We start from the raw sequence: 72,089 nt of genomic DNA on the forward strand, positions 1-72,089 counted from the left end.
CCAGGGGAATATATTGCACCCATATGTGTCTGAACTTCTCCAAATCATTTATGTCCATGCAGATATTACCATAACATCTCCAGATGAAGACTTTCTGCGAGTGTGTCACTGTGGGGTTTTGATTCCTAGCCAGAGGATTTACAGTAATTTCTGAATCGATCCGATGTTCCCTGACATGCGTTCGTGGTTAACTGAGTCACAATACAATTGGCATCCTTTGGGTGTAAATCACTGATGAAGGGATACTGAATCACTAAAGAGCGCAGAGAGAGACAAGAGGGAGAAAGTGATAAGCTGTGAATAGATTTAACATGTTTTTTCTATTATCCTCAATCCGGCTCATTCTTACTGTGGTATTTTTAATTTAGATTTTTCATCCTTCATTCTTTCCAACATCAGTAAAACGGGGAAAAAAGAATAAATCAGAACAAGAAAGAAAAATAAAGTGAAAAACAAGAAGTGGGTGGAGAAGCCAGAGCGAGATCTAGAGTGATGTGTGTCCAAAGCCTCACAATCTTGCATGACGATTCACAGGGAGAGATATTGTTCTTGGATAAGTGTTAGGATACACTACAGGAGCCTGTCCTCATGCCACAAGCGCACATCATGAGCTGTCACAACATTCATACTGAGGTACAAAATGGGTGTGATCTCAGCTTGAAGTAACTTTTAACAATTTTCAAACATTCCCTCAACATTTCTCCTCACAACCCCTCCAGAACTTTTGTCTTTTTTTCCCTCCCACCCCTCAAGCCAACCCCACCTCACAAACACAACACTCCCCCGTTAAACATGTGTGTGTGTATGTGTGTGTGCGAGTGTGTCCTCCTCCCTCAGTCTCTCCATGGCTGGATTGTGGCAGCAGCTCAGCTCCCTGCGGCAGGGTCGAGCTCTGGCTCTCCTCCTTGTCATCTATCTTCTTTACCTACCCTCAGGTGCTCTTCCCCAGGATACCAAAGCCAGCCCACCCCCTCCGAAGGTAAGACATCCACATGTTCATGGAAATAAGTAGAAATGCAATTTATATATAGCAGCATGCATGCTATAATTATATATATAATTTATTCCTTTAGGCAAGATTTGTTGTAGGTGATTTATTGGGATATTCTTGTAATTTCTCACAGAAAAAAAATCACTGTAAAAAAAATATTTTACTTTAGCTTATAGGAATTTGTTATTCTTATGCTCACTGCAACTTAAATTCTTTGCCAGTATCTGGCAGTGGAGATTAGCTTGGTTTGTTTTAGATTATCAAGCTAACTAATCACTAACAGATCGAGCTATATATCAAAGCATCAAAAGGGGAAAACCAGAAGGGCCCATTAAAATAGACATGAATATGAAGAGAACAGAAGAGGTAAACTCCAAACTTACAAAATCGAGAGCTGTGCAGAGGAGGAGTGGAGAGGAGGACCAGAAAGGTTCCCCAACTGAAACCAACTGTTGGAGTGAACTGAGCTAGCTGTGGGATTTCCAGAGAGAGAGTTGGAGAGCGGGATGGACGACTGAAAATGAGAGCGGCAATGTGATCCAGCGGAATTTCTTATTATACTGTTGAAACACATGCCCGTGATGGTGAAATCATGGCACAGAGAGCACATGCAGAGAGTGTCTGCAGATGTACGGGCATGGATGCATGCAGTGTTTGTACCTGTGGCCAAGGGCATTGTGGTTGGGGGGAAAAGTGGGACTGACTGCCCAGGAGTGGTGTAAAGACTACTGGAAATCTGTAGTCAAGTAGAAGTCCTGAAATATTACATGTGAAACTACTGGTGTTAAAAAATACTTAAAAGTACAAACTATTCTTGTCAGAAAGTACGCAGAGTATTAGTTACTTTTCAACCATTGATGTTACTGCATTATCAATAACAGCCATTCAATCAAAGGGGTTTCTGTTTTCCAAATCTTTGGTCTAAATTACTTACGACACCTGCTCTGTTCTGGTCAGTGGTCATGGTAACCTCCAGAAACCCGTCCCTGCTGCAGAGGTTTTATTCATTTGTGTGTTGTCATGATTTTCATTTTTCTGTTTGTGAACGGATAACTTTATTGGCTACACAAATGCAGATGAAAGGTTTGGATATTAATTTGTTGTACTCAGCGCTCAACTAGTATTTTAAAAGTAAATCATGTAATGCTATGTACTTACAGATGTACAAAATACTCATAAAAGAATAAGTACTCCCAAAAAATGTTTAGTTCAGTAGTAGTAGTTTAATTACTTAATACACCTGCTACCTAGGGCCCCAGGAGGTGAGCCCTTGAAAAACCTCAAATGAGACGTTTGTTTTTGTTTGCAGTGTGTTATTTCTAAGTAATTATTGTCACAACTAAATTAAAATTGGCTGAATAAATTGGTTGAGACTTGACTCTATGGGGCCCCACTCACTCCTTACAAAAGGCACTCTGCTGAGATAAATAAACATGGACACCATGTCTCCACTTCTTCTCGCTGTACAAAAATGAAGCCAAAATATTCTGGATATGAGCGTTGCCATCTTGTGCTGGTGGTCTCATTTGGAGCCAGAGTCTGCACAGCAGTGATCAGCATTGGAGCTGCACTTTCGAGTTCTGATCCACACAGCAAACAGACCCAACGCCGAGCAGAACTCATCTGTCAACAATGATGTAAAACCCCCTTTTTATCGCATCAAATAACCGATTAAAACTAAATTGATCAGAAAAAATGAATACTTTTGAACAAACAGCAGCCTGATAACAACTAGCTAAAATGACAGAACTTATGATCTGTACTGCAGCCAGCCACCAGGGGGTGATCAAGATGTTATGGCTAGCTTTCATGTTGTCCCTTTCTATATATGCCAATGGTTCATCTTACTCTAGGATTCATCTTCAAACACAGCTAAGCCCAGTGAGTGCTGGAGGACCACTACGCTCTGTGAGTCATATTTTTCCCTAAGAAAAGGAAATCAGGGTGCCAAATAAGAAAGAAAGAAAGAAAGCAAACTGAGTGAAAACAGCTACTTTCTTTCAAAAGGAAGGTGATAATGCAACCAACAGTTTAAGACTGGTTCAGGCCAATTGTTTTTGTTAAAATTGAAGGCAGAGTGAGCCAGAGGTCTGGCTTAGAGCATATTTGCATTATCTAACAAAATCTTTTTTTTCAAATGATGCAAGACATGGCCCAGGAGAGGAAGGGGGGCTACACAGGGTGTTTATATTTAGAGTTCAGAATTTTGTGTTACAGCCCTGCATCTGGCTTTTGTGTGCATAAAAGTGTGTGAATGTGTGTGTGTGTGTGTGTGTGTGTGTGTGTGTGTGTGTGTGTGTGTGTGTGTGTGTGTGTGTGTGTGTGTGTGTGTGTATGTGTTTGTGTTGGCAGGGGTTTCAGGTGGTGTCAGGGAATTTCTCTCGGATTTATCTCCGCGTTGGCTACCATAAGATTGCAGAGATTCCTGCAGGAGCACGCAACATCACCATAAAGGAGACGATAAAGAGCCGAAACTACCTGGGTATATACACACACACACACACACACACACACACACACAAACACACACACCAGAAATATTTTGAGAATGACAAACCCTGGAATGATGGATGAACAAGGGGTTTTCCTGCAGCTCTGCAGACTCAAAGCGGTGTCTCCATCATCAACGGCAACTGGGTGATTGACAGGCCAGGGATCTTCACTGCTGTTGGCACACAGCTGACATACCAACGACCGAATGAAATCCGGTCTCGAAATGGAGAGTCCATCACTTCACCCGGGCCGCTGTCTGAGGACCTGCATGTTTATGTGAGATGCAAACTGACACACACAACGGGAGCAGCATCCTTCCCATCTCACTGTTCAAATGCACAAACACTGCAAACAACTGATCAGTTATCCTGAAAACAGTGCTTGTACTTTACACGCCATGCAGTTAAGTTTCAGGGCAAATCACTCCACCACAACAGCAAATTGTTATCTTGTTGAAAATATTACAGCTAAATTTGATGAGGGGAGAGTTGTCTGTGCAATGTTTTTCATCCTAAGAAAAGCCTTTGACGCATCCTTCTGTTTAAGATGGCCAAGTGTAATCTTTCCTCTGCTGCTTCAAGCTTTTTAAAATCCTACCTTGAAAACAGAAATCAGTGTGTGAGGATCAAGGATACAGTGACACCGACTCTAAGTTGTGATGTTGTGCCTCAGGGCTCCATTATCGGTCTGCTCCTCTTTGGCTTGTATATCAATGATCTGCCTTCAGCATGTGTTGTTGTGTTGTTTAGAATTTGTTGAAGGATAGCTCCTTGAGATGTAGCGTCTCATTTTCAAGGAGATCCTATAAAAACAAACACAAAAATACATGCAGACAAAACAACATTACATAAAAAACATACACTACATCTCGCTCACCCTCTCCGAGTTCTTGTTACTAGGAATTAGAGACATGAACAGGTTGTTTTGAGGTGAGAATTTAAAGAAGTCCTAAAGCAGCAGCAGAAGAAAACAAATCTCAAAAAAAGAGGAAGATTATCCCAGTCAGATTGAGTTTTGTAGTGGAATGACCTATTCAACTTCCTTGAAAATTCTGGGGACAAAGGAAAAGGGATATTGCATATGTCGAAGTGGATATGAAGAGTTACATGGGATCAAAAACTGTTTTAAATATGAGGGACAATTAAAGTAAACACATTTGAAAATGAACTGAAGCCAGTGAAACTGCCTTATTGATTTCTGCAGAAACCAATTCAGTGAATCGTACATGGAGCAATGGTGAGTTCTGTATGGACACCTCAAAACAAATCTACATAGAGAATTATACAGCACATTTAAGAGGTCTAAAGATGAGTGTCAGATGTTTTGATAGATGATGTCAGCATAATCAATAACAGGTAATAATCAGTTGTGAAATTATTCTTTTTCTGACCTGAAATGTAAAACACTTAATTGAATGAGAAATTGAACTCAAACAACCATATGCAAGTTTTATAACAACATCAATGTGGGGCATAAAGGAGAGTTCTGGGTCTTCTTCTTATTCAACACAAGCTTGTTGTGGGTGTGACAGTTTGAGCATACTTGAGGATTAATAAATATGGAAAAAAGAAGTGGACCTAATGTGGAATCTTGTGGAACGCGCTTTTCCACAATTAAGTCAGACTTGTTTTTAGACTGACAACCCTGAAAAGCAACACACTGACGTCGGTTATGAGGATAAGCATTAAAGCAGAGGAGAGCATTTTGATTCAGATTAACAGAGTAGAGGATATCAAGGAGGAGGCAGTGATCAAACATATCAAAAGCTTTGGAAGATCAATAAAAATCTGCCTTTATTAAAGGATGAGAATACATCATTTATGAATTTTAGAACAGCTGTGGTGGTGGAAAACTTTGGTCTGAAACCTGATTGGGATGACGATAAACTATTGAACAAATTGATGTACTGTGATAAGTAATTTAAAATTAGTGTTTCAAAGATTGTGGCATAATTACAAATAATGGAAATAGGTCGATAATTATTCATATCTGATGAGTCTCCACCTTTAAGAAGAGGGATGACGCACATTTCCATTTTTGGTGCATTGAACAAGTAGACAGAGACAAACTGACTAATCAGTGATTGCAAGGGGATACATTATTACATGAGCAGCAAGTTTAACAAATTCGGCTTTCAAATCCTCTGGTCCAGCACTAGTGTTTTCTTTCAGCTGACATATAGCATGAAAAACATCAACAGGCAAGAATATTTTTTTAAAGGAAAATAAATAGTTAGGTGTTGTAAAGTTTGAGGAAGCGGCCATGCCACAGGAATTCAGACCAAGGGACAGCAGTTGAAAATTAGCCCTGTGGCTAACACTAGCACATTTACATTTATTTGTTGACCAATGTGCATCGTCACTGAGAACAAATAAATAAATAAATAGGAAAGAAGAAATTAAATAGTAGCCAGATATCATCATATTTTATATTTACCCCATTCTCTCTTTTTTCCCATAGTTGATCTACCAGCAACCAGATCCCAGTGTACACTATGAATACAGTGTGCCTTTACCAAACATACAGCCCACCCCTGAGCCAGATACACCTTCTGATATTCTGCCTCTGGGTGAGTGCACACACTAACCTGCACAAACACACACTTAGAACTATATTAGAGTGACCCTAAATGACCGCAGTGCCATTTTCTCATACTAAATATCCTGATTTGCCTTCAGGGAACATAATACATAACAGATGCCTCTGTTAGTGTCTACAATGCACATGTGTGTTTGTGTGTGGGTGTGTGTGTGTTCAGTTCAGATTTCACTGCTGGGTCATGGTAACGCCAATATGTATCATTTTCAGCAAAATTCTACTTTTGAAAATTTAATTAGAATTTCGATAACATTTGATACAGGCAGGCAGCCAAACATTGCTCTGGCAAAGAGCTTCTTACCGCACACTGAGACAATAATCTGTCGCTTGGGCCAGATTTAATTTCATTACCTAATATTTAACTTTTATTAAAGAGATTAAAGAAATTGCTTGATTTGTGCCTGTTGATGCTGATAAATGATTACTTAAAGGGAAAATTCTGCACTTTCATGTGGCTGTCTAGTCAGCGTTGATGGGAAATGTCATCAATCGATGCAATAAATTCCTCAGTATACTGACCGAAAAAACTGAGTTCACCTGCTCAATGAGCCGTGCCGGCAGTGCCTACATGTACCAGGATACCTGTAGTTCTTACCAACCACATCACTGTGACATCACTGGATGCAGGGTGAATCACAGATTTTGCAGCAGGAGAAATCAGACTACATTTACCATCAACACTGATTAAATAGCCACATTAAAAAAAGAGCTGAATTTTCCCCTTACTTACCAGAGATATAATGAACTATTTAAAAAAAACAAATATTCTCAAAGGCACCTGCACATCCACACAGGTGTTTAAAATGTTTTAGCTGATCTGGTAGAAGGTAGAAGGTGGACAGAGCTGTGCAGGTAATTAAAAGAGTTCACCAAACTCCATGGGTATGTCTGAAATCATTCCGTACAATATTTACCATAGACATATGTAGAGTAGGCTCGTACGTCAGCTTCGCAAGACTGACCTGTAAAATACTGTAAATGATGGAGTTGTGTTTTTTCTGGATGAAAAGCAGCCCCCTCGTTTACATTAACATACCTATTTGGGACAAGCATCAGGGGCAACTTGGGGTTCAGTATTTTGCCCAGAGATGCTGCTACTACTATTGAATAATCACAACAGCTGATTATATGAATGAATCACAGCCATGCTGATATTCAGATCTACAAAACTCCCTCTCATGTGATATTGCTCTATCATTTCTCTGCTTTTCCTCCTTTACTTGTCTGTCAAATTTGAACTCCACCCTACAACCTTCCACTTTCCTGCAGTTGAGACAGTAGGCCCGCCTCACTCAGGCGAGGAAGTCCACCAAGGTGACATCACCAACAATGACATCATCAAAGAGAAACCCCACGCCAACCAGGTTCCTCGGCCCACCTACACGTGGACAAAGAGTGGGCATACAGAGTGCAGCACAACTTGTGGCACTGGTGAGGAAACACAAAGATACTATAATGAAAACACATTGACTTGATCCATTCCAAAGCTCTAGTTAACATTTTTCCTTTATATAACACTTTTCTGGGGAGTTAAATTAATATTTGGGTCATTAAGTTGGTGTGCAGACATCCTTACATTAAATTTTGCCAATACAAAAAGGCATAAGACCTTTTAAAGTCTACAGTATTAGCCTGATTTGAGGAGTTCAAGCAAAAACAGATAAACGCCCAAACAGTAATGTTGCCCTCCCCATCCCTTGTTCTCCCCGCTTTTCAATCCATGAATAAGTAGTCATACACGTGAACTTTTATTCATGGCAGACCACAAAGTGGCAGTGGATACTTTTGCATCTCTTGCCAGACAGCAGCAGGGTGAACAGGCTGTAAATTTTCAACAGTTGTTTACACGAGTTGGCTTCTGTCTTCCTGAATCATTTTAGTCAATGTGCAGTAACTTCATGGAATAGTCCAAGTTAGTGCAGTCCTTAGACACTCATGAATTAAGCATTCTGAAACCACTTTAACAAATATATATATTTTTAAAGATATAATTAACCCTTTATGGTATGGTGTTATCACTCGGTAATATATCAATTTTTGGCCCTTTACACAACACAATTATAGTGCAATACTTTAAAAAGGAGGAGGAAACTAATAGCAGTGTTTAAATTTAACACATTAACTCCTCTCTGGAGATCTTGTTGAATCCATTTTTTGAAGCTTTACTCATATCGTTCAGCTCAATCCTCTCTTGCCACAAAAATAGGATTCACATTAATAGATGAATAAAGTTTTATTTTTAATTGTTTAATGTGTTTTATTTGATAATTAAGTAATGTAAAACTCTTAAAATGTAAATGTTGCCTTGAGGTATCACTGTACCATTATGGAAAACCACCATGGTATTTGTGGTATTGCGTATTTAGGTTCATATACTCTTCAATTAATATAAAATAGGGTGTAAAATACATTGATTACTATTTTATTTTAACTCATAAGCAGTGAACCAAAAAGGCCAGCAACACAAAAAAAACATAATGGAAACACACTGTATGTCAGGAAAGACACATGCCAGAAAACAAAAAAAAACAAGCATTTAAATGTAATGCCTGAGGCAACTATCGACCTTTGCCTAATCATAAGTCCCCCAATAAGTGCTATTCTTAAAACCAGTTTAATTGATATTGATTGCACAGTAAACAAAAAGGTTATTCATGAAAATGAAAACATTTTGAGATATCTTATTAAAACAACCCAACCTAACACTGCACACTAGTGAACAAAAATCATTTACAGTCTATAGAGACCTGAGACCATTGGTTGTTCATACATTGCAGCCAGTCAACACATAAATACAAATAAGATGTTACAAAATTAAAGATGACGCACACTAATGTAACTGGAAGCTGTTAACTATTTACAGTAGCTGTCACATAGCCAGAGGGCTGAGATTGTTGGAAAAATACATGGGCCTCATATATCATTACTGTGGATGAAAACAAATTTATTTTCTGTCAGAATGTTTACGTATACAGTCATATTTTTGCAGACTAAACACACATTCGGCTGCTTAGTCTTTCTCTGTGTGTGTGTGTGTGTGTCTGTGCACTTGCCAGGCAGGCGTCAGGTCCTCTGGGAGTGTGTTGAGAAAGATTCCCAGGCGATTGTTCCTGCCGACCTCTGTGATCCTGCCCTTGAACCAACAAACCAGGAAGAGGACTGCAACACGCAGTCCTGTCCTGCATAGTGAGAAACACACACACTCACACACACACCTGGTGTCCCATATTGTCGTCATGACACATACACAGATCAAGAAACACATAGACATACTGTATTAGTTCCACATGCTGCTGCGACTCTCAGGGTGAAGCTATCATCACTCACACACATTCCAGCCATGAGTCAGTCACAGCCAATCACACTGACTCACTTTGGTGTGGCTTTGGTTTTCATGTCTTGCAGTAAATACCACTCAATCTTACCGTCGCCAAGATGTAGCGGGGCGTTAGTGCATACTGCGTGTTTGGTTGTGCATCTGTCAGACATTTTGCCCGCAGTGTCAGTGATCCATGACAGCTGTCAGTCTGTAATATATATGTTTCTACTGGGAATGCAAGCAGCAGAGGATTGCAAAACTGAAACTTCAGTGGTACAGAAGGAGGACAACCATCTGAACTTGTGGAGCACAAATTGGGTTATTGTGCTTGTCTTTTTTATGATCTTCTTTTGGAGGAAACTACACTCTTAGAAATAAAGGTGCTAATTAGAACCATGAGGGGTTCTTTGGTTTGTACCAAGAAGAGAACCCTTTTTGGTTGCTGGTAGAACCTTTTATAAAGGTTATGCTTGGAACCCTTTTAGAGTTTAGAGTTTTACCCAGAACCTAACACAAAGGGTTATACCTAGAGCTATCTGTGAAAGGTTTAACCCAGAACCCCCTATGAGAGGTTCTAGGGAGAACCCCTTTATGGTGTAATGGTTGCACCTAGAGCCCTCTCTGGGGGCTCTACCCAGAAGCTTTCCTCTTTCTAAGGGTGCTGTGCACTTGACAGTAAGGTAGGGGATGTAGGTATGGCTCTAAAAGTTGGAGGAAAAGTGAATGCTAGAACTAAGTTCTTGGTCAGAAAGCCTGGGCAGAGAAAGTCAGAAACTAGCGGTATCCTGCATAATCCAGTACCACAATTATGTTGGCACATCCTCGTACTGTAATGTTCCCAAGTTATGGATGACAGAAGTTCAGGTTTCCAAAAATAAATTCATCAGAGTGGTCTTAGGTCTTGGTCCACGAGAGCACATAGGGAGGAACCAATTCATGTAGCTAAACTAACTCCCTGTGCAGTCCAGAGTGACACAGTTGAAACACAGGTCAGGTTCACAAACAACTCTGACACTGGTACTCAGGTGACCAAGACTGAAACAAGCCGACAAAACTGCTATTGCAGTTTTCCATTATTGCTATGTGCAAGTATGTGCAAGCACATGCACACACCTCTACGCCATCAAATTAAAACAAGGACCACACTGGAAATAAGTCCCATGACTTTCTTGTGTTATCCTTGATGCTTTAATTGCACATGTACTAGGGTTGTAACCATGTAACTATTCTTTAAATAAACAAGTAAACAAACCCCTCTATATTCCAAGGGTTTTACCTAGAACCACGGATTTCAACAATCCTTGAAGAACTCTTTCTTTCAACAAAAGGTTCATTGGATGAAAAGTGTTTGTAATGGAACCTTTAGTCTTACAAAGAACCCTTGATGAACCCTTACTTCTAAAAAGGGATCTTCAGAAGCAAATGGTTCTGGGAAGAACCTCAGTCTTTTGGAAGGAACCCCTTTGGAACCCTTATTTCTAAGAGTGAACAGGCTTTTTAATGCCCCTTGTAGACCAGGGTCAAGTGACCACACGCTAGAACTGTGGTCAGGATGAGGACAGAGCTGGGATGAACTCTGCTTGAGAAGGGTCTTTACTAAATATGTGACCACATCCTTTATGATGAACTGCAAGCTGCTCTTTATTTTCTTTAACCCTCTCATTGTCTTCTGCGACTGGCTGACAGCTGGGACATGGGGGAGTGGTCAGAGTGCAGCAGGAGGTGTGGACCTGGCACTCAGCACCGCCAGGTCATCTGCCGCCAGGTCACTCACGTTCACGCCAATGGGACGGAGACCTCAGTTACCGTGGCACCAGAGCTGTGTGGGTTGTCTGACAGGCCAGTAACCAAGTCAACATGTCAGCTGAAAATTTGCAGCCAGTGGGAGATACGATCTGAGTGGAGCCCGGTGAGAACACACACACACGCAGAAATATTATTATCAAAGTGTACTTTAAGAATCAAAAGTAAATCTCCTCTTAATGCAAATGTCCCCTTTCAGGTTGTTATATTATTTCATTACACAACTTTCTTAAATACTTGATTCTGATTGGTCAGTTACATTTATTTCTGAATAGCAGACCACTGTGCATTTTTAAAGCAATACAATCATTATAAAATATATTTTGTGTCAAATTAGTGATATTTTAAAGCAAGTGGCCATGTAATAAGTGGGATAATGTATAGTGAGCAGGTAAAAGCTCCTTTCACAGTGATCTTATTGATTCACTCTGTATTACGGACATAGCTGTATCTGCACAAATGTGACTCATATATCTTTGTAAGGACCTCGCAAACACATGCACAAGCACTCACACTTAAAGGTTAAAATTAAAAATATATATTTTCCTTTTACTTGTATCTGTTCTTGTACTTGTATTTATCCATCTGGTGTTTTAGAATTTTGGAAATATCTGTAGACGTGTAGAGATGTCTGCCTTCTCTCTAATATAGTGCAACTAAACGGTTCTCAGCTTGTGGTGGACAAAGAGCCAAAACACATTCGAAAGAATCAGCAGACCTTGTTCTGAGCACTTTTATGCAGGAACTATTTTATTTCTAGTTAACGACACCTGCAAACTGTATCGTTGCACTGTCACAACCACATGCCTCTGGTCGATGAGTAGCTGCACGGTTCCTTCTGTACGGTGATATGGTTGGCAGGTGTAGTTTGGTACTCACACTAAAATGTAGCCCTCTAATGTCCTTCTAAAATTTATTGTAGTACAGTTGAAAAGTTGCATTAAATGACAATACTCACATAAAAACAATCCCATTTACCACTCTGTTCACCCATCCCTCTCTCCCACCCTGTCTCCCAGTGTTCAGTGCCGTGCGGGGTGGGCCAACGCAGCAGGGAGGTGGCATGTGTGAGCAACCAGGGTGATGTGGAGGAGGATGAGGAGTGTAACATGAACCTAAAGCCAGAAACACTACAAAACTGTGACATGGGAGCCTGTGCACGCAGCTGGTTCACATCCCTCTGGAGCCAACGGGTAACACATAAGTGTGTGTTTGTGCGTGCAGGAGGAGAATGGGACAAAATAGCCATGTTAACATAAAAAAGTGGCACTGATTAAGGGTGTATGTGTATGTGTGTGTGATATTCATTAGTGCTCTGCGGACTGTGGTCACGGCAATCGAACCCGGACAACAGTGTGTCTGGTAGATCATGTGACTGACCTCCCATTGGACAACTGTGAAGGAGAACGCCCACCAGAGGTGACATCGTGTGACTCAGGCCCCTGCCAGAATCGTCTGGAGTGGTACACTGGACCCTGGGGGCAGGTAATACACATGCATATACACACACACTATGAAAAATCATCTATTTGACATTTTTCACTTTACATGTGTGTTTCTGTGTGTGTGTGTGTGTGTGTGTGTGTGTGTGTGTGTGTGTGTGTGTGTGTGAGAAGTGTTCTTCAGAGTGTGGGAATGGCACACAGACCCGCAGTGTGGCTTGTATTTTCAACAACAATGGCCACATGGAGGTTGTGGACCCATTAAAATGTTCTGGTCTGTCTCAGCCAATCACAGCACAGCCCTGCAGACTGAAGCCATGTGGTGTCCAGTGGTATGTCACAGAGTGGAGTGCAGTAAGTGTCCCAAAGTCTGTCCTTCTACCAGTAACCCCTCATACAGTATCTGTCTTCACTGAGATCATTATTGGCTTTGAAAATAATAGTTTGATAAAACAGTCCCAAGTCTGCTTACAAGGTTTATTCTTCGTCTTCATCAGTGGACCTGACTTAAATGTCGTGGTACTTAAATCAGGTTACTGAGAACATTTTTTATTGTGTATAATTGTATCAAAATATGTTTTGAAATTAATCTTCCCACCCCAGAAAACAAATGAATGTATTGCATTTAATACCACATTTACCAGAAGGCACAAATGATGAAAAATTTGCCATAGCCGCTTCGCTAGTTTCTCCTCACTCAAAAAGCAATGTCTGCGGAGTATCAAAAGTAATCAGGGCATAATTTATGGAAAGACCATTGTTGAGATTTATGAATGTCACTGAGATTTATGAATGCCATTACAATGTCAACCAGACATGAAATTCTATTCACCTCCACTGTGTTGTTTCAGGGATCTTTTTTGTGTGTGTGTGTGTGTTATTATTTATAATACAATAAACTGTGTTATCCTCAACATTTATCCATCATATATACTGTATGTGTAACTCTGCTCTCTCTTTCTATCACCTCAGTGTTCACGCACCTGCAATGGTGGCTACCGTGTGCGTGAGGTGCGTTGTCTTGCCGACAACATTGCCCCAAGTGACCGCTGTGACCCCAGTTTGACCCCAGAGAGCAGAGAAGAATGCAACAAGCAACCTTGTTTAGCTGAGATAAGTAAGTCTGCCGAGCAGTGTTGTACTACCGTCGAGCCACTGCATGCTGTGTCCACTACAGGTGCAGCTGGGTCAGAGGTCACACAAGGGTCAGAGAGGGAGGGGAATGTCATGCTGTCATTACTGATAATGTCACCATGGTGAAAATGTTCATCTGGGCCGGTCTGTTGTTTCAACCAAGAAGAATTGAGGGTTTTTTGTGACTCATGTAAGAAGGAAACTCCCTGCCCAATTAAGCATCAAGAACCAATCTCAAGAAGATCAATAAGTGATGACTTATTTAAGCAACATCACACGAGAGGAAGATTATCATAGCTGTGATGATCAGTCCAACAGCGTGACCTTGAGTGTGATATTGCTTTTATACAACAGTTAAAGTAGCACCATTTAAGAGTTAACAGTAATAGACCCTTTTACAGTTTCTAAACAATGAGCAAGCAGAAGAATGGCGGAAGTATGGCGGACCACAACAACGTGCCAATGGGTGCTGTAAAACATGAGCAGATTCGATCACGTCCTCAGTCCAGTCAACATTTTTAATAGCTTGCTGCTATAGATGCCACCTATTGCTCGGAAACCATTTTGATCTTGTCAGAATTCTGTACAACTCAAGTTGACCAGTGGAATATTGATTCTGACGTCCGGTATATGCAACAACCAGACATTTTGGTGACTTTGGTTCTGGTAAAATGTTCAATTCAACATTTTCAGCATGATAACTAGTTTGGATGACTGGGGGAGACCGCAGACTGTCAAAAGGGTCTACAAGCAACAAGAGATTACATTTTCTTTGTTTATTTACTCATTTATTTACCCAACACAAATAGTTCTGCAACTGGACTGTGACTGGGCTGTTGCCTAGCAACACAGAAACATTGTCCTGCACATTAACATTAGCTTGCTATGTACTTTGTGTAGGCCGACATATTAATAGAGCTCTCTTTTAGTTGTCCGGATCAATCCACTAAACTGCCTCCAGACTGTATCCAACTCGATGTTTTTTACGGACTGAATGTTGATGTTTATATTTTTGTGGTGTGGACCAAACAAATGCATGTGGTCTGAAAGCAAACATACCAACAGCCGGATTTTGATAGTAGATAGGTGACTGTAGCGTGATTTCAAAAGCTGAACTACTACTAAATCAACCTGCTGACTGTGAAATAATTTCGTAACAATGGTCACACATATGCATGTAAGTGTGGGTATTTTTCCTGATGAACAGATCAAAAGCTGTTCAAACGCTGTGCTTGTAACCAACTCCATGTACTCTGTCAGATTAAATAGTGTTTGACAAGCGATCTCACTGTAATACACCCCCAATTATGTACAAGATACCTCCTGTCTCCTCATGGTCTTTATCTGTTAGTCACTGTAATGTTAATGTAGACTAACAGTTATTAGATTAGATTAGTTTTCTTATGTGTACAACCATTTTTTTTAATAATCTTCATATAATTGAACGCAGATTTCCAGTTTTTGAGGATGCAAATGAAATTCTATCCTCAATTCATTTTGGCAGGAACATGCCTGCAAACTTTCATCATGACTTCAGTACTGAAATTGAAACTTGACAACCACTAATAGGATTTAGGGCTGTCCCCGACTAAGACTTTCTTAAGTCGAATCAGATTTGGTCATCCTATATGAAGTTTGTCCTGTTTTTACAGTGCAGTGTGTCACTCTAAATTCCTACATAAGCCTCCAGGTTTTACCAGTTAGACTAGCATTTTAATTCTTTTCCTCATCACCTGTGATAGAGAAAGTAAAAGTGCGTCGTCCTGCTGTTACGTTATAAAATTCACAGACCTGTGGAGCTTCTCTCCCAAGGCTGCAGCTGATGTCCAGCATTACCTGCACCCACCCACTCTACCTGCTCCTCTACACCATTGAAGATTTATTTGGACCAAACCAGAGTTGGGGTTGTTGTGGGAAAGACAGACTATGATGTTTTTAGTGAGTTTTATTTAGTTTCTATACAGTCTGAATGAAGCTTACGATGATGCAAAACTGTTCTGGTGAGTTTGGCAAGAGCTGTTTCTGGTTAACAAAACACTTGTTTGACTCTTACTGTTTAAAATAAGGTCTCTCACTGTTGTGATCCTTTCCATAAAGTTGTCAGACACTAACAATAACGATCTGAGCCTGTCAGTGGCAAAACACGAGAAAACAACAAGCAAACAAGCAAGCATCACCTGTGTTCTCTGAGCACTGTCTGGATTGGGTGTCTGACAGCGCATCACACTGCTCTGCGTTTCTGTCACTTTTGAGACTCGGTTTGCAAAGTTTACAGCCTTCATGCTGTTACATTGTCCTCTGTACAAATACGCAGGAGCTGAAACTTGTTGACCAACTACTCCTTTCACCCTCTCTCATCAGTCAACAAACAGCGCATGTGATCTTGTGGATATTTCTTAATACGTACAACAGCTAATATAAAAATAGATTTTTGATTCTCTTTAATTTCTCATTGCTCCCTGTGGATTTTCATAAGCTTCTGTCTGTTTTATCCTGTAACTGTGATGCACACTGACTGCAAAAAAAATGCTGGACTGGAAGAATCTCAGTCTGATTCAAATTGTCAAACTGGGCAGCCCTAATTGGATTATGTAATATATTGATGAGAATTGTGGATAAAAGTTCTGTACTTTTGGATTTTGTAGCATCTAGTGGTGAGTTTGCAGGAGCAAGCATGCAGGAGAAGGTGACTGCCAAACTTGAAAAATACAAATGGTTGTATCTAGTGCCAGTGTTTGGTTTGTCCATTCTTGGCTACTGTAGAAACATGGCTGTGTAACCTGGCGCCCTCTGTGGAAGAGGACCTGTGCCCTCTGTAAATATAAACAGCTCATTCTAAGGTAGCAAAGGCTCAACAATTCTTATTTTCAGGTAATTACACACTGATGGAAACATATTTATGAAAATTATATTCCATATCCTGCCAATAAATCCTCATAAACCTTATGCACTGAACCTTTAAATATTTCAAAAGACATGTATTTCACAGGTGATCATAGAACATTATTTACTAGAATTAGCACCAACACGTTTTTCTGTCTTGTCCCTCTTTTCCTTTTCAGACCCATCATGCAGTGACCAGTATCATAACTGTGTGGTGGTGGTTCAAGCCAGACTCTGTATTTACCCTTACTACAGAAGTGTCTGCTGCGCCTCCTGCTCCCGTGCACAGAAAACATACCCCAGCTCGTTTCAAAAGAACCACATCCGCAGGTGATGCTGCCACATCACTTCAGGTCACAGTTCAGTCTGAAAACAGCACTGTGAACAGGACCAGTAGCTCTGCCTGGAGAGTGCCTCAGTATCTGGGAATGTAGGGCATGGTTTAATATTCTGTCACTCAGTCTGCAACAGATTAACTGACCGAGTGATCAGCTGAACCTTCTTCTTTGTGAACACGGACACTCACATACCACCCTAGCATGAAAACTACTGTCATCTGACATAACAATAACCTGTAACTTCCTTAATCTCATGACAACACACTCAAACATACTTCTGTAAAAATCTCCATTCTCAGTGTAACTTTAAACTGGACTGGTCACATTTGGTGATGTACTTGTATATTTATTCTTAATAAAGGGTTCATAACTTCTGGTACTCAGTCGTAGTTTGTTGGATTATTACAGACAATGTTAAACTGTTGGATGTTTACATGATATTTTTTAATGTCTCAGCCCCCTATTGAAGGGTATTAAGATTTTGAAATGTTGAAATGTTAATTATTTACACTATTTAATACAGCCTGAGTCAAAACAATTTGTCTTTAAAGCCTGAAATGCATAATATATCTTCTTTTTCAAATCTGTGTATTGACAGTTTTAGTTTAAATGTGTACAAATCACATATTACTGTAGAGGCAAGTAAGAGTTCCTGGCACAACTTCACCTTCTTCCAGGGTGCACAGACCAAAGAGGTAAAACTCTAGTAACACTTGTAGTGTGTTAAACAACTTATTTGCAGACCAGCATGTTTGGACTCTGGCCCTCATCAAGATACAAATCACATATTGTATAATTTTACATGGTGAATTTCTTGACTCCCTCGCTCCCCACCCCACACCCAAATCCAGAAACAAATAATCCTAAAAATGTTTCTCAAAATAATGAGAAATTTTCTCAAAATAATAAGTTAGTATCTCAAAATAATGAGAAAATTACTAAAATAGTTACTTTGTATGTCAAAATAATGAGAAACTTTATGAAAATATTTTTGAGCTAAGTGAGTCATTGTTTTGAGATACTAACTCATTATTTTAAGATAAGTACGTCATTTTGAAATACTAACTCAATGTATTGTAATGCTAAGTCAATGTTTTCAGAAGGTTTTTCATTATTTTAAGATACTGAGTCATTATTTTGAAATAAGTAAGTCATTATTTTTAGATAATACACCTCATTATTTATACCAACCAAAATTTTGAGTCACTAACTCATTATTATGATGAAGTGTTTCATCAAAGTGACTTGCAGGATCCATTTTTCATCACATAGATCATCATCACATCACAGAAATGAACTTCTATTAAGTTATAACAGACTTTAATGGATGGTTAGTTTGGTAAATTTTATGATTTAATACAATATTTGGGCATTTTAGTAACATCTGACTGAAACCTTTCATCAGTGACTTTATTTCATAAATGCCTCACTGCATTTTGTCAAATTGTTTGATGGAATGATGGTTTGAGGGGAATCTGGAATTATTTATTTTTAATCATCAAAGAACTGAGGAACTGTTCATGACACCATAAAGATGTTCTAGAACTGATGCCACACAGACAGCCCTGGGTAAATTCTGGTCATTTTACTGACTTCAACTGGACCGACAACAAGCACTGGATTAGGCACTGTGCCAACGCCAAGTACCGACAAACCCAAAGAAGTGAGCTTTAAAATCAACCTATATACAACAGGTAAGTCACTTTTTCCACTCTCTTTGATGGAGTAACATTTTTGAGCTCCAGATATTCTCTAAATTACAACCACGGGTGGCAAGAAGACAGAAATATGCAATATTAAGATTAATTTAGATTGTCATTAATTAAGCTTGTGTAACTAATAATTTGCTAAAGTGATTTTGACCTTTGTTAGCTTGATATTGTCAAGTCCATGTTAGATGTGAACTGTAGTCAATTTTTATCTTGGTCAGGTTAAGCTGCTAGTGAGCCATAAGGCAAAAACTAACCTGATTAAATGCAAAGCTAATTAAAAATATACATTAAACCTCATAAGCACAGTACCAACTATCATATAAACCAGGAGGTTTAAAAGTCTGAGAATGTTTATTGCTTACTTGCTTAATTCCTGGATGTCTAGAGGATCAGTATTATGTTATTTGATCTCAACACTAGAACTAGAGCCTAATAATGCTGTTTGACATAACTTCAAACTACAACAAATACATAAAAAGGTTTGTTCAAATGCATGTGTTAGTTTCTGACTCTGGGAAAGTGAGAAAACAGTAAAATACCCCAATACTGTATCTCTGCATCATCTGTTTAACCAAATGTCACACATTTAGGGTGTTTGATGTGATCCCTTTTTGATAAATAATGTAATAATTTTTCACTTTCACGTTTCACATTCACTGAGCCTCCTTTAAAATTGTTTGGAGCCCCCTGCAGAGGCCTGCCTCCTACTCATAAAACCTCATATATAAACTATCGTGTAACTAAAAATAAAATAATAAAGCCATTTAAACAGGATTTTGATACAAGACAGGTTGACACTGAGGTGTTAAACATAAATTTAAAAGATGGTGGTGTCTTAAAAGGGATTTTAATTAACCTGTTCTCCTTCCTTTTTTTAAAAAAAATCTCCATTTCAGTTTCAGCTTCCTGCAAATGTATCCACAATGGGGGATTCAAGTTCTTCATCACCCTCTGAAGACCTGTACAAACTCCCCAGCAGATATAAGGTCATAGATGTTCTGGGAAAGGGCGGCTTTGGAGAAGTGGTCAAATGTTGGGATTGTGAAACAAAAAGGATTTTGACCATAAAGACGGCCATAGGAACGAATCTAAGTGAAGAGATAGGTCATTTTGTTCATTTTGATTTAATTCAGCCAAATATACCAAGCTTTGACAGACCCCTCTCTATAGGTTTTACTACAAAAATAACTCTCTTTGTGTGCTTCCTATCCATAATTGTAAGAGTTGCTGGGTTGAGCTGCTGTAATAACTTTGTACTATTACTTTTATTATCTCTACCAGGTATAAAATTTTTTGAAAAACCTTTAAAAAAAATATTATATTGACTGCTGTGTTTTTTAATGACTGCTGTTCCTCACCACTCGTAACCAGCTGGGAGAGGCCACAAGTCATCAACAACTGCTAAACTAAAATGAAGACTAACAAGTTTGCTGTAGGGCATATTTTGCATTTTGTTGTGACTTTGGTATAAAAATTTGGTTTAATATTTAATCAGAGCATCTGCAGATTAATTTCATAATAGATATATTATGAACCACTAAAGCTGGGTACTATCTGCAGCTGCTGCTGTAAGACGGCGCTATACATCCGCCATATTGGAGAGATCAAGGTCTATCAGACAGATGAGAGATGCAGGCTTCACTACAAAACTGACTGTAACTCACTGAATTCTGAGACAATTTTCATGATATTTGATTTGTTATAAATGTGAGAAATTGGACATGATGGTGGTTGCTAGTTGGAATTTAAATTCAATAACTGTTGGTGATCTAATCAGCATGCATTATTGATGACAGATGCTATACATTCCACTGTCTGGATGAAGCGAAAACAGTAGGTCATTGAGGAGGCAGTTGCTGACTTGATTGTCTTTTCATAAGTTAGGGAGATGATGTCTGGACCACTGTTGGATTTTTCAATTGTTTTCTAAACTAGATGCATCTGGAGAAAAATAACAGTTCAGAAGCTGAAGAAAGGAAGGCATGTGTTGAGCTGTTGAAGGCCATGCTCAAGTGGGATGAGAAGAAGAGGATAACTCCCAGCGAAATTCTTGCCCATCCCTTCATTACTATGAACTACATCAGCAGCAGCTCTGACCTCAGCTCCAGGTAAGTGTGAGTTTATGTGTATGGTAACTCAGTGGTTCCCAAACTGGGGAGCGGGCCCCCTTGGGAACCACTGTGTTAACTTGGTGGGAATCCCATTTGTTTGCAAAGAACACAACATTGTTTTGTCTTTTAGAAACAATACAGCTTTGGGGTCTGCAAAAACTGAATCCAGCTCAAGCCAGACATCGGAAGCTAGTATGAGCCAGGCAAATGAAGTTTGCACCAACAAGGCAGCAGGACCCAGCATCAACCAGAGAGCTGAACATAACACTATCAAGGCAGAAGGACCAGGCATCAATCAGGCAGCTGAACCTGGCACCAACAAGGCAGCAGGACTCAGCAACAACCAGAAAGCTGAGCCTGGCACTCGCAAGGACACTGAACCTCAACTCAAGTCACCTCAATCCAGAAACCCACGTCATTCTCATTCAGCCTGCTCGTCCACAGAACAGAATTCGGCTGGAGGAGACATCTGATGAGGAGTTCATCATTGAAAGTGATTTGTTGGCTTCTGCATCTGAGGACTTGCCTCCTGCTGCTCCTGCCAAAATTCTTAGAGAGGCATCTGAACCTGGCACAAACAAGGTAGCAGGACCCAGCATCAACCTGGCAGCTACACATGACACTAACAATGCAGAGGGACCTAGCTTCAACCAGATAGCTGAAACTGATACCAACAAGGCAGCAGGATACAGCATCAACCAGGCAGCTGAACCTGACACTCATAATGGTGAACCTGTCTCAATCAAGTCACCTCAATCTGGAAACCCAAGTCTCATTCGGGTTTGTCCTGCTCCTCCACAGAACAGAATTCTGCTGGAGGAGTCATCTGATGAGGAGTACATCATTGAAAGTGACTCGCTGGCTTCCACATCTGAGGACTCCACCCCTGCTGCTGCTCTTGCCAATATTATTAGGATTAGCAACACATGGGACTACACAGAAGACAGCCAGCCCAAGAGGAGGAAGAAGAAGAACTCCATCAAAAGCTTCTTCTTTTTGTTGAGGAGGACAGTTTGCTCTTGCTGCAATGTGGACGAAGTGGCAGGGTGAAGATCTAATCTAGGACGGACCTTGCATCTAACAGGCATCTGAATCCGACAACAACAAGACAGCAGGACCCAGCATCAACCAGAAAGTTGAACTTGGCACAACAAGGCAGGAGGACCAAGCATCCACCAGAATGCCTCAACCCAGAAACCCAGGTCTATATTCTGATTGAGTCTCCTCATCCACAGAACAGATGTCTGCTGGTGGAGACATTTGATGAGGAGTTCATCAGTGAAAGTGACTTGTTGGCAACCTCATCTGAGGACTGTGACTCTAGCGCTGCTGCTGCACTTGCCATTATTCTCAGGGACAGCAACAAACGGGACGACAAAGAAGATGGTGAATCTAATGGGAAGAAGAGAAAGAAGAACTTTGTCAGATGCTTCTTCTCTTGATTGAAGAGGACAGTTTGCACTTGCTGCAATGTGGATGATGTGGCAGGGTGAAGATCAACTCTATGAAGGCTTAGTAAGTTTCACTGCTTCACAGCTCATTTGGTTTTTCTCTCCACCCTTGAAATTGTTGTCTGTGCAGTTTTCTCCTCCCCTTTATTACATTAAACTGAGGTCTGTGCAACATATGAAACAAGCGATCTGCCAGGTTGGATGTTTTGACTGTGATGTTTCCAGCAACATGCAGTTAGACGTGTACATGTTGGAAGTGAAACTTCAGAAAAATCAACCTGGGTCCAAAAACATAAAAACCACAATATTACTCAGCAACATTCCCCCATTGATGTGAGGGCTTGAATTGGATACATACAGTTTTGAAAAATATCCTGGCTCGGGAAGTAATAGATTACATCTAACAAGATTACACAATCTGGATACAAAAAAGATAACTGTATTCCATTACAGTACAGATATGTAATCAGATTACAGATACATTTAGTAAAAAGGGGGATAATTCACAAGATAACAATTTTAAAATAAGGAATGATATACTACCACGCCCAGTGCGCACACAGTAGTCAATTAATTATCACGGCCTCTAGTGAAAAAAATTGTCACTGGGTGGAAATTTAGCCATTTTTTGTCTTTAAATCAATCAGTCAATCAATTGGCACAACAGAGGAAGGAACAGCTGGACAAACCTAATAACAAGCATAAAACACTTAGAGCTGTAACGATTAATTAACTATTAAATTAATCTGCATCTATTATGATAATCAATTAATTGTTTTGAGTCATTTTTAAGAACAAAAAAATCTTAAATTTACTCCTCTCGGACAGTAAATTGAATAGTTCTGAGTTGTGGACAAAACAAGATATTTCAGGACGTCATCTTGGGCTTTGATCAACATTTTCCCCATTTTCTGACATTTTATGGATCAAACATCTAATTGATTATTTAAAAAAAAAATAACCAATTAACAACCAATTAACTGATGAAGAAAATAATCATAGTAGCATTAACGCACTGTATTTCACTATATTTTATATTGAAGTAATCCAAAAGTAATGGCAAGTTATCAGGTTACATTACTTTTACATTATTTTTAAAGTAACCCTCCCAACCCTGAAAATATTATTAACATGCAAATTAATCGCATGAAAAAATAAAATCTGGTGTGAAAAGGCCTTTAAGCAGAAAACCATCTGTTACTTAGACATGAAAATGATCCCATCTCTAAACAAAGTCTCAACTTGACAAGTAATTTTCCTGCTTCTTATGTATTTGTGTAGAGAGACTCTTTGCTGGTAGAAATGTCCTTAAGAAGGCTACTTTGTTTATGCTTGAATACATTTCAGAGCCTGTACTTTTTTTACCTTTACTGGTGTAAAGAAGTTGAATCAGTACTTCTACTTTTACCCGTCTTTGTTTACCCAACTATCTGTTCTTCTACTTGAGTTAAGTGAGTTATGTGTGTACCTCTGCCACCTCTGCTGAATGGAACGTGAAGATTTGGTTTTCCTAAATATCTGGAAATGCTCAAATAATTGATGAGAACCTGAAAGTTAACAGGTGGACACTGGTGTTATAAGTGATTAGGTGCACACAGATTTGAAATATTCATAACTGGAACTATTCATAACCACCGTTCAGTAGTTGGCTTCTTGATCACACAGTAGTCATACTAGTCTATATTCTATCTAAACCCTATTTGAGTGTAATGGTTTGGAAATGCTACATGTGAATAAACAAAATATGAATATTCTGAATACCATTTAAAAGCACTTGTTTTCCTAGTTTTCACTTTTCATGTTCTTCACCTAAGACAGCAGTAGAAACACTACATACGAACATATTGTTAAATGTAAGAAATCTGCTTACCCCTCTGTGGAAGGCTAGTGACTGAAAATTCTGTTTTCTCTGATTAAAGGTATAGTGAAAATTAGTTGCCACATGAAGTGTAATTAACTTGGGAGGTTTTCTATATACATGTGAGGCACTGACATCCCCAATAAGGTGCTGTAGAACAATCCTTTCTGATCATAATTTGTCATATGGAAAGTAATTTGGGGGGTAGTGGATTGTATTTAATATAACAGCAAGCCCCAAAATGTGATCGTACTACATTCCCCTTTGTTTCAGAATATTCCCTGAAGAACTTCATACTTGTATGACTATTTATGCAATTGTTGTACTTTAATGTTTGAATTTACATTATTTCACCAGAAACATGTCCCAAAAAGGGTTTTCAGGGCCCTGGGTTGGGGTGCTCGTTATCAGCTTGTGATGGCCCAATTTATAGGTATAACAGGAAATAATAGTGGCAAAAAGGTACCAGAGGACATTCTGAAGCCTGGCTCGTCACGCTGCCCCTGGCTCCCGGCCTATTTTAACCACCACCTCCCCATCCACCCTATATGGAAAGAATTGAATAATTCCCACAGAAGTGAAAACATGGTGTACATGTTCATGCTGCACATTTAATCTATGCACCACTCAATCCAGTCAAGAAGAGATCACATTTGCTTTGTACTCATTCAAGATAGTAATACCATTGCTTTAATGGGACAGCCGGGCTGACAGCATGTAAAAGGCCATAATTCAATCACGAGAACTTAAAGCACAGAAAGAAACATTAAATGAACACCAATGACAAATGCACATTGCATTCTCTGTTTCTCATAAAACAAATTAAAAGTAGCATGGGGACCAAGACTCTTTTACATACACGTTCTCCCATTTTGTAGCTATACATAATCTTTAGTAATGTTTCCGAGGTGCTCCCGAGTCTTACGGCGTGGATGCAAGGCTGCACCGATAGGTCCATGCTAGTAGGATGTTGAGGATGTGTGAGAGGAAAAAATCTTTAGGGTGAGCCTGGGCCTTTGGCATTGAGGGATGCAGGGTCCACATTCACCAACAATATCCATGTCTGTCTCGACTAAAATTGCTCGGACACCATTACCCCAAAAACATTCAAGGCTCGCTTTCCATGCTGATCCATCTTAACCCATTCAAAATATATATATATATTTTTTTACTCATACTCATAGACACCAAGCTGGGGTTTTGTGAACAGAAATGGCAGCCACTTGTCTTTTTTGCTTTTTTTCCTCTTGATAGCTCTTTTTTTTTTTTTGCTTTGTCCTTGGCATTGGGTACCAGACAGTAAGAAGTTAATGTAATTGTTACTGAAGAGTTTAACAATAAGCTCTCTAAAAACATAATCGTTAGCTTCCCCTGCCCCCCCATTGTCCTACAATTGAACAATCACCATTTATACAAGTCAGTTCTGAAAATACAATGGCAAGTGACATTTTCCACCAAAATTTCATTGTGAACAACAAAAAATATATTTCACTCCCCATCTGATTTGTTCAGCTTATCAAATGCAATAACTGGTTTGTTTTCTTTGTAGCATCGTACCAACATTCACTGATTTCAATATTGTAGAAGTTTTACAAAGACATAAATATAGTAGGATACAATACAGTAAAAAATACAAAATAAAGTTGATATAGTTTTTTTCTTAAATGATAATTTACCAGAGGCAAACCCAGAAATGGATCTTTGACACTAGGCAAAAAACACTAGAATTACCCCCTGAGGTCAAATGATAAAAGAATAGCCATGTCTCAAACCAGAGCTTAGTCCCACTCACTACTTTAATGTTATTCGTAAGTAGTGTACTGTGTACAGGACTATAGGCAAAATGTGGGTGTCCTGTGTGACACATAGTCAATGTGTACTATTCAAGTGCACTAGTTTGGGTGTTATTACTACACTAGCGAGACATTAAGCTAAGGAAAACTTGAAGGCACAATTATCCGAGGCAGAGTATGCCTCAAGAATCAAAACACAACAGTTGTGGTATCAAGGGAGTAAGATTCAAAAAGGGAAAGAACAAAAGGGGAAATAAAAGATTACAGTTTCAGGTATGGTTTAGGTCTGAGAACGACGAGGCAGTGAATCAAGTTAAGGCCAAATTACTTAAGATCGTCCAATTAGAACGCTCCAACAGTAAAGATGATGTTAGACCTGACAACACAGATTTGCAATACGATATCAGTTTTTAATACCACAACCCTTTTCTATACTTTGTCATAGCCTGGCTCGCTACATAGATATTTCTTCTCAAGGTTAAGTCAATTATATTAAACAAGGCTTTTTTTGCTCTTCTTTCAGAGGTTGTTATTATGCACAATAATGTATAAATGTATGTTACAAGAATATACACGGGCTTCAGTCTATAATATCTCAGTAAGGAGTACATCCAAGCATTCAGGGTGAGGACTTTGGCTTTGAAAAGTTAATCTACATATGCACAAATATGAAACACACGTAGAAAATGCACCATAGAAAAAAAGGACATGGAAAATAAAGGAAAACAAACAGAAATGGACTAAATGGCTCACACACTGATCTACTGTCACTTACAACCATTTGCTCACGCAGAACCATTTCCTCTTAAAAAAGAAAAACACAAAACAACCAAAAAAAAAAGGTTTCAAGTTTCACCTTTTCGTACCCTTCACATTTTAATCTGTGGTCACAGATGTGTTCAGGGTTGAAACGGAACAAGAAATACAAAAAAAAAAAGGAACAAAGACTGGGGTTTGGAGGGCTTCAAGGGGTAAAGTTCAAGTTTGTCATTCCTCATGTGCAAGTCAATATAAAAATGCTACAACTCATACAACTCTCTTGTCAACAAGACAGGTTCAGGGCAGGCCGAGTCCCCCTGTAGTTTGCTAAATAAAAAGGGGCTCGGAAATTGGCAGGACAGCTTGCTCTATTGGTGACGCAATGCACAGTCTCCACTCCCTGTATTTTTTTTCTCCAGCTCTTCACCTCCATCTGTCTATCCATTCATGTGAAGGAAGAGCAACTGTGGGAGTCTGCATCATTACGTCAAGAGCCAAAACAAAATCTCCATCCTTTGGCTCCTCTCTTACGGCAGAAGAATCATCATCTCCCTCCTTTACTCTGAAATGCCATTCCTCATTCTTTCCTTCCTATGACTTCAGCTTAGGTTGGCTATCCCATTCGTTTTTTTGTTTTCTACCCCTCCATGTGTCTCTCACTCGCTGTCAGTCTCCAGGTCTGAGTCAGACCACTGCACTGGGCTCAGTTTCCCATTGCGCTGGGCATACTCGATGACTGCTGTGTAGCAGAAGTAGTACTGGTCCCAGGTCTGGATGCTGAAAGCCCTCTGTGTTCGCATCCGCCGCACCGTCTGACGGACATCTACTGTGCCGATGTCCTCCAGCCGGGACAGGCAGATGTCCAGTGTACAGAACGTGCCTGTCAGGAAGCAGAAACGAAAAGTCACACAAGAAAAAATTACCCAATTTATTACTACTCAAGATACATATTTGGTATACTTGTTTTTGCTACATCTCATTTCATAACCATACATGTGGTCACTGTTTCTTGTAGGGATGTTCCTGTCGCCTAAGCGCAAATTTTAATTTAGACTGGTCAACTAGTTGAACAGTAGGAAAACACTCAGAAAGCAGTTAAAATTAAGCACAATTTAGTAATTGATAATCTTAAACACTGTCTGAAAAAATACTGCGTCTATTAAGAGCTATATGAAATTGTTAATAACAGTTTACAATTGCAAAATCATATTTTAAATGCACTGAAATGTGTGCATTGCTCCAGTCCGGTGTTTATACGTCAGTTCATTCTGGCACAGCCTACATTTAACCTTATTTTCATTTTCCATATCAAAACACTTCCAAACCACCCTGGTTTTAAGAGCTGCCATCTGTCTCACGTTGCTGATAAAATCCGCGGTTAAGTGGGCAATTGGAGCATACACACTAGGAAAGAGGGGCTGCTAGTGGTGGGCGGCTACATAACACCTGAGAGGCAACAGTTAACTGACATTGTAATGAATAAAATATTGATAAATTAAAACAGACTAGTAGTGACTGGTGCAGGTACAGTCAACTAATCACGCACAACCATAGTTAATTATATATCTCAAAACCATGTATATTATCACTGTTTTGCACCGCTTTAAAAAGTATAGATTTTCCGCATTTTGTATTATGATATCATATTACTTTTATATTTTATGACCTTTTATTTATTACTGTTCTTACTGTTTTGGTATTATCATGATTATCAAAACTGATTGGTTGTTTTATGCTTTGCACTTATGTCCCTGATTAAATAAATGCTATATGTGGTAAAAGTACATTTTAACCACTTAATGGTACATGTATTTACCTGTGCGGCCGATGCCAGCACTGCAGTGCACCACTACAGGGGGGCCCCCTGGAGGCCCCGTCCAACTGGAGCCCAGGCTCTGGACCGCAGCCTCCCTCCTCTGAAGTACATGTTCACGGAAGTCCAACATAGCTGAAGCACTTTTTGGCACTCCAAAGTCTGGCCAGCTGACATAGAGGTAGTGACACACCTCCCGTCTCTCTCCAGACTGAAGAAAGGTCACAAACAAGATGTCAGGTTTCTCCTGAATTGGCATGTATGAGCACAAGGGCCCATACTCATGCCAAGTGTTACTGTCAGATTACATGAAATGGTGAGATCTTAAAAATTACGGAGATTCCATTGGCAAACACATCCCTTCAACCTAGTCATCAATATCATTATCAAGTTACCTTTCATTAGAATTTCATATAAATCTCAGGCTATCAAAGATATGCCGGTCGGCGTGACTTACCTGTGTGTTGTAAAGTTCAAGATGGGAGAGTTTGAAGTCCTGAAACACCTGAATGTGTGTGTTCCTGACCAAGAAGTAACCGTGCTGCTCAGTCCTGCCCTCCTCAAGAGGCCAGTACTGACCACACTTGACACGCCCACGCTCCACCACCCTGAGACACACAGAATAACAGATCTCTTTAATCTCAGCATAAACCCATCAAGGGTAGGTCAGTACTTCAACCACCACTACTGTAAACAAACAAACATATTATACATCTCTAACAAACAGTTGACTTATGAAATCAGAGGTAAAAGAGTATCACCTGGTGGTCATGACAATGATAAGTACCATCTGTTCCCACACCATGCGCCAGAAGTCACCAAAAGTTTTTGGCAAAGGACCTGTGGGACACCAAAGTCTGTCAGGTCTGTATATTGGATGGAGGACTTTATAAAGATACTATGCAGGACCATAGTTTGTGGCAACATCTGCTCACCCTGAGTTGCAATGTAGGCGTTGCCTCTCTTGTACCCGTCCATGAAACTGGCGTTAATGTAATCGGATGTCTGCAAAACACAGCAGATTTGGGGTGAGACTCACTCCTTGATGTTAGTGTCTACTGCCTCCTGTAGGAGGACAGTGAACATGAGTATAAACAGACTGGAGCCTGCAAATGCTCTGACTTTCCTGTACATTTTTTTAGGCCACTCATTTACTTTCAGCAAATTGTTAGAAATGTAGTCTGGAGACAGATAAAATGTTAATAGAGACAATACATTATAAATCCACAGTCGATTCAATGTCTTTTGTTAATGAGATTCATGTAGTTCCTAAAACCAACATCTGCTCTAAAGCCATTATTTTGTCTGCAGTGTTTTGTTTTTTTTTTTTTTACAAACTTGTCTTATATTCATAGTCTTGGCAAGTATTATCATCTGCTATGATAACACTGTGCTCATTTTACAAAAATTAAACCTAGGTTGCCAAAAAACAGGCCTCTCCTTTCAACCACATAAAAGCCCCACTGTATATGACACCCTGAAGTCTTCCACTTTCCATTTACACAGATCAGATAAGGGCGGACAAAGACAGAGAATAGACCCACAAATGTTAGTCTTGAAATCTAATACAACGGCTGATGCAGCATCAATTTTCCACATTTATGACTACAGACATTACTGTCTGATTAATGAAATTAACTAAACAAACAAAACTGAAAAGCTTGAAATTTGCACACGTCTAATGTATGTAACATAAATAAGGCTGCAGCTATCATTAATTTAGAAAGTATTTTACTGATTATTTCATCAATTACTTGAGTTATCAGAAAAGAAATATTTCTGCTTTATTAAAGAGCAATATTAAATATACAAAACAGAAAACAAGATGTGATTTCATTGGTAGAAAAAAAATAAATCAACATTTTTATAGCGCTATACACTACATTATATGTATATATACACATATATATATTTGTTTTGTTTGTTTTACTAATACATACTTCTTATGCAAAGGCAGAACATTAGCCTAATCTGAATATGACCAATGTTGTCACCATTAGCCAGAAAACATTCTCTTTGACAAACAAAGTCACAGAGAACAATTATATGTCGACATTAATCCAGAGAGAACCAAAGTTTAATGAATTACTTATTACCTCGTCCTCATCATCACAGAGCTGACAGAGCCGCACTCGTGACTGATCCAGGCAGAGAACATCACTGTACCTGTTCTTTATCTGATTGGACAGTTTTCTGTAAAGGCAGAATTGAAAACATTGTGAGGTAACATGGCAGATTTATAAAGTGGCCTGATGTGTTCTCTGTCACATGATTTTCCTTCACTTTGGTACAGCGAGACTGAAAATAAAGGAAGTAACCAGGAGAGAGACAGAAGCACACAGAAAAAGAGCCATTGTCTATGGAATATATTATTTCATATCTTACTTGGAGTAGTCAAAGGTGCCTGCTGGAGGCTCCTTGCGGATCTCCTCGTACTCCTGATAGATCCCCTTCTTCTTCTTCCTCTTCACATGCTCCACCAGGTCATGCACTGTCATGCCTCCCTGCTCTGGCATGTGAACAGACACCTCCATGCAGCGGTCCTCATCATCAGGACCCCATGATGAAGACAGGGGTGGGGACTGGGAGGTAGGTTGGTGAGGGGGGCGAGGCAAAGACTTCTGGGGCAACGGAGGCACCCCTTCCTCCTCTTCCTCCTCCTCCTCCTCCTCACCATCCTCCTCGTCCTCCTCCTCTACACCCTCGTTCTGGGCGGAGTCTGTTGCCCTGCCATCCACCTCATCCCCATCACCTTTCTGGGAAAGCGGTGTGTCAGGGGGCGTGTCTGACTGGGGAGGGGCCTGGCGGCCCCGACCATTCATGTTGGCATTGGGGCTAGAGCCACTAACAGCCATGTTGGCCCCGCTCACCGCTGAGCCGTTCCAGTGTTGGTGGTTCCCCTGCGGCCTGTTGGCAGCAGACTGCGGACTCTGCTGGTACTGTCCTGGGCCTCGAGTCCTGCCCTCCACCACCCCGCAGTGGTTGTGTGGGTTAGCATTGCTATCATCGTAGCAGTTTGAGTTAGCCACTGCTAGCTCAGAACCTAACTGTGTGTTTATGTGGGTGTGGGTCAGTGTAGCGCCTGCGCTTGTGTTGCTGCACTCTAAGCTGTAGGAGCGCAGCAGGCTTCCCACACAGTCATGTGTGTCGTGTTCCTGTGTGTCACCCTGGACAGTGTTTGTGTGTATGTTAACACAGGACTGGATCCAAGCCACATGGCTGTACTGGGATGTCCCACCCAGGTGTTCAGGGAGGGAGGAGACAGGGATGTGACTGGCCAACTCATGAGCTTTCACTGTGCACACCTGATGAATGGAGAAAAAAAAAAAAAACACATTTCAAATGACAAATGAAGACTGAATATCTTAAAGGAACAGTCTGCCCGAAAATCATTTTTCCCTCTGGCCAGTAGTGCTATTTATCTGTCTAGATGATCCATCCATTCATCTAGATAATCACACTCCATCTAGATTGCTTTGGGGTGAGTTGCTGAGTTTTGCAGATGTATGCCTTCCCTCAAACAAAATGGAACTAGAAGGCACTTGGCTTCTGGTACTCAAAGTGTGGAAAAAATAAATCTGAAAAATAGCAATCGTGACCTGGTTACTAAAGATAATCCACAGACCTTGTTGTGAGCAGTTTCATGCAGGAACAATTTTCTTTCTGCTGAAGTACACCCACCAGAGGTTACAGAACAGTCGAGAAGAACGCCATTAATGTTCAAGTCCTCCACTGTCATGAGCATGAGCCTCACCTATGAGTAGATGCTTACTTTACTTTTTTTTTTTTCATTTACTTATGGTGTCACACCCCTAGAACGGGTCAGACATTGGACATTTCAACTGGGAAATTGTCACCACCATTGTCATCTCGAACACAGCATACTTTGAGCTAAATTGCCTTTTCTGTATGATGCATGTTTTCGTTTGGCCCAACAAAATGTAGTTTGACCACCAAAGTTGAAGGCTTGGTGGCCCATGGAGCAATTGCTTAAAAATATTTGCATCTATATTTGTAGATGTATACATATCACCATGGGAGGAGGAAAAATATGCAGTTTTGATTTGGGGGTTGACTGTTCTTTTAAATGCTATGACTCCAAACTGAAAACAGACATACATACCCTTTCTCTCAGCTTCTCACGCACAAAAAGGCGGAGAACTGCAAAAGGTGCTCGAAACCAAAGAGGTGATGACACAATGAAGACACATTTTAGACGAGCTGGAAAAGCCCCCTAGTAAACGCAAGCAGATAGACAAACACAATGATAAAAAGGTTTTTGTTAATTTCAGGGAGAAAGTTCTGACACCAAAAACCTGACGGTAGGCAGATCAGAAGGCAACTAAGGATGTTCTCGATATTCACCTTGAGCAAATTGAGGATCTTCACACAGAGCTCATAGTCAAAATTGCCATAACTGGAGTTGGTCATATCGTAGATAAATATGAGTCCGTCTCTTTGAGTTTGTACACTGGGAAGAAATGAACAAGATTTTCAAATTAAAAGCAGAGGGGGAGGATCAAAATTTCTTTTTAGCCAAGTCCTGGTAGAAAAAGGAACATAAAAGTCTCATGGTGGGGAAAAAATAATGCTATCTTGGGACCGGATCTTACTAATATGTACATTTGGAAAGGTTTTACTTATAAAAAGGTTAGAACATCACCTCTCTATGGCTTTGTCCAGCTGATAGATGATGGCCTGCAGTACAGCTTTGTGGGTGGTGATGTCTGGCCGATGGAGACGAGCAGTGAAGAGTGCCAGAGCAGCACCCTTTGCATCACGGCCAGGCTGGTAGGGAGGTTATTATACACATTAATACAAATTCATTGTGCCTCCAAGGACAAGGACACGAGGAGACTGACATGCACATACACAAACACACAAAATAAACTCTTTAATGACCAGCATATGCCCCATTTTCTGTGGATCCTGAAGTGTAATTGTGAAAGTGCTTCAACACTCACCAGGACTGTAAATTTGCCACTCAACAGCTCAGAGCGTAGTGGCTCCTCGTCAGGGTTGATATTGATGATGCCCTCTTTGATTCTTGTGTTCTAATATTGATAAATGACAGTAGATACAAGAAAAACAGGGAAAGTCATTAGCCTGCAGGTAGAACAGCATGCAAACAAACAGAATTACAAATTCTTATTAACTTGAATTTTGTTGTTGTGTAGTGTTGGTCTTTATTTTTAAAGACCTGTCAATCAAATTGGAGCAGGTACCAGTCCTATGATTTGAATATCAGTGGCAGACCACACTTATTTTTTGTCATGAAATTATGTATGTATAAAGTATGTTCCCTCACACACACACACTACAAAACATAAAACCAACAGCTTCACACAGGTAGTCTTTGTTGCTTTTTCTGTTGTTTTCATTAGATTTTATGAGTATTCAAGATATTCTGTCCATCCCCTGGATGAGTCTGCATAGAAACTTCAGTGTGACTTACAGCATGCTGTTATTCAGCTTTGAACTAGAAGAGTGCAGATCCCTGCCTGGCAGCAGATGGTGAAGCACCCACTGCAATGTCACCACAACTTCCAGATGCAACCATCAGAGGTTTGCATAATTTTGAAAAATATTAATATATAGCATTGTATAGTTTAGTTCTCTTATCTAGTTGTATTCAATGTTTTAATAAATTGCTTTGGTAAAGTATAGTCTCAGTTTTCTTTAATCTGCATAGAATAGAGTAATGCTATTGTAACTAAGTGTTCTGGGTTCACCTAACTGTACCTAACTTAATAAGAAAACAATAAATGGGATGATGAGCCCAATCTTCTCAGTTTAAACATTGTTATTTATTCAGATCATTTTGATAATTGTTTAGAGCATTACAAGCAACAGGCGGCTTTACAACTAGATAAAAGATATAGAAATCTACATTTTTGGACAAACTCACAAAAGCATAATTTTTTTTTTACACTTGATGTTTCTTATTCATAGATTGGAGCCAGCTTGTCCCAGTGGAAGTCATGGCTACTCAGAAACTTAATGTTTTGGCATACAGCTGATTAGATCTCCCTCAGCAACTGAATTTAATTCCAATAAGTAACCAGTATCATGTTCAAGTTTCAAAAATGGTCTCTCTACAATGAAAAGGCTACTGGGGATTAACATTATCACACATGAACACAACTGGGCTCATTGAATCTACAAGTCTCAATTCTTCAGTCAGACCCAAATTTATGTAATTCTAATATGATTTATGGACTCAAGTATACAGGGATATTCCATTCCAATACACTATTTTTAGAATAGGTGAAAATAACACAGTTATACTGCAAGCAATGACTGCATGCCCTTGACCAAAACTGCATGGAATTAGCATAAAGTGGGTATGTCACACTCGATCAAATATATGATAGCGATAGCGACTTTACAGGAGTTTGCCATTATAACAGTAAGTGGACATCAAATAAGTGTTAAGAAGTTATTTACAATTAAAATCACAATTGCAATATTCAGAAAAGGTCAGGTCAAACAACTTGCAATCATCTTCCCCCAATCATTTAGCTCAGTAAAGTCATCCCAGTGTGGTAACCAATCAAAGCACTGCTATACCTTGTATGCTTGGAAGAGTTCGATGGCTCTGGAGACGTCAAACTTGCGGGCCATAAGAAACTTTACAGCTGTTGGTTGTGACACGAGCCCAGCACTGTGAGGCTGCTCCCTGCTACGCACCTCACTCAGGAACTCCTCCACAGCCTGGATTTAAATATGAGAGAGGAGATGGAAGAAGAAAGTGAGTTGTTGGTGGGCAGGGTGAGATTTGTGCAGAAAGGGAATAACCAAAGGATGAGAAAGAAACAAACAAACAAAAAAAAAAACTTGGCGTTCAGGGAGTATAGCAATAGGAAAGAAAGACAGAGACAAGCTCAGGATGACAACTGACATGATGAGGAAAACCCATGAGCCTGTCAGCCCCTTCAGCTTTGTTGTTCTTTCCCTGCCAAAGTCACAATAATGTGTGATACAGATGGCAACAGCAGGCTGTGCCCCTGGAAGATGCCATGGATGAGAGCACTCATATGCCATGAGACAACAGTCAGATTGTTTTTCACCCAAGTGAGCTGCATCCATCATCCAAATATGTAACCAGCACAAGGAGAGTCTATGAATGGGTACAACGGATTAACTCACTGGCTGTATACAAAACTTGAATCCACTCTCTCATGGGACAAAGGAGAAAAATGCAGATGTCAAGTGGAAAATTAAAGCAAGTACATGGTGTCCCTCTGAATTGTTTGGCAGACGTGGTAAGCCACCAAGACCCTAATGCATCTTGTCTCATAACCAATTTTATTATTAGATGTAAGGCAGTGCAATTAATCAAAATATTATGGAAACAGCAATATCGCAAAGGGCAATATCCATATTACAGAAGCTGCAATTTTTCGAGAAAGGAAAATTGTGTCACAAAACAGCATTATAATCAAGTGCTGTATAATTAAGTGGGGTTTTTTTTGCAAAAACAATAATAATCATTCCCACTAATTTTGAATCTCATTGCAAATATCTTGCAAATATCTTATTGCAAATATCTTGCAAAATCTGCCAAAATAATCACTCTAGGATTTTTTTTTTTTTTTTTTTTTTTGCCATATTTTGCAGCTCTAACTAGATGACAGGCTAAAATATAGAGACACTTGTTCAATATGTGGCATTTGTTATGCAAAATAATCAACCACATTATAACACTATGAACAACCCTAACATACATGTATGAAATCATTTCATCAGTACAATAACGAGCATACACAGAAAATCTATATGTGGTCATTCATCCAGTCACGACATGTGTGACTCTCAGACTGTGACATAGACTGAACTCTGTGCCAAGAATGTACTAAGTGCAATGCTGGGATCAGACACATACAGAAGCACATACCTAAACTAATGCCGGTGCATTTCAGTCAAGACAAGAGGAGCAAGGGATCAAATCAGACACACATAATTACATCAAAGGGTATAATTTGTTAATACCCTTGACAGCCCTCATGTTTTCATTAGTAGCCTATATCTTATACTGTACTACTTTATCATTTTTCAAATAACAGGTGATTTGAGGATACCCTTCCTGACAAATTTTGATACTGTGCCACAATTTTTTCCTACATCCAAATAAACCTGCACAATTCATCTTAATATTATTGAAACTGTCGCAATATGGCCAACTTGGCCAAGTGCAATATCTAAATAGTAAGAGCTGCATGTTTTTGATCAAGATAATGTGTCACAATATAACACTACAAATGATGCACTGTGGTGCTATAGAGATGCCCTAGCTAGAAACAGAAAATTAATCATGCTGATTATTTGCATTTTGAGATAATTGGCACTGGCAGATGTCTGTGCTCACAAGTAATGGAAACAAAAAATACAGATACATCTGCAGGCAGTCCTGTCAGTGTGGCTGCTGTGGAACAATTCAGCACTGTGCCTTGTAAATTTTGGCAAGGTGCTGATGCTGATGAAAAAATGATTTTCGAGCCCTTTACTTAAGCTTTCATGCATCTTGCTGTAAACATTTGCCTGAATTTCCTCAATCACCACCATCTTTTCTAAATATTACCATGTTTATCCTATCCTAATTGACAGAAAGGAGAATGTAAAAACCAATACTCACATAATGATATAATTTATACAATAATGCAGTTGAATGACGTTGCTTCTGTGTTACTTCACCCTGCTCTCAACGGCTACATCTACAAAATCTACAAAACCCAAAGTACTTTTCTATTACATTAATTCATAAAAATCCATCGACAACAACATATGGCTGACTAAGAAACTATGCTAGAATGTAATGTGCATGGAATAAAGAAATTATATATTTCCTCTATTTATTTTGATATGAGCATTATATGTTAGCCATCATGCACCTTATCTTAAAATATTGGCAAAGATACCGGCCATTGAAAAACCCATATCATTTGACCACTAGCCCCGGCCTATGAACCATACTCTCCTGATTTAAGAGAACATGCTTGTTTGATGTAGACCCTAGCAAGAACCACATCATCATCATTCACATTTTCATCATTCACACTAAAATCGCATCGCAATATATGACAAAATAATCACAATAAGATTTTTTTTTTCACATTGTTGAGCTGTAGCGAGTTGATGTTGCCAAATCAGGATTTTAATGGCCAACAGTAAGCTGTGATACATTTTGGGAACTGATGCACTGTAACACAGTCAAAGAGGCTGCCTATAAATCACACCCTGTGGATATATTTTATGTTACCGCCAGTAACTGAACATCAGCGCCAGCATGGTAACCAGCCTTGGTTCGGGATAATCCAAGTAAAGGCAACGAGTCGTTGATTTCAGTTGCGACCTAAAACTACATATGTTTTATTCAGCAACAGTCCAGAGAGCTGTACATCTATTGACGGTAGTGTGACATGATGTTAGCAATCATCAAACACATCGGTAAATCTGTCGAGCAGTACGAGCATGCAACATTGAGCTTACTGATCAGTTAACCTTGTGAATGCTTGATAAAGATAAAACAAGCAGCCACAAAATTAAACTGTCATCAGTACAGCTGCGTGACATTTGATGTTTGCTATCAATGTCAGGCCCACCCCCTTTACTAGAAAGCGATGGCAACAACAATGCTAGGAACCGGAGGATCACTTCTGTGAATTGTCGACCATAAATCTGATAGGCAGGACACTGTTAGCTCGTTGGCTCATAGCGATCACTCGCGTTATACGATGAGAGTCATGATCTTGGTCTGTTTTAACTGTGTCATGGTAGATTATAACAATCATCACTTGCAGCTAGCAGTGTTTGATCATTTTTAATCTTCATACTTGATCAAATATGATTTTTAACGTCTAGCATGATAGCTGTCGAGGAAATTCCCTGCAAGTCAACAATAGCTATTAGCATTAGCCAGCGGCTAGGTTACATGTGGCAGCTGGACGGCTAACGGTAACATTAAACCCACTAGAAGCCACATGTATGAGGTAAACCACTGGTAACGACGTATCGCTAGTTAACATTAGCGTTGTGAGCATATCTGTGTGGCCCATGTAAAACCGGGTTATCAAGAGAGCGAGTACTCGAGACACACAGCCGGTGAAGTGAGCTCCACTACCACTAGCAAACGCCATCATGCTAACACACATGCTAACTGCTGTCAGTCACACCGGAGTCAGTAGACTCAGGAGGGTGCGAACGGGCCAGGGCTGTTTACTAGATCACATCGTTCCCGGGAACAACCACCCGGACAAAACACATGAAAAAAATCGCCGGTTAGAGAAGAAACCGGTGGTGACATGTGTACACATTGAACATCATAAGGTGATGAGGAAAAAAATCGTAAAGAGAGCCTTACCAGCTGCTCCTGAGTTGTCAGGGCTTCCGCCATCTTGAAGCCTCCGCAACGTCGCAGCGGGCGCGCCCACCAGCCGTTCGCTCACGCCCTACACCCCGAGACAGAGAGCGAGGCTCCGCCCATATACATTCACTTCACCACAGACAAGTCAGTAACTGGATTTATCAATGCACCGCATTACAGACGATTCATAAACTGTGTATGTCCATAAATGTGACAACTGGCGGTATTTATTTCACAATATTTTTTTTACTACTGACGATATGAACTCAATTAATCCTTATTTACCACGGAAAATTCAAAATCTATATTATTTGAAAAACTGACTGTTCAAAATTTGTAGTTTTATGTATGATTAACTTCAGTTTATTCATACATTTTGCAACAGTTCATATTAGAGCTGGGCGGTATGGACAAAATCAAATATTACAATATTCGTGACCAAATACCTTGGTATAAATACTGGCATAACTGTCTCCGCTTTCACAAAATATTAGCACAGTGACGATGATAAATAAAAACAAAAAGATAATTAATGGGGATATAATATATGCCCTTAGCATAAAGACAAATAATAAAACAGTTTTGTGGGTTCCGAAAATTCCATCACTTTACTGTAATGTAGCGTTTAAAACCACAAAAAGACAAAATGTCATATCACGATCTTACAATATACAATATAAAAAAATAGGGCTGAAAATATACGAAAAAAATCGTATGCGCTTATTTTGCCAGATGTTGCGATTGCGATGTGATTCAGAATTAGTAGGGATGATAATTTTTGCATCACAGTTTTTGTTTTGACTAAAAGAAAAAATATTTAACTAAAATATTTAACTATTAAAATCATGATCATGTGACATCTCTTGGAGTCTGTGCCTGTTACAGTTACAGTTGGAGAACAAGATTTGTCAGCCAGGACATCTCTGCACCATCTCTGCACTAGTACTTCATTATAATTTTTTTTCTCACGCATCTTCCCTTTATATAAAAAAAAGCCAATGAGTTTATTGTCAATTTAGAAAATTTAATTTAGAAATATTAATATTAGTAGTAGTGGTAGTAATGGTAATTGTATAATCAAGAGCTGGAAAGAGTGAAACAATTCAAATTTCCAGGATTGTGGCTTGATGAGAAAAATAACATGGTCAGTACATATTCAGAAAGTAACTGACAAATGTAAAAAAGTTTTAAATGTTATGAGATGTTTTGTTGGAAGTGAATGGGGGTCAGACAGAGCAGTATTAAAGACCATTTACACATGACTAATAAGATCTGTATTAGACTATGGGAGTATCGCATTTGGATCTGCAGCACATACATCTTTAAAAAAAATTGGACAATATTCAATATCAGGTTTTAAGATTGTGTACAGGTGCTATTAGAACAACTCCAACATCAGCATTGCAAGTTGAAATGGGAGAAATGCCACTGGAACTCAGGAGAGTATAGTTAGCTCTGAGTTACTGGGTTAACTTAAAAGGACATAATGAAGATCATTCAACACAAGATACACTGAGGCCCTGTTGGGAAAAAGAGAGGAGAGAAACAAAAAGCTTTGGGTGGACTATAGGGGAAAAAGCAAAAGAACTAGACAGAACAGAAACAACAGTTCCACTCTCAGTAATACAGCCTTGGATACTTCCAGAACCCAGTGTTGACCTCACACTACTCAACAAAAAGAACAAATAGAAGGGATTTATTTTACATCCACAGTTAATAAAAGATTATTTAGAAAAAAACTATTATGATTTCATTCAAATATATAGATGCTTCGAAGAGTTCAAATAACAGGATTGGTATTTTATTTATAATTCCAGAATTCAACATCAAAGTAAGCAAGAGAATCAGTAATGAGCTGTCTGTAAACAGGGGAGATGATGGCTATACTATCAGCAGTCCAGTGGGTTGAAGAGGTCAGACCTTTGAAAACAGTAATTTGCTCTGACTCCAGCTCATCAGTCAACAGCATGAAATACAGCCATTCAGACAGCAGACAGGATATTTTACTGGAAATAGAGCAAACAATATTCAGAATTCAAATGATGGGACTGAGCATAACATTTATATGGATACCAGCTCATGTAGGACTGAGAGGGAATGAAATAGCTGACATGTGCAAAGGACGCAACAACAAAAAATGACATCGACATACTAGTTCCTTTTAGTAAAACAGAAATGAAGACCAAAATTAAGCACAAGTTAAAAGAAAGGTGGCAAAAAATCTGATTTTGAGAGAAGGGAACTTAATCTCAAAGAAATTAAGTTGAATTTGGACTTAAAAGATATTGTACAAAGAAGTTCAAATGGAAATGTTGTCAGGCACTGTTACAATACCTTAAGAGAACAAATCTATAAAGAGAATATAACTGCTGTGTTTATTTGTCTAACTTCCGTAGGTTTTTGTTTGTTTGTTTTGTTTTTTTTTTAATCAGAGCTAGTAGAGTTAAGCGAGATTCCCGATCCACACTCCATACCAGTTGGTGGCGGTATGCACCATAACGTTGTTTGCCAACCGCCATAAAACGCCAAGAAGAAGAAGAAGACGCAATGGTAATTGTGCACAGGAACGTTTGTACTCGAGCGTTGGTGCCGTCGGACTGTTTTTGTAGAGCACCGGGGCGGCGCTTCGGCGGCCTTTTTGATTTCAGATTTGTTCAGTGCTGCTCAACGGAGAGAAAATATTTACACTTAGCAACCGAAGTAATTAACTCTACGCCAGCGCTTGTTTTGACTTATCGGCGTCCTTACCTTCGACACACATTGTTAAATATAACGTTATAGTGTATAAACCCGAGTCAAACTGATGTCATGTTAATTAACATCCACCTACTCACACGTTTGTCAAAGACAGTCCAACGTCTTCAGCATGAGCAGCTCGGGTCCTCCCCTGAGAAAGAAAAGCTACATGGGACAGCACCAGATCAAGAAGAAAAATGTGTGAGTTTAGGTCACAGTTTCACTTACTTCATAATGTTGGCTAATTTAGAAGAATCATGGATTCCTGCTGTCTAGAGACATAAACCACTCTCTTTCAACTGATGAACATCGGTCTCTTAATAACAATAAACTTCATTTGTATAACACCTTAATACTTGAAATGCAACCTAAAGTGCTTTTCAACAAAGACATTGCACGCACCTAGTGCTTCACATAAAAAAAGACAGAGTGAATATAAACATAATAATGCAATAATACAATATTTAATGTAAGTCTGGTGGAAAATAAAACCCACTTCATAATTATAGTAAAAACAATTGATTGCCATGACTAATGTAAAATAGGATGACAAATAAAAAACCCACTTGTTAATCCAAGTAAAGGTTAGGATTGAAAAAGAATAGGTAGAATGTATCAAATAATATATAATAAATTAAGGTTACAATAGAGTACACAGAATGCATAAAATCAGGTAAAATATAACATAAAAAAGTGCTGCATGTAAAACAAGTTTCAGTGTGTAGCAGGAAAATCCTTGCAAGTTAAGGGCTAAAGTGAAGAGATAATTGTTTTAGCTTTCTTTAAAAAAATCTTTCTCTTATCTGTGGTGACTGTACATTCTCACAGCTTCCAAGCTCCTGATGAGTCACCAGATGGGGACAGGCCAGAGCAGAAAACCCATTATGTGTCAGACAAAACAAACAGATCAGAAAAAACGAACAGAGACAGCGTCATGGTGAGTGTGACAGCTTCAAAGAGTTTTTCGTTGTCATCTCTGATTCTGTTTCACATCTACATAAATCACACTTGACACATACGTACTAATCTCCATCTCAGGGTGGAGGAGCTGTTTTTCCACTGGGAGAATCCACACTGGCTCTTGATGAAGAGATGCTTCAGGTGCTGGATGCTGTAGATCCTGTGAAGCCTACAGCTAACAATACGCGTCCAACAGCAGTAGAGAGAGATGCAGAACAAGAGCCGGCGTCATCAACTATTGCAGGCCCTTCATGGCCTCTTGCACCTGTTATGGACAAAAAGAGGGAACCCACAGGCCAAAGACCCCACACGGCCGCCAGCACCCAGGAGAGAGTCTGTGGGCATGGTGCTGATAGTAAAAGATCAGGATGGAGAGCTGATTGCAAAGACCTCGCTCAGAAGCTTCTCTTCAGTGAGGACTCGGAGGAATCAGCGCATGCTCAGAAGGGTGCAGAGAACATCCAGTCATCGCCAGCTTCTACTTCTATCAATAAGCCATCCTCTCAAGTAATAAAAAACGGTCGGTGAGTAGGCAGCCCCGCCAAGTAAGTCTTAATTTACACATTATCGCCCAGTGTTTTGGTTATCTGCTTCTGTTATCAAATGCATCTCTTACTTTGTCTGTTTCAGTAGGCAGCATGTTAAATCCAGAACAAAGAGCTCTCCTTGTAAGAAAGACAAAAGTGGGCCAAACATGAACACCGACCCATATCTGGATGTAACCAGGGACTACATCTTGTTTAGCCCCACCCGTCTCGCAGCAGCCATGAAGAAAGCCAAACTCCAGCAATCGTTACAGAATCAGTCCGCCTCTGTGCTCACAGTCCCCAGTGGGTTAGACCTTAGTACTCTCAGTGACACGTTACCTCAGCCAGGTGAAGTAATTTGTAATTTGTTTCTTTGTGTTATTGATTTATTTTACACTTTGACATGGCTGGATTAACCTGCCAGGGTGCCCCAAGGCAAAAATGAGCTGCTGGGTCCTGTTTAAATCCCTCTTTCCTTTCACTCTCTGTGCTTTGCCCACAGTTTTTGTACACTGGAACACTAGTCCTTGAGTGTAGAAAAACTGCTTGGTGATTTGCTCCCTAATAACTTTGTATTTCATCCGTTGCAGGATGTAGCAATGCACACTTTGGTGAGCTGCACGACTGTCTCAGCTAGTGCTCTTATATTTGGTCTCGCATTTATGTACATCATGGAAATTGATAGCCTGTCTTGTAAGCTTGTTTGGGCATCTATTGTTGCAAGACACTAACTTATTGTTGGTAATGATATTGATCATTGATACTAGAATATAGACCCCTCATCTGAGTTCATTTTTGTTGTTGGGCAGATTATATTTATTTCATCTCAGTGTCTATATATTTTAGTGCTATTTAGTTGCACATGATTCCAGTATAAAGTTATGATGGTCAAGTGTATTTACATAAATCAATGATCACAAAAAAATTGTAACTTGTTTGAAGTTACAAGTAGGTATGAAGTCTCTTGTGTGTTTAATGTTAAAGTTAAAGCAAACATTGAATTAGTAAACAAACTTTTTAGGCTATGGTTTTGCTTATTCAGCAAAGATGCAGGACATAAGGCACTGCACCCAGGGTGAAATTTGAAGGGTGTCCCAAGTTGCTGCACAAAAGTAAAATAATTAAGATCTTAGAATTGGGTTTTATTCAAAGACCCTCTTCAGGACAGCAGTCTGAGATAAGGTGATAAAGAAAGGCACAGCTTGAAGGTCTTGTGTCAATTAAATTAGCTCAAGGAAAGACAAGTTACTTTGTTTAGCCCCTTTCAACAGCAAGGCAATTCAAAGAGCTTTTTATAAGACTTGAAAAGGATCTGAAGAGTAAAATAAAGTAGTGGATCAGCTAAATCTGAATAAAACAGAATAAACAAAAAATTAAACAGTTAAGTGCAAAATATGAATGAATAGCCTCACTGACCTGATCACTTTTCCTGCTTGGTAATCTGGCCACGCACCTTGTTGTCAGTGTATCTCTTGTCTACTTTATGTCCTGATTGTATAATTTAACTGAATCACATTAGAATGTCTGTCAAATGTACATCCTGAAATAAGATTTCTCTTTCCCATGTAAAATCTGCTTTACTGTGCTCAACATACCCAAACGACTCTTGCCACCAGTTATATTTAATTTAATGTGTGCTCTACTGTAGGCATTGCCTTGTGTGCTCCTGCGGGGCAAGCTGAAAAGCTGCTGTTATCAAGTTGGGGCTTACCAAAACCTGTCCTGGAGCGCTACCAGAAACATGGTGTGACTCACATGTTTGAATGGCAGGCTCAGTGCCTCACTGTTGGACAGGTGCTGCAGGGAGGTAACCTGGTGTACTCGGGTAAGAAACTGAACATCTCTTTACAAAATGGTTCAAGGAGTCAGTCAGTGTTAGGGTATTTTCAGATTTATTTTCTGTCTTTATCAGCCCCGACGAGTGCTGGAAAAACTCTTGTGTCAGAGCTGCTGATGCTGAAGCGTGTGTTGGAGACTAAAAGAAAAGCTCTCTTCATTCTGCCGTTTGTCTCTGTGGCCAAAGAGAAGATGCTCTACCTTCAGGTGAGAAGAGGTGGACAGAAAAATACATGCATGTTTTTATGGACATTGTGCTGTCTGTCTCTGTGTGTCTGTGTACTTCGGGGCCAATTATTTTTCTTTATTGATTAATCTGTTGACCATTTTATTGATTAATCGATCATTTCTTTTTGCCTATACATTGTCGGAAAATGGTGAAAAATGTTTATGACTGTCTCCCAAAGTCCAGGGTGACGGCCTCAAATGTCTGAGGACTTAGGAGCACAAACATTCTCACATTTGTGAAGCTGAAATTGTAGGATCTGGATGCCTTTTCTTGAAAAATGACTCAAAATAATTAATTGATAATCAAGATGCTTTTAATAGTTAACAACTATCCCATTAATCGGATAACTGTTGCAGCTCTTGTGTACATATATATCTCTATCTGTCTCTGGCCTTGTAGAGTGTATTTGAAGAGGCAGGAGTTCGTGTGGAGGGATATATGGGCAGCACCTCGGCTGCTGGAGGCTTTTCAATGCTGGATGTGGCTGTTTGCACCATAGAAAAAGCCAATTCTCTCATTAATAGACTCATTGAAGAGGACAGCATTGGCCTACTAGGTAACATACCAGTGATAATTGTTTGTTTTCTTGGTTGTAAAGGAGTATGAGTTTGAAACTGTGAGTTATTTTTGTACTACTAGGTATGGTGGTGGTGGATGAGTTACACATGGTTGGAGACTCTGGAAGAGGATACCTACTAGAACTGCTGTTGACCAAAATCCGCTACATCGCACAGAAGCAGAACGCCACTGGGTTTGTGTCCATTAGTGCATCTGTCTATATTTGTCTTACAAGACAGCTACTGTTTAATTGCTGCTTTTGCATTTAACATCTATAAATATTATCTAACATTCTCTTGTAATTCTGAGTGCTCATGCTAGAAAAGCAAATGCAGTGAAATGACTTAACCAGACACCCCATCTGTCGAGGACTGAAACAGCATAATTTATGAATGGAAAGAATCATCTTCTCCATGAGGCTTCAGGAATATAAAGTAGAAGTAGAAAATGTACATTTCCTGGAAATGCCCTTGTTTGTTCAAATTTGTTTACGTAATTTATATATATATATATATATATATATATATATACACACACACACACACACACAGATATAGATATTTTCCGTTATCTGTAGAAGAAACACCCATGTTCAGTTTTAATGTCCTATAACTGGACTGTAAAATGCTGGAAAACTGGTTCCCTCTGTGAAGGTATTGAACTAAAGTTCACCATTTAAACTTCTGTGATTCCAAATAAATCTAAAAAGAATGTGAGAAAAATCCTGTTCCTTTGCTATATGTCTTTATCTGTACAACTCTGCCCACAGGTCTCTTTCTGAGGGTGTACAGATCGTCGGTATGAGCGCCACCTTGCCTAACCTCTCCCTCCTGGCTAGCTGGTTAGGGGCAGAGCTTTACCTGACAGACTACAGACCTGTGCCCCTGCAGGAGCATCTCAAAGTGGGCTGCAACATTTACGACAAGAGCCTCTCTGTGGTCCGGCAGTTCACTCCTGTGCTCCATATTAAGGTAATTCAGTGTTGTTCAGATATTCTCCGATGTGTGTGTTACTGTAAATGGTGCCTACACCCTCAAGACCAGTAATATAATCATTTGCTTTTTGTGTGCATGTGAATTTGCGCTTTGATGAAGGGTGATGACGACCACATAGTGAGCTTGTGCTATGAGACTGTGAGAGAGGGCCGCTCTGTGTTACTGTTCTGCCCCTCAAAGAACTGGTGTGAGAAACTGGCAGACAGCATCGCCAGAGAGTTCTACAACCTCAGACATGCTGGTACTTGGAATTTAAAATGTCATCTCAAAATCAGTTACATTTGTGCGCATAATATTTAAAGGGATAATTTGGATTATTTGGTGGTTTATATGAGGTATTCATCCATAATCAGTGCATTACAGTGGATGGTGGTTAGTACATCCCCAGTTTGGAGAAACAGCAGGAGTACTGGTGTAAGAAGCGGACAGCAAAATGTATTTTAGACACCTAACAGAATAAATATCAGTTAAAGGGTACACTATATTTTGAATATTTTACTGTTTTACTTCAGTCAGACAGCCGTTTCTGACAGGAAACCACTGATATTAAGCCAAACGTCACTCTCTCCAAACCAACCACTCCACAGGTAAAAGTAATTTTCAGTAATTTTACCTTGCAGAATACAAGACTTGCTGGTCTATCGCTGCATCAATCAGCTGTTTTGCTGCTGGCCCTGTCCACAGCATTACATTGTTTAGTTTCCTACACCTGTACTCCTGCTGCTTCTCCAAACTGAAGGTGTGCCAACTCCATCTGCTGTAAATAATACACTGACTATGACTGACTGCCTCATACAACCCCACTTCCAAAAAGCCAAACCCTTTAATAATGAAGTCAAACTGTAGCTCATACTTCATCCTGTCAGATCGTCAGGGTGAAGCCGAGCCTCAGCCGGTGAGTCTGGATCAGGAGAGACTCGTGGATGTTTTAGCCCAGTTGAGACGAACTCCAGTCGGTTTAGACCACATCCTCCAGCGGACTGTGCCATGGGGGGTGGCTTTCCACCATGCAGGTGAACACGCTCATACAACTTCTTAATCACAACAAACTGCTGGCAGAATGGTTCACTTTTTGAGTGTATAAAGAAGATAAAATTTGTCTCTGTAGGTTTGACGTTTGATGAGCGTGACGTGTTGGAGGGAGCTTTTCGTCAGGGCATTGTCAAAGTCCTGGCTGCCACCTCTACACTCAGTTCAGGGGTTAATCTGCCAGCTCGCAGGGTCATCATTCGAACCCCCACCTTCAACGGACACTTGTTGGACCCGCTCACATACAAGCAGATGGCTGGACGAGCAGGGAGAAAAGGGGTAGACACTACAGGTGTGGAGGGAAGAAAGAAAAAAAAAAGACTTGATTATCAGATGAAAAGTGAATTTTAAAAAATAGATTTTGCTCTCATGTAATTGTTTGTCCTCTTTCAGGTGAGAGTGTGCTGGTGTGTAAGGAGGCAGAGCGCCAGAAAGGTATTAGTCTCCTCAAGGGTGCTCTTCAGCCAATCAGCAGCTGCCTGGTGAGAAGAGAGGGAGAGGGTGTCACCACCAGCATGCTTCGAGCCATACTAGAGGTATGGCTGACATATAAAAAACTTGACACCCGTGGAAATTACTTAAAGGCTGTAAATAGATCCTGATTAAGTTCTTCTCAAAGGTACAGTTCACCCCAAAATCAAAAATACACATTTTTCCTCTGGCTTGTAGAACTATATGCAAATGTTGACCTCTATATATTGTAGTATAGGATACACCTTTATTTTGAAATTCCAATGGCATGTCTGTGTCACAAATGTTTGGAAGAGTTCAGTCATATAATTGCAAAATTGTATAATTGCAGACTATGGTGTATCAGCAAACATTGTATCATTTTATTGTATTATTATTGTATTGTAAGAATAGATATAATATTGTATCATGATGAAACTTGTGATTTACATCTTAATAAATACCACTACGGGGTACAGGAATAAATGTAAAATATGTATTAATGATTTTGGGGGTGAGCTGTTTCTTTAAAGAATAGTTGCCTTGTTCTGTGGAGTCAGTAAGATTAGTTTACCTATTAGTTTATAGATTTCTTCCCTGTGAATTTAATTTTTTTTAATATGGATCATCCCAACTTGCAGATCATTGTTGGAGGTGTAGCCAGCACGCCACAGGATGTGACATTATATGCTTCGTGCTCACTGCTGGCTGCTAGCATGAAATGCGATGGCAAAACAGAATCGACTGAAGCAACCAACAAAGGAGCTATTGAGGCCTGTGTTGAATGGCTGATAGATAATGAATTCATCAGTATCCAAAAGGATGGACAAGGTATGACCACATCGGTGCTGTCCTGTTCATGTTCAAGATGCTTTATTCATATTCATCAGAGTTATGATGAAATGTTAGTTAAAATGTAACCATTGGTGCAAAAGTGTTGAAACATTACAATGCCTGCATATGTGTCTTTGCATATCCAGAGGAGCGGTACTGTCCCACTCAGCTTGGTGCTGCCACACTCTCCTCCTCCCTCTCCCCACCTGAGGCTCTGGGAATATTTGCAGATCTCCAGCGGGCCATGAAGGGCTTTGTTCTGGAAAATGACTTGCATATTCTGTATCTGGTACACGCACACTTACATATCTTGTATTATTACTTGCTTAATAAGTTTCTGTCAACTTTATTCACTCTCTATAATCCCTGAACCCTCACCAATAACTCCCTGAAATGTCTCAAACACAAAATCCAGTCAGCCAAAGCAGTTTGGCAGTATTTAAAGTACTCTGTCCAAATCCTCCTCAGATCACACCCTTGTACGCAGAGTGGACCACCATAGACTGGTATCAGTTCTTCTGTCTGTGGGAACAGCTCTCGTCGTCAATGAAGAGGGTAGCAGAGCTGGTGGGTGTCCAGGAAGGTTTTCTTGCTCGATCTGTCAGCGGCAAACTTGTCGCCAAGACAGAGAAGCAGCGCAGACAGATGGCTATTCATAAACGGTAATTTACATATTTATATTTTTTACACAAATTATATGTATACAATTGCTTGATGTGAATTTCAGTTGTTTAACTAAAAAGACACTGACAATTCAGGAATGTGTGAGCTTAATTTAATACTAAATTAGAGTCACAGTTACATGTTTGTTGAGTTCAATTTACCAGTTATTGAATATTATATATATCTCATATATTGTGTATTATATTTTAGATGAAGCTCTATAGTTTATCAGTGGTTGTTGTTCATGATTTTATTATTTCAAGCTGATGTTTGTGCTCCTGTTTATGGAGGTAATGATATCAAAATCTCACGGATCAATAATACTAATGCAATATTTATCACATTAGAAAATAAAGAAAAATGATAAACTGAAAAAATGTTTATTAATTGATGAATCTGATCCTGTACATGTCATTTTGTTAATAGAAAATTTGTTTTCCCTTTGATTTAACTTCATTAATAAAATAAAATACAATAAGTCATCCATGACCATGTCCGATGCATTGGACTTTAATGTGTTAGATACGAGTGCACGGGTCAGACGGCTTGCATCGGTAAAAAGCTGAACATGAATCAGAAACAAATCGATGCAGCACTAGCGTATCGATACATCTCATTAGGATGCACATACATTTAATTATGGGATCAGGGAGCTGCTACTGTAACTCAACTTCAACAACACTCTTCATATGAAACAGAGCAGCGCATCATCTTACTGCAAAAATACTGACATTTTAAACAGTTTTAAAGTTTCTCATTTATCTCATTTATCTCATTTACACATGAGACTCATAATAAGATATAAACATCACTGTAATGGCTCCTTCTCTCTGTCTCTACTGTTACTATATTTAGTAAAACTATCAGGATTTTTTGGCAACTAACTGCACTCTACAAACATAGCATTAATTGAATCAAAATGTAAAGCCTGACACATTGCATTGTCTTGTATTGCATTGTATCATATTGTATCGTATCATGACAGAGCTGAATCGTATCGAACCGAATCGCTGGACACTTAAAGATTTATAAAATATATCGTATCGTTGAACATGTATCAAGATACGTATTGAATTGTCTCAGTTAGTGAGACACACCCCTAATGAACTGTCTATGTCAATGAATGTTTTATCTATGAAGGTACAATTGCAAAGCAAAAATAGCAGTCAGTCGTAGTCCTTTTATGAAGTAAAATAAGAATAAGAAAATAAAATAATTAACCATGTAATATCATGGTAGATATTGTCACAGTTCGGTACAGTATTGAGACATTCTTTACTGCGCCATCATCACATTCAGTATAGCCCCAGTTGTTCCTCTTTATGCACCTTGATTACCAACATTGTAGCCCTTGGATAAAAGGTGATTCTGAGATGAGACCCTAAAACAATATAACAATAACTTTGTTTATATAGCACCTTTCAAAACGAAGTTACAAAGGGCCTTACAATAAAAACAAATAAAAAATATATAAGCTATAAAATAATTTATATACTGTAGAAACTGTGAATACCACCATTTAAGAAAATAAACAGTAAGATAAAAGTGAGTCTTAAGAGAATTAAAAGGCGACACCGAATGAGACTTAGAATTCTCTCTTTGTTATCTTTTCACAGGTTTTTCACCACCTTGGTGCTACAGGATCTGGTGAATGAGGTGCCTTTGGGAACAGTGGCGTCCAAATACAACTGCAGCCGTGGGCAGTTACAGTCTCTTCAGCAGTCAGCTTCCTCATATGCAGGTACATGACATGTTACACTGTGGCATAAACAGATTTTGAATTCTACCCAAGACTTAACATTAAAAGGGGAGGCCAGTAACATGTATAGTAACTTGATACAAGAGGTAGGAGCACTTTAGACTGATGGATATACAGCGTGGACATCCATTAGCTGATGTTTTGGCACCTATACATGCTTCCTCCAGATCCACGTATCCATCATTCTAAAGTGCTTATGCTTCTTGCATCAAGTTACCGTGAGTTACTGTGAGAGGATTATGAGATTCTAGTATAATTCAGACCCAGCTGGTGTGAGGTGTTTTGTCTGGGGGGGCACTTAAAGAAGGAGTCAGAAGCAAGAGGTAAAACATTAATAAGTCAATGACTCTAGATCTTTTGCTCAATTGATCAGCTGAGAGAAACGTTCTGTCCTTCCTTCAGGTATGGTGACAGTGTTCTGCAAGCGTCTGGGCTGGCATAACATGGAGCTGCTGTTGTCCCAGTACCAGACCAGGCTGAGCTTTGGAGTCCAGAGGGAGCTGGTCGACCTCGTCAGGGTCTCGCTCCTGAATGCCACACGGGCCAGAACCCTCTATGCGCAAGGCCTTTGTACTGTTGCTGAACTAGCCAGGGCTACTTTAGCTGATGTGGAGAAAGCCTTAAGGAATGCTGTTCCGTTTAAGAGGTAGGTGTGTTTGTTTGTTTGTGTTCCATTAAGATGTGAATGCATACAGTATTAGATAAACAAGGATATCAGTCTCTTTACAGCACACAGGCTGTTTCAATTTAGGGGCCTGTAGCTAAGCATATATGGTAAAATAGCATTTAGTTTGTTTTCACTCAGCTCACACACATTCACAAAAATGTTTTCTATGATTAAATAAATGACTATTTCTATGTCTATGACTTTGTAGGTATATAATCCACATTTAAATTAGTCTACACATGACACCATTAATTTGGATCTTTTTCTTTTAGCGAACAAACTTGTCCCTTGTCAAATGAAACCCATCCACCAATAACAAGGGGTTTAAAAATTTATTTTCAGAAAATGGCAGAAATTTAATATACTAATCACAAGTATACATTAGTGTATAATGAATATAAGATAAGAATCTTACTGGGCGTCCTCTTCCACAGAGGCTGCCATGTTGGAAGGGGAGAGAGGGGAGACGAAGTGCAATCTGCAAGCTCACCGCTAGATTTCTCTAAATCTTAAACACTGTTCCTTTTAAGATTCAAAAGTGAATTGATTTTGTTTTAATTCTTGTAACAAATATGGAGTAATAAGTGTTATTAGTAATAATCTCATTTAAGTAATTGAATCAGAACGACAACAAACATTCTTGCATATCGAAAATAGTATGACAATCCCCTCTCCTTCTCCCCAGATATGGATTTGTTAACTGTGAAATAATGTGTTTAGTTCCTTTTTTGCCAGTTGCCTAGTACTAGCTTGACACATGGCATTTTACTTTTTCCAGGCAAGTGGGCAGTCCTTATTGTTGAGGCACTTTCCTGTGAACTCCGCCTAAACCCTAAGTTTGTGTATAGTGTGTAGCATCAGCACACCATGCTATAATCCCCCTGAAACATGACCCCAGATGTAAAGCCAGTGTCCTGATGTCTGTCATCCTCAGCTCTAAGCGTGCAGTGGATGAGAGTGAGATGGAAGCAGCTGAGAGACGGAGCCTCCGTTGTGTCTGGGTCACTGGTGGTCGGGCACTGACGGAACAGGAAGCTGCTGCTGAGATCGTGTCTGAAGCAAGGCTCCTCCTTCAGGAAGACCTTGCCCAGTTAGGGGTTCGGTGGGACCCAGCAACACTTCCGCCTGGTGTCCCTGCTGTAACAAGTCCTGATGACTCAGATACCTCATCTGCCTCAAATCTTAGCTCTCATGAACAGATGGACTCTGTTAAAGATCACCAAGAAGGAGACGGGGTCAAGAAAAATGAGAGCAGAGTTATAAATAGAATTGAAAAGGAGACTAGGGAAGAATATAAACATGAAAAAGGGATGAAAATGGAGAAAACACAAGTAGAAGCCAAGAGAGAGCAAAGGACGTCCAAGCCTGAGGACAATGGAGTGAACAGAAAATTGAAGGAGCACAGAGAGGAAGACAGGACAGAGACAGAAAAAAGACAACCAAGCAATAAAGTGCAAGTGGAAAGAAGCAAAGAAACAAAAAAGGATGAGACAAATACAAAACTATTAATGGCAAATGATATAGAGGAGCCAGATGCAAAAATAGAGAGGCACACAAGGTCAAAGCAAGTAGAGGAGGAGCGCAAAATATCAGAGCCAAAAGAAAGGGAGACAAGTAAATCGAATGTCTCAATCAAAGCAGACACTCATCAAGCAAATCGTCCTGTCCCAGACAGGAGCCTGACACAGGAATTGGCTGAGATTGTTTCCAGTCCACTGCCTCAACCAATGCAACGTCCTCCGCCCTCTCCTTCCCCAATGCCTCCCCCTCGGTTTAGAGCTCCAATATCCCGATTAGAAGAACAACACAGTGTTCCTGCAGGGGCATCAAATGGAGATGGTATCATAGGGCTTGTTGCCTCACCTGTGCAGCCAGGTAGACTGAAACACTCTAGAGCTTTAAGCAAAGTCCTCCACTCTATACAGACTGACAAAAGCCTACAGGATAATATAGAGACTGCACAGATGTCACACTCAAAACCTGTAAGAGTTTCTTTAGCACCTACAGGCCAGGTGCCTTCAGCTGTTCAAGGTCCTGACCCTGTGCAAGAAACCCCTCCCAGCATTTCTACACCTACAAATGCAGATATGCATAACTCCCCTGCCTCTGTTCCCTTATTCTCTCCTGAGGCCAAGCGAAGAAGGATTGACGGGGGAGAGGTAGATAAGTTTTCATCTCCAGAGCTGTACGCAGGCGATGAGGGAGATGAAGAAGTTGAGGGAGATGTTAAAAAAGGAGAAGAAAGTTTTGGTGACAGCCTTGAACTGGACACTCAGACAGAAAGAATCATTGTTCAGCAGAGGAGCCAACGCAGAGATGAGCTTGATAGTGGTATGAATCAGTCAATGGTAACAAAAGAGATAAGAGAGGAGGAAATGGTAGAAGCGGCTGTGGAGCTTGATAAGGACGCAAATGAGGCCCCTGACAATCCATGTCCCAGATTCAGTATTTCTCTCACAGAAAGCCAGATGGAGCTCATCCTTAACACGAGCCACGAGGTGAGTGATCCGAATCATCCATTACGTACTTACTATAAACATTAATTAGGCAGTACAAGCGCTTCACCTTTTTTTGTGCAGCAGCTCCAAGCAGTTCTAGCTGAAAATCTCTGAACCTGAAAAATGATTGAAATGATTAATCAATTCTCAAAATATTAAGTATTTTTTTTTGATTGCCTAGAGGTCCAATGATTAGTTAATTAGTTGTCAACTATTGAATTAATTGCCAACTATTTCAATAATTGATCAATTGTTTTGAGACATTTTTTAGGAAAAAATTCTCTGATTTCGGTTTGTCAATATAAATATCTTCTGGTTTATTTACTCCTTTATGACAGTAAACTGAATTTCTTTGAGTTGTGGACAAATCTAGACATTTTAGGACGTCACCTTGGCCTTTGGGAAATGGTGATCACAGTTTTCACATTTTTTTTACATTTTATAGACAAAACAACTAATTGGTAAAATAATCAACAGATTAATTGATGATAAAATAATGAAAATACAAAAAGTTTCTTGCAGACCTATGACTGACTAATCTATTAAGCGTTGTAGCTCTAAACATTAAGCATAATTAAATAGTTTGCATGGTAAAAACTCAAAAGCTATGATGTTGTTGTTGTTTACAGATTTCTCCTGCTCCAGCTGGTGATAATGTAGTTGAAGATAAAGATGAAGGTGGTGATGAAGACGAAGCCCTCTGTGCCGATCAAGCTGCCTCTGAAAGCGTCAACAGGAGCAGCAGCTTCCTGTTCGACAGCCTGTATGACAGCTCACTGCTGGCTGGTTTGAGCCCACACCAGATCCTCGACCAATCAGATGAAGAGGGATCTGTTGGCCAGGAGCTCAGACACAATCACTCTCTTCCATCAACCCAGGAGCGAAGACGCAGCGAACTTCTCGCAAATCAGGAAGCGGAACGGCAGGAGGCAATCCAATGGGGCGAGTCCTCCTTCAACCTGTCAGAGTGGGGCGACTCACTGTTGGTGGGCGAACACTTTCTGGAGAAGCAGAGCTTACTCAAACACACAGAGATAACTCAAAAAGAGCAAGAAGACTGTCAGCATGAAGCTCAGCTACCCAACGCAATCCACGATCATCCTGAGGAACAGATAAAGCCACAACCCACCACTTCAGCTACTACCAATCAAAATGAGTACAACAAGGATAAAGCCAGTCATCACCAAGGCACTAAACAGAACATTAAACAGCATAATAATGCACAAAATGAGAATAAACCAGGCAAAAAACAGGAAATGATGAATGAGGAGGGTAAAAATAGGAAGGAAGTGGAGAAGAAAATGAAGAAGGGGGTGAAAACAAGTGATTTATCGTCAGATGATGCTGTTTTTAAACACCCACATGTCCAGAACGCACGTGAAAGCACTTTTTATTGCAGCCCTGGTTTACAAGATATCTTTGACCGCTGGCCCAGTATGTCTGACCATTCCTGGCAAAACACCACAACAGGCCACACAGCCCCTCATAAACTCATGAATGCTACAACTACAGCAGAAGTTCCACGTCTACCTCAACCCTCAATGCAGGTGGACAGAAAAAGTAGAGAGCCAGATGTTCAGGTTGCTGCTGGTGAGAGTGATTCCCAAGAGGTACAGCAAACAAAACGTGACAGTGAGGATGTAACTGAGAGACCAGGCTCGGCTGGTGATCTTATTCCCCCAACTCAAGAAACACCACCTGTCACACCCAGAGTAAAAATGACCACCTCATCTGTCCAGTCACCTCTCACCGTTCAGCCACTCAGCCAGTCGACTCCATCAACCCTCCTGCGACAGAAATCAGCGATCACAAAATGTCCTAAATCCCCCCCAGGACGCAGTGATTCATCAGAAGCTGTTGCTGTGACTAAACAGTCACATTCTGTGTCTGATCTCAGTCACAATCACCAGCTGGGACAGAAACCAAAGACTCTACCTGTTCCACACTCAAGTTCAAAAACAAAACCCCAGCTCCCCAGTCCTCCCCAAGACTGTGCTTCTCAATCCTCTCCTCGCCCAGAGCGTCCCTCTGAAGGAGATTCAGCTGTGATTGACGAAGGCTTCACTCTTCAGCTGTCCCAGGAGGCATCACTCTGCTCTAGCAATGTGGGGACTTTCTCCATTATAGATGTGGCAAGTGACAGGCGCCTCTTTGACACTTTCATCAGCGAGTGGAAAACAAAGGAGCGGTGCTCTCTGGCTTTGGCCTGTGAGAAGAGGGAGCACAGACAGCAGCCTGAGGGGGAGATAGAAGGGAAATATAAGAGAGGTAACTAATCAACATGTACAGAAGTGAAATTAACTTAAGTAAAATCTGATGTAAATTATTGTCCAGCACTAATACAAAGAATTAAAACATCTAAGTACAAATTCAAGGTAACTGCATTTGAGTATTTCCATTTGATGCAGCTTAATACTTCTACACCACTACATCTCAGAGGCAAATATTGTACTTTTTACTGCATTGCATTTGTCTGACAGCTTTAGTTACTACATTACAGATTACAATTTTTCGTACCCTTCCTTACATGTTTTCTGTGCAGCATCAGCAGCTCATCAGAAGCCCCAAGGCGCTGACGGTTTTCCAGTCAAAGACAGTGATGGACTGGTGTTGATTGGACTGTCTGTCTGCTGGGGAGCAAGAGATGCGTACTACGTGTCTCTGCAGCAAGAGCAGAGCAAAGGTAAAGACGAACACGTGCATGCATGCATTCAGAAGCTCACTCCAAAAGTTTCTGTAGTTCAGCCTGTCTATCTGTTACCCCTCAGGTTTGAGCTCCAGTCTGGCCCCTCCTCCACTGGATGATGATTTACCAGTAAGCGAGAGGCTGGTGCAGGTGAAGAAGTGTCTGAGCAGGCCATCAGCTGGTCATGGAGGAGGTGTGGTTGTCACATATGACATCATCAAGGTGTACAAGAGGCTAGTCCAGAGCTGTGGCATCAGCTTGGAGGGAAACTGTGAAGATCCTAAGGTGAGGCATCATACACATATATACACCATACAGTATATATATGTAGAAATTAGCATCCTGGTACTTACACATGCACCCCTCCCAGATAAACAGAGACGCTTGGATAACAAAAGACACAGAGGGAATGTGACTTCTATCTCTGCTCAGGATGCCATTACTCCACTATATCTTTACATACAAATAGTTTGCTGACATCTAGTGAGGATGAATGTTATAAATATATTGCACCTTTAAAAGAGAATATTTACGACAATAGAAATGGGGAAAATATTTATTGTTTTGCTAAGAACGTTTGAGAAAAATGTTAGAAACAAACTTCATTTCGCAGCAAAGTGACAAAGTGTTTTGATTGGCCACTGCAGGTTGCATGCTGGCTGATGGACCCTGGCAGTGAGGAGAGGACTCTACCTAACATGGTAACCGTCTACTGTCCTGAAGAATTACCTCTGCTGGACGGACTTGGGAACAGGCACGCACACTGTCCTCGAGTCAGAGCAGCAACCACGAGTGTCCTTGTACACGCAGTCATGAATCATCTTACTGGCCTGCTAGAGAAAGACAGCATGCTGGGTATAACAAGAAAACACTCTTAACAGATGCTGCAAAACTTTTATTTCCACTGTTGCAAACATTAGTGGTTTTACCGTTGTTGTGGTGTTTTTGTATGTTTGTGTCAGACTTATTCAGGACTGTTGAGATGCCTTCCCAGGTGTGTTTGGCTCTGTTGGAATTGAATGGATTGGGCTTCAGTGTTGAAGAGTGCGAAAGACAAAAACATGTGATGCAAGCCAAACTTACAGCGCTGGAATCTGAGGCTTACAACCTGGCCGGACACAGCTTCTCCCTCACCAGCATCGATGACATAGCACAGGTCCAACACATCTTTCTTCCTTCTGTGTTGTTCAGTCAAATTCCAAATTACTCCGTGAACAAAGCATATAACAAAGCATGGTAAAATGTACAATTTGTACCGTAGGTCTTATTTTTGGAGCTCCATCTGCCTCCAAACGGTGATGTGGGTGGATCAAAAAGTAAGAAGACTCTTGGCTACACTAGGAGAGGTGGTGGCAGAGTACGACTCGGAAAGCAGTTCAGCACCACCAAGGTGAACCTACTTTATGTTATATGACATGCATGCTACTGTGCTGCCACTCACTGTGTTTAAACTGAATTGTAATGATGTTGGCAGGATGTTCTTGAGAAGCTCCGCCCCCTGCACCCACTGCCAGGTGTGATTCTGGAGTGGAGACGGATCACTAACGCCTTGACTAAAGTGGTGTTCCCCCTGCAGAGGGAGAAGCAACACCACCCTACACTGAGCATGGACAGAATTTACCCCATCGCCCAGACACACACAGCCACGGGTAAAACACTGATACCGAGTAAATACTGTGTGTAATGTGTTTCATGCTGACACACCTTGATGTCATTGTTACATTCGCACTAACTGTGGAATACAGTTTTATTTGAAGCAAAAACAATGCCGTAAATGTAATGCATGAAGTGACCCAGCTCATTCTGTCGACAGGTAGAGTGAGCTTCACTGAACCCAACATACAGAACGTCCCCAAAGACTTTGAGATTCACATGGCAACCGTCGTGGGTGAGAGCCCACCTTCACAAGGCAGCTGCAGTATGACCACCAAACCAGGGTAGGTCGACACCTCTTCAAATCAAAGTTCACTCTACCTGATCTGTGTGTGTAACTCTTGAAGGTGGGGGTTGGGGTTCTTCTCAGTAAAATGAGACGATTCATTTTCACTGAATATTTTTATACCTTTTTTTAAAAAACACGAGTAAAAGACTGATTGAGGTTAAGAATCTCTTTCTCAATAGTCTCCTGGTCAAGACAGTGCACTGATAACAAAAATGCAGAAGAAAAACATAAAGCATATAAGATGAAAATGTTGCCGGATGTAGCTCCGTAGATAAGATTATGGATGGAAAATCTAAAAAAACAAATATTGCTGTGATCATAACTACCTTATTTATAACTTTAACTCTTGGATAAACTTAAGAAAGCATTCTGAAGAAATAAATGAAGTATATAAGGGCCCATTAAAGCACACACGCTCTTTATGATACATTTACATCACACTCAGCTATTTTACAAGCAGTGTAGCTATTCAGATACTTAAATATATTAAAATCATTATATTAAAATACTATTCTGTTTTTGAGCTGATACATCTTGCTTAGAAAAATCTGAATAATATTTTGATTATGCAAAAACTTCATATAAGTGCCAACGTTAATTTATACAGTGTGCTGATCCGTCTGGATCCGCAGCAGTTATACTCATGTTTGAATCGTGCTCAGCCTGCACTCTTCCACAGTATGTTCCATGTATTTTTTAATTTTGTTTAGTGCTACAAAGTTGAAGTTAAAGTTTATTTTCTAAAAACAAATTCTTGGTACCAATACTTGTCTCAGATGTTTAGGTACATGTGTGTATTTTTATTTTTTTTTTTTGTTTTTGTTGCAAAAATAAATATAAATTTAGTTAAAAGCCAAGCCAACAGCATAGTTTTTTTCTTTATTCCATATTTATACACATTTATGGGTCATGACAAAAAGTCCAGAAGCATGGCATCTATGTAAAAACACATTTAAAAATTAGTCCTAATTAGTAAGAACAAAAATCAATTTCTAGCCATTTTTTTTAGTTCACCTTATGGTCTAATGCTCACTGTGGGTGGGAATGCACTAAAATCCACGGGTTTTCTCCAAAGTTGACAAGGATAAGTGCTAAACTAAATAAAAGTAACTACAAATAATAGAATAAGACATTTTTGTGCGCTTACTGTTCTTGTACAGAAAGAAGAGACGCTCTGTGGTGCCTTCAGTTGCAGCTGGCAGGGCAGAACAAGGCCCAGCCTTCTCTGTCAGCATGAGACATGCCTTCGTACCTTTTCCAGGTTACTATGACGATTCTAACTGTTTTGTGTGGGTTATCACCGTCTCTGTCTCAAATGCTTCTATCAGCTGTGTCTTTCTGCACTGTACTGTAGGAGGGATGATATTGGCAGCTGATTATTCTCAGCTGGAGTTGAGAGTGTTGGCTCACCTCTCCAAGGATCAACGCCTTCTGCAGGTCAGCGGCTTAGAGGCGCACAGTGAATAGCGAGGAAACATCATATAACAAACATAAATAAAAAGGTGAAGAAATGACAAATCTGTGTGTTTCTAGGTGCTGAACGGAGGAGCGGACGTGTTTCGCTGCATCGCTGCCGAGTGGAAAAGTGTCGACCCAGAGTCTGTGAACGACAACCTCAGACAACAGGCAAAACAGGTACTGTACAACAACGCATGAAAGAAAAGATAACACAGACACACATGCATTCTCAGTGGAAAGTTCACCTGTGTGTGCGTGTCCTGGTCTTTGCAGATTTGCTATGGCATTATCTATGGGATGGGAGCCAAGTCTTTGGGGGAACAAATGGGAGTGGAGGAGAATGACGCGGCCTGCTACATAGAGAGTTTCAAGGCCAGATACAAAGGTATACACTGGTATTCATTTGTTTGTGACAATATTTCAATCCTACATACACACATTTTTAATTTAATTGTATGCCTGCTTTTCCACCCAAATAACCGGAACTTTTCATCCAGGAACTAGTTTTTAAGGAACTGAATTGTTCTTTGGGCCCGTTCCGTCTGAAAAAGCAGCAGCTGTTTTTAAACGTAAAGCTGTTTTTTGCCAGTGTCTGCATATCAATGATGTCATATAAAGCAACAGACAGGCATCATGCAACGCACTGTGTGTATTGTTTTTATTTTTTTATTTTCAATACTGTATATGTAAATTTATAAAAGAGGGTACTGGGAAGTAAAAGCACAAAAACATTACATCAATGTCCTGTTTGTGTTTCAGGGATCAATTCTTTTCTCAAAGAAACCGTGAAAAACTGTATAAAGAATGGCTACGTTCAGACTCTGATGGGCCGCAGGAGATACCTACCTGGGATCACTAACAGCAACGTGCATGTCAAAGCACATGTGAGCATGCTTGTCCATCAGAATTTATTTGTAAGCTGTGCATGGTACAATTCATGTGTGATTTTTCATTTATTCCATACCTTCTCTGTGCCTCTTTTCCTCCCTCTTCCAGGCAGAGCGTCAGGCAGTGAACACAACCGTGCAGGGTTCAGCAGCAGACATTGTTAAACTCGCCACTGTGAACATTCAGAAACGACTACGAAAAACATATCCTGCAGCTCCACTCTCTCACCAGCACACTCACTCCGGTGACTGAATCTTCCCAAATATTCTGAAAGAGAAAACCACTAGTCTGTCAGCTGATCATGTCTGATGATGTCAAACGGTTTCTCTTATACAGGTAGCAATCCCCGCAGGGCTGCGACGTCTCAGCTCCGAGGAGCCTACTTTGTTCTGCAGCTGCATGATGAGCTCATCTATGAAACCACAGAGGAAGACCTCATACAGGTATGAAAATGACTGTGTGGATTGCTGGGTCATCAATATTGTTTTGTTTTTGCTTTTTACAGAAAGCATGTTTATTATTTCTGTACAGGTTGCTCAGATAGTCAAGAGGGAGATGGAGTCAGCAGTAAAACTGTATGTCAAGTTAAAGGCCAAAGTCAAGGTGGGACCCAGCTGGGGTAACTTGCAGGACCTAGATATATAATGTGAATGTTTTGAAGAAATGTACTTGCTGCTTAAGGTTCTGTAATATATGTGAATACTATCATTTATACTAAAATCAACATATTTTTAAATCACTACATCAACCATAATGAAATGTAAGATAACTCAGAACTCTAAATGAACTGATGAATGTATTTATATTTCTAGTGTACAGTTCTGTTGTACAGTATCACAAATTATACAGTTGTCATGAGATTTTACATAAGACAATATTCTATGTAATGTAATAACTTTAAATGTTGTGCCTTTTTTCTCTATTTTGAACGCCTTTGGCTCCCACCAACAGTACTAGACAGGAGTAACGGTGTAGGAAGCTCAGCAATGTACCGCTGTGGACAGGGTCAGCAGCAAAACATATTTTAACCACCTAAAAACAAAAAAACGATGTCAATTTAAGTTTACATTATATTTACAATATTTGTACTGCTTTACCTTGCTGCCAGCCAGCCTTTTCAACTGTAACGTAAAGCCAAATGTAGCTTTCTCTACATCAACCAAACTCCATTTGCAGAATCAAAAACTAATCAATTGAAGCTGCAGAAAATAAGCTACTCGCGTGTTCTGCAAGTTAAAAATGTTCTTGCAAAACGAGTCTGGTGGCTTTGGAGGGAGTAATATTTGGCATATGTAACTGGTTTCTTGTCAGGAAAAGCTGTCTGAGAGCAAAGTAAAGCCCACTTCAAAAAACCTGAACTGTCCTTTTTAATATGCTGATTGTTTTTCACTGAATGTTTACTCTATGAAATGTAAAAAAAAAACCAAAAAAACATCAGCACCTCCAAGCTGATATGTGCATATGTCTTGTTTCATTCAACACAAAGTCCAAACACCAAAGATATTCAGTTTACAATGATATGACAAAGAAAAGCAGAAAATCCTCATAACAAACTGGAACTGGAGAATGTTTTTCTCACAATTTTTACTTTTCAAAATGGCTGAAATTACGTACCAGTTATTAAAAGTAGTTTGCAATTTTTCTGTCAGTTGATTACTTGTTTCTCTTCTGTGGTGCATTTATAATAAAAGAGACACAGAGCATCTTTAGTCTAGAGGACATCCTGAAATCTCACATTTTATTGGACCATTGGTTGATTGGTTGTCTGTCACAAGAACATACATCATTATCATTGTCACTCTTTAACACTGTTTTGTTTTACACTTAATGACATCCACTGCACAGGAAGTGTCAATATGATAGACATTTTCTGTGCAAAGTGAAATTCACCATCTCTGGTTATGGGGAGAAAAATAAATGAGTTCCAGGAAGCATTTTGTGTGACCTTAGTCTTAACTGTTTTGAAATAACCTCTGTGCACTGTAGCTGGACTGTCAGGTGGATCTCAATAAATTTGTAAATTATTCCATTCAAAACTACATTGACATTTTAGCCAATTCATGCCAATGCATTCTAAGACCCTTTTCACAACCCTCAATTGGAACTAAATAGAAGGAGGATTTATACCCCTGGATAAACAGATTTTTTAGGATGACTTTTGTTCACTGTTGATTCACAATTAACCAGTGCACCATGACTCAAAAGAGCTCACCAACACAGGCTCAGTTTGACACAAAAAAGTGACAAAAATGAAGTAACAAGTAAATAAATACATGTCATGGACACACATCCATAAACAAATACAACAAATAAATCATGAACAGCAAAGACTTTTTTTTTTAAAAAAAAGGTGTTTTAAAATAGCAGGAGTGTGATCCCAGATGTTGATACAGATGTTTCAGTCAAAACAAAGGCTTCTCCTGTGTGTGAAACAGCAATTGAGCTCATGCCATTACATAATCTAATGAGGAACATATTGTTTAACGATGTCAATGCATGTCATTACCTAAGTGTTTAACAAGATAGGTAAGACTAGCAGCTACAATGAGTAGACGCTTTTACCCACAGTGATAAGTGCGACACACATCTGCCGCGTCATTTGATACGTCAAATGACGGGGGAGCGATGTGATAAAACTGCTATTTTTGTGAAGTTTCGACACTCATCAGTAGGACAGTGATGTATCGCAAAGAACTGACGTGCATCAACCTGTGATGGAGCATCAATACACTGATGATGTGTTGCTCTTTAAAAGGATAGTTTGGATTATTTAATGTAGGTTTCTATAAGGTACTCAAGGACAGTCAGTATAATAACTACATGCAACAATTATGCATCTTGGCAGTTTAGAGAAGCAGAGAGGGGCTCTAGCACAGAAGCTAAGCTATGTACTGCTGTGGACAGGGTCAGCAAGAGCAACAAGTCATTTTGGTTACCCAAATTAAGGTCAACCTAAATTAAGTATTAGTATTTTCACCACTTTACCTTGCTGCCTTTTCTGACTGGAAACCACCATTGTATAAACCAAATATCACTCTCTCAAACAAACCAATTTCCATGGATGAAATCAGTCATTTACCATGCAGAACACTGGAGTTGCTGGTCTACTGTTGCTTGGATCTGTTAGTTTGTTTTTGAGTTGTAGTGTGACTTTGGTGAATCCAAACTGTCATTTTAAAGGTGCACAATAACACAAACAAATTAACAGATTGAGGCAGTGGTAGACCATCAGCTCCTTTGTCCTGCAAGGTGAAATTACTGATTTCACAGTTACCTGAAAGTTACCTGTCAGAAAAGGCAAAGGCAAAGTAAAGCAGTGAAATATTCTAAATATAGCGTACACTTAACTCCAAACTGGGGGTGTGCCAATCACCACCTATGATAGATAATACACGGACTATCAATTAGGTACCTCAAACAACCCCACATCCAAACTATCCCTTTAATGTTTGGGTACTATTCATCCCCCATGATATAAATGTGTTTTTGTGAGGCAGACAAAGTGATCATAAAAGAGAACAATCATCTGCAGACACAATGATGATTAGTATCTTTGGTGGTTTTGCTGTTATCCATTGATCTTTTGCACCTCAAAAATCATACAACAAATACTAGCTTGACCTGTGTCTACAAGGGGAGATGACTGACAACTGGCAAATTCTGTGGTTGGCAACCATTTCAAAGCCAATGAGAGGGCTCTGAGGAAGAAGAAGATGTGGTGCCTATCAACTACAAATTGACTTCACCACTCCAACAGTCCTACCTCCACCCCCTTTAGGGCCGAACAGACTTGCAACAGAACTGAGACTAATGGGGCTGTGTGTTGGGAGTTTGCAGATTTCTGTAAACATAGTTTTTAGTCAGACTCACTGCCACAAACAGAAAAGGTTATTAATCAATTAAGGCATCAACACAGGCAGAGCTGTGCATTTCACCAGAGTAGAAAACAGAAGAAAGAAATATATGTACACAGGTACAGTTAAGTGCTACTCGAGCAGCCTCGTCTTCCACTGGCTAGATCTGGGGCAAGAGAAACTGGGACCAGGACTGGCCTTTTCTCGCTCCATGAAGTACAGGGGGAGTGTGAGCTGGGGCCAGGAGCTTTGCCGTTGTCAGGTTTTCTGAGGGAAAGCTCTTGGCCCTGGCTCAGGTTATTGGGGTCCAACAATTTACATCAAAGAAGGGGAGTAAGGACACAAGAGGTTTGAGGATGACATCTAGGAAGGTGTCAGGGTGTCTCTCCATTGCGGCTGAAGAAGTACCTGACCGGAGGACCGGGTAGGTCCTCATCTCCGTCTGCCTCCGGAGCGAATGACACGGTGAGGTCGATGTAGCGGCGGTCTACTGATGGCTTGATCAGCTTCTGCATCCTGCAGAAAGTCAGAGGCAACGTTAAGTTCATCTGTTCAGTTTAGACAGAGGATCGGTCATTTCAGTGTTCAGAGTTATTAAGGAGAATAATCTCATATTGGTTCAAGAGAGCACATGAACAAATACAGATTTGATCTGCTTCAGCAAATACAGTATTTTCTTATTAGCCTTTGTCCAGGAGCTCCAACAAAACAGACAAGTCCACAGTGTGGTGTAAAGGGATGGGTAGATAGATTTAGTATCAGTGCATCAATTCTCACAAGGCATCAAATCCATAAAAAAAAACTATCATAATGATATTATACAAATACAAAACATGGCTGGCTGTATCACTTCCAAACATTTTTAGAACTTTTGTATGATTGTGCCAATAACCAGCCCTCAGGTTTTTTGATCTAGTTGGCCTGTCGAGTGACTGGAAACCAATAAAACATAAGGACTGAGTGTGAGAGTGTGGCACAAAGGAAATGTAACATGGTCTGGTGCTACATTAAAAAAAAATACTAGATGCACCATTTGTAAGAGAAAGAGGCATATAGCAGCAACACAGTATTTCTGTAAAATAGACTATTTTCACACTTATTACCAAGTTATTTGTACTCATATTTGGTTTTGTATTAAATTTCCTACGACTTTCAGAAGTTCTGTGTTGTCACTCTGACCCATATTTTGGAAAAAGGGTAAGTAAAAGGATAAAAAAGAATAGTCTCATTTAAAAACAAAAAAAAAATGAATCACGTCGTGAATCACTTACGTCAGTTTGAGTCTTTTCGAGTGTCCAGGCATCACAGGCACATAGAGCATCTTCACACCATGGACGACCATAGTGGGCTCTATCCCATACTTTTCCTGAAATAAAACAACAAATCATTAAATGTGATGAAGATAAACCACAAATAAGCAGCCAAAAAACTTCGGGAAGATAGTAACTGCACCTGAATTGCTAAATTAACTAAGTAAATGGTTCTCACCCTCACTGCATTCATGAAGTCAGAGAGAGTAAAGTCCTCGTGGCCAAAGATCGTCCAGCAGTCCCAGATGGAGAAGAAGATATTGTCCCTGTGAAAAACATCAGAGCGGTCACCACATGACATGTTAATAATAATAATGACGGTTGAAGAGCCTACATTTGGTGCCATCTTGTGGCTGAAATTTTCATGCTATTGCAATAATTTTAAGGTGTGGTCATAAGTGTAATAGACTTGAGTCAAAACAGCAATGCTATCATTACAGGAAAAAAAAATTATTGATATTATTAATTATTGATAAATTGTACTTATGCCCCTACCTGATGTGTGTCCTTTTAACAGCAGCAGGCTCAGTGAGAACCACTACAGGGATGGCCAAGTTAAAGAAGCAGTTTTTGAAAGACTCAAACTCGTAATCTCCCACTACCTTGATCAACTCCAGGGCCACCTGAGTATATTAAAATGAAAATTAATGAAAAATACTGTTTTTAAATTGAAGCTGAAATTGATATTGCTCAATATCTAAAACAACAACAACACCATGTTAAACAATCAATATATGGGAAATTTCAAACTAACCAATCCAGCTACAGCAGCTGTCGCCGTGGCAATAGCAGGGATGATCTTGCCAGCGATGCGTTTTGTCTTGAGTCTGTCTGCTGGCTCGATGGAATACATCCTGGCTCTGAGAGCGGATGCTGATGCGACAAAGTCCATGTGGCCGTTGCTGTCATCATCCTTTTCAAACTGCAGCGGACTCAACTGTAACCTCTCTGCATGTGAAAACAGACAATATCACTAATTAGTAAAAAATAGATTTACACTAGCTGTAAGGATGAGTGCATGTCTCCCAACTAATTACACTGTTGTAATGAATGTGACTCAACGCCACTCCAGGCTTCAGATTTAAAATTTAGTGTAGAGTGTCTTGAGTGTCCATTTAAAAATCTGGGTGTTGAGTTTTTCTAGAATTGTGAACCTGTTGTGACACTGTCAGTAGCAATGGCCTCCTCAAGCTGTGTGATGGCCTCCCTCTCCTCTTCGCTGCTCAAAGGCATCTTTATCTGATCGGGCTTCTTTGCCGTCTCATCCGTCTCTATACACTGCAAGAGGCAGATCCACAACAATCCAAAAGATTAGGACTTTTTTTTTCACTCAGATAGAAATCAAAGACCACATCAATAGAGAAACTCACTTTCTCTGAGGGCCTGTACTCAGGAATCTTGACATCTGAGAGGATCCTGGTCACCACCTCTTCGGAGAGATCCTGAGAAACAAGGAAACATTCAGTCAGTCAGTGAGTAAGCATGTGTGTTTGGCAGAGTGTATGTGTGGGTGTACTTGACCTACCTTTTCTGAGTAAGGGATGTTATAAATCCCTGCAAAGAGCCGGGCAGTGCTGACAACAAAAGTGAAGTGCCTGATGGGAAAGAGGACAGTTTGGCAAGCTTAGATGTGAAACATACAATAGAAGAAAGGCTTAACCTGTAAAATAAGAGCATACTCACAAAGAATCTTTCACGTCAAAATCACAAGGCGCTGGAGGTCTCTTGGGGGATTGCCAAAATAAACCTAAGGAAGGGTAGAAGAATTGACTATTTACTTTCCTTTTAATTACACTTAATACTGCACTTATGTATATTCAATTGCTGTAAAATAATTTGATAACTTAACAGGTAGACATGTTTGAAAAAAACTTACTTCCATCTTTTAACCTTGTGTCCAGGGGGAAAGAGTGCAAGAGTTGTAGGGCCTACACATGTAAACATGACAAACATGTAAACACTCTATACTACATTGTGGAGCTTGCACCCACAGACATATGTATACATACAATCTGTTAAATGAATATGTATTTTCAGGACAAGACTAGTTACCTTTCTCTTGAAGTACTTTTCGAATTTCAGGCGGGCGATAGCGATACAGTGTTCCCAGTGGCTAGGCCGTCTGCTCAGCAGCTTAATGACCTGGAATGACCCGTCCAGACTTTCCCCTGCCTGCATCCTCTATACAAACACACAAATACAAAAAATTCTAAGTATTACATCACAAGTATAGATCAACACAAAGCCTACTTATAATACTCATGGGGGTCTGATAGTTTCAATTCTAAATTAAAAATAAATCAATATGAGCATTAAATTTCAATCATTAAAATGAAAAGTAGGATCAGCAACTGTCCCAGTATACTTTTTGAACACTGACTCAGTGACAGTCATCAAGATTTGCTATACAGAAATAACCAATCTTCTCACTGACAGTCTTGCTTGCTTATGTAGGTCATACATCAGGAAAGATTCACTTCCTGCAACGACTTCTTTAGTCTGCATAATATATGTGGTTACTACCCACAAGGCCACCTTACTTAAGGGGGGGATTGATGGCTTTTTGCAGGTGAGAACTCAATAGTCTAAGAATGGCATAGCTGTGCTAAAATTGTTTTAAATCAAATCAAGACTTAGATTTGAAAGTCACACTGAATCATGGATTTGAAGAATCCTGACAGCCCTAATTGTCCTGCATACATGAGATGTCAGAATTATTTGAAAATCTCCCATCTGGTAAACTTCATAAGGACGCCCCCTCGAGTCAGAACTTGGGAAGTTGGCAAAAATTTTGGTACATGACTTGGAGAGTTGTTGTCTGTATGTCTGTTTTTGCCTACATTTAAATTATAATATAGTATTGACCTAGATTAGTTAAAAAAAAACGTTCTTATTAGCATTAACCCTGATAACACGTCAGGTAATCAAGATTTAGTTCTTTATAGTGGTTTTAGGGAATGTACTGGTGCAGCAACAAGTCTGAGACTTGGATAGCATCATCAGTCTTCACTGGGACACCGGTGCACCGATACCGATATCAGCATCGGATATTGGTCCGATACTGTCCTCACGTGCTCGTACTCATAAAATACTCTGATACCCACCGCCCGATACCACGTCACGAAAAATAGCTGCTCGACACAAGTAAACATCGAAAGAACTGCCACGACGCAGAGTTCAAGGCGTTTGCTGATGCTTACCCTCTTTTTTTTTTGGCTGCGTCATCATTACCAGCGAGGGACTTGTTATCCTCAACATCATCCACTAATGAACGCAGCAACTTTGGAAACTGTCCGTAAAATTCCATATAAGTCCATGTAAATCTGAAATAGATGCACAGAGTGCACCTGTAGACTGCAGCCAGCTGCTGTTCAGTAAGTCCTGGCGGGTGTGAACTAGTTGAATGTTGGCAAATTAATCAGAAGACGAAGAAAAATCACCACTGCCACCAGTCTGTAACCCTCTTTTCTTCATACTAAGCTGCTACAACTTCTCTTTGTGTACTTAATCTTCACCAAAACAGCCTGACAGCACAGTACACCCAACTTCACTCTTTGGGGGTCACAGCAGGTAAATAATACTGTTACATACATGGCACCACACTCATACCTGCCCCCCCCCCCTAACTGAGGAATGGGAGCATCTGAGGAGCACAACAACACTCATGTCTTACCTGTAGCACCACTTCAGCAGAGGAGTGGGTCTGCCAGAATGAGTTGTACATGGAGGGCTTGTGGAAAAACGCATTCTCAAACTAGACAAACAGGGAAAAAAAGTATAAGATTTAGACAGTACAATTACACATATTGTCAAAAAATGATAGCAATGATCACTTGCTGGGTTTTAAACAGACTGACCTTGTCTCTGGCCCATTGAATAGTGTGCTCTATGACAGACGGGAAAGACTTGAGAGTGCAGAATGGGATCTCCTCTTCTGGGGGGTCCCTCTGATAAGCAAAGGACAGGACATATTTAGGAGCCCTGTGAAGACTAATGTCTGTGTCTATGAGGCAGGTCTGGAACGGACCTGTGATAATGCGCAGTATAAACTTGAGCAAAAATTACAAACATGGTCTCACACACAAAATCTCACACATACTCACATGGCTATTGTAGGACTCTGTCAAATTTGGCACAATGATTTCTGTATGTCCTTTAGTTCCCATGGTGCCAGAGTCCAGGAGAGGTCTCTGATTGGATACACAGCGGCTGAAATATAAATAAATGCAGAAACACAAGATCAGATTTCGGCCTAATGAGTAAATGTTCCATGAGATTCCTTCCCAACTAGAGCAATGCTCAGGGGGGAAAAAAAATCAACTAAATGAGTTAGAAAGTATTGACTGTATCACTAATAGTTGCACCTACCTGTCAACATATCGCCGAGCCTCCACGTTGTCCAGTGCGGTGACCACCAGGTTCAGCCGGGAGTAGAAGGAGTCACTGTAGATGCTCTCAGTAGCTGGACACACCTTGCTGAGGTGAGCATCCACCTGCAGGTCTGGGTTGATATCACAAGTGGCTTCTGCTGCTGTGGTACTCTTCGGTTTCTGGACATCGGAAAAAAAGTGTGTGAATGTTTGTGTCGTTGATTCCGATCAACTTTCTCTAACTCTGATTCTAATTAACATGTTTTAGTCTGTCTGCCAGGCTGATCCCATATATCTGTATTTTTTTTTAACATAATGACCTGCACAGCAAGAGACAATTTCAGCAACTAGTAGAAGTGAGTAAATAATGCATTAAATAGCTTCCCAATTTGTGGGTTAAGAAGACCTACATTAAAGGTTTTGTTTGCCTAGATAAGCCAAGGTTAAGGAAAAAGAAGAGAAACCAGTGATGAGAAGGGTGGAGAAAAAGGAAGTAGACATTTGTTCACCTGTATATGATGTGGCCTGAAGAGAAACTGCCGATTGAGATTGGACTTTTCTATAAGGTCTGGATCTGTGATGCACACCTGAGAGTTGACAGATGCAGAGTACAAAGTTTCACTTAATACATATCGCCAAGCAATGACACAAATAAATAGTCAACAGAGGAAAGACTACCCACCTCTCCTGAGCTGTTGGCCAACCCTACTCCAAGCAGGGCAAAGTTTTTCAGCATTTCACAGCCTATGGCACCACAGCCCACCTGGAAGAGAAGACATTGTAGGGTTCATTTGGAGATAAACCTTAAATTAAATAAATAGAAAAGACACTTCTTATGTATAACAAAATCCTTACCATGAAGACCCTGAGCTTGTGCAGTTGTTGACACATTGATTCACCAATGCAAGCTCGTAGTCCATCATACCGATCGCCCCTTGGCAAAAACTCCTCAGCAGGCACAGACTGAAGTGGCCTGACT

At 40.0% G+C, this 72,089-nt stretch overlaps 4 protein-coding genes across 5 annotated transcripts in view; 2 read left to right on the top strand and 2 right to left on the bottom strand.

Annotated features, from left to right (window-relative positions):
• Positions 1–810: 810 nt before the first annotated feature.
• adamtsl7 (ADAMTS-like 7) lies at positions 811–17,222 on the top strand. Its single transcript, XM_084715411.1, has 12 exons — positions 811–979; positions 3,344–3,473; positions 3,585–3,760; positions 5,945–6,053; positions 7,352–7,513; positions 9,139–9,268; positions 11,088–11,310; positions 12,224–12,397; positions 12,516–12,689; positions 12,821–13,000; positions 13,619–13,763; positions 16,843–17,222. Exons 1-12 carry the CDS (start codon positions 845–847, stop codon positions 16,995–16,997), a joined length of 1,893 nt encoding a protein of 630 aa, XP_084571537.1. The 5' UTR covers positions 811–844; the 3' UTR covers positions 16,998–17,222.
• A 7,578-nt stretch (positions 17,223–24,800) lies between these two features.
• Positions 24,801–38,977, bottom strand: ptpn9b (protein tyrosine phosphatase non-receptor type 9b). Its single transcript, XM_084715413.1, has 13 exons — positions 38,859–38,977; positions 35,069–35,212; positions 33,463–33,552; positions 33,162–33,286; positions 32,864–32,969; positions 32,622–32,732; positions 30,884–31,803; positions 30,595–30,691; positions 29,434–29,503; positions 29,260–29,338; positions 28,956–29,106; positions 28,502–28,709; positions 24,801–27,565 (listed from the first exon to the last, which is right to left on the bottom strand). Exons 1-13 carry the CDS (start codon positions 38,889–38,891, stop codon positions 27,342–27,344), a joined length of 2,358 nt encoding a protein of 785 aa, XP_084571539.1. The 5' UTR covers positions 38,892–38,977; the 3' UTR covers positions 24,801–27,341.
• A 2,510-nt stretch (positions 38,978–41,487) lies between these two features.
• Positions 41,488–62,242, top strand: polq (polymerase (DNA directed), theta). Its single transcript, XM_084715414.1, is given in 35 exon segments — positions 41,488–41,798; positions 42,426–42,534; positions 42,636–43,102; positions 43,191–43,432; positions 44,733–44,909; positions 44,997–45,127; positions 45,549–45,705; positions 45,789–45,900; positions 46,477–46,678; positions 46,802–46,943; positions 47,569–47,715; positions 47,811–48,023; positions 48,125–48,267; positions 48,823–49,012; positions 49,162–49,304; positions 49,484–49,677; positions 51,295–51,419; positions 51,840–52,083; positions 53,039–54,602; positions 55,232–56,870; positions 57,145–57,285; positions 57,371–57,573; positions 57,936–58,143; positions 58,251–58,444; positions 58,550–58,678; positions 58,763–58,937; positions 59,102–59,225; positions 60,391–60,491; positions 60,585–60,667; positions 60,764–60,865; positions 60,962–61,073; positions 61,448–61,572; positions 61,685–61,820; positions 61,913–62,019; positions 62,108–62,242. Coding segments are annotated over 35 exon segments (8,466 nt in total). The 5' UTR covers positions 41,488–41,727; the 3' UTR covers positions 62,222–62,242.
• A 3,091-nt stretch (positions 62,243–65,333) lies between these two features.
• The window catches only part of uba6 (ubiquitin like modifier activating enzyme 6), a 12,672-nt gene continuing 5,916 nt past the window's right edge, over positions 65,334–72,089 (bottom strand). For both annotated transcript variants that reach the window (XM_084715415.1, XM_084715416.1), the window contains exons 15-32: positions 71,966–72,089; positions 71,793–71,873; positions 71,620–71,697; positions 71,109–71,290; positions 70,844–70,949; positions 70,598–70,687; positions 70,414–70,494; positions 68,793–68,921; positions 68,617–68,668; positions 68,424–68,487; positions 68,266–68,335; positions 68,111–68,182; positions 67,895–68,018; positions 67,495–67,688; positions 67,236–67,363; positions 66,919–67,006; positions 66,702–66,796; positions 65,334–65,946 (exon numbers count right to left, since the gene is read on the bottom strand). The exon at positions 71,966–72,089 is cut by the window's right edge and continues 23 nt beyond it. In XM_084715415.1, the coding sequence (XP_084571541.1) occupies positions 65,805–65,946; positions 66,702–66,796; positions 66,919–67,006; positions 67,236–67,363; positions 67,495–67,688; positions 67,895–68,018; positions 68,111–68,182; positions 68,266–68,335; positions 68,424–68,487; positions 68,617–68,668; positions 68,793–68,921; positions 70,414–70,494; positions 70,598–70,687; positions 70,844–70,949; positions 71,109–71,290; positions 71,620–71,697; positions 71,793–71,873; positions 71,966–72,089 (1,900 nt within the window). In that variant the 3' untranslated portion in view covers positions 65,334–65,804. The remainder of the gene's footprint in view (positions 65,947–66,701; positions 66,797–66,918; positions 67,007–67,235; positions 67,364–67,494; positions 67,689–67,894; positions 68,019–68,110; positions 68,183–68,265; positions 68,336–68,423; positions 68,488–68,616; positions 68,669–68,792; positions 68,922–70,413; positions 70,495–70,597; positions 70,688–70,843; positions 70,950–71,108; positions 71,291–71,619; positions 71,698–71,792; positions 71,874–71,965) is intronic.

This window comes from Lutjanus erythropterus, chromosome 3 (assembly GCF_056507025.1).
Source record: "Lutjanus erythropterus isolate fLutEry1 chromosome 3, fLutEry1.hap2, whole genome shotgun sequence".
NCBI lineage: Eukaryota > Metazoa > Chordata > Actinopteri > Lutjaniformes > Lutjanidae > Lutjanus > Lutjanus erythropterus.

Bases quoted from the DNA above. Each gene is read 5' to 3' on its own strand.
- ptpn9b (XM_084715413.1), bottom strand. From the start codon at position 38,891: ATGGCGGAAGCCCTGACAACTCAGGAGCAGCTG. The intron at 35,213-38,858 runs GTAAGGCTCTCT...ATTTAAATCCAG, and splicing joins TGACAACTCAGGAGCAGCTG to GCTGTGGAGGAGTTCCTGAG. The intron at 31,804-32,621 runs GTATGTATGTCT...TCCATTCATCAG, and splicing joins GTGAGAAGCTGAGAGAAAGG to GTGTGCACAGTGAAAGCTCA.
- adamtsl7 (XM_084715411.1), top strand. From the start codon at position 845: ATGGCTGGATTGTGGCAGCAGCTCAGCTCCCTGCGGCAGGGTCGAGCT. The intron at 6,054-7,351 runs GTGAGTGCACAC...ACTTTCCTGCAG, and splicing joins TTCTGATATTCTGCCTCTGG to TTGAGACAGTAGGCCCGCCT. The intron at 11,311-12,223 runs GTGAGAACACAC...CCTGTCTCCCAG, and splicing joins TACGATCTGAGTGGAGCCCG to TGTTCAGTGCCGTGCGGGGT.